The 70,241-nt window shown below is 39.8% G+C and overlaps 5 protein-coding genes across 10 annotated transcripts; all 5 read left to right on the forward strand.

The window, feature by feature from the left end:
- The first annotated feature begins 350 nt into the window (after nt 1-350).
- Nucleotides 351-6,532, forward strand: LOC147307439 (adhesion G protein-coupled receptor G5-like). Of its 5 annotated transcripts, none has more exons than XM_086275086.1 (18): nt 351-470; nt 635-720; nt 801-887; nt 1,020-1,088; nt 1,192-1,368; nt 1,473-1,508; nt 1,606-1,677; nt 1,815-1,947; nt 2,044-2,200; nt 2,299-2,433; nt 2,530-2,640; nt 2,727-2,781; nt 2,946-3,043; nt 3,118-3,239; nt 3,315-3,580; nt 3,670-3,760; nt 3,845-4,125; nt 4,207-6,532. In XM_086275086.1, exons 2-18 carry the CDS (start codon nt 639-641, stop codon nt 4,323-4,325), a joined length of 2,091 nt encoding a protein of 696 aa, XP_086131212.1. In that variant the 5' UTR covers nt 351-470; nt 635-638; the 3' UTR covers nt 4,326-6,532. The 5 variants fall into 5 exon arrangements, with proteins under 5 accessions (XP_086131212.1, XP_086131215.1, XP_086131211.1 ...); XM_086275089.1 differs by having other exon boundaries at nt 354-470; nt 635-729; XM_086275084.1 differs by lacking the exon at nt 351-470 and adding an exon at nt 482-572 and having other exon boundaries at nt 635-729.
- Nucleotides 6,533-12,719: 6,187 nt separating this feature from the next.
- LOC147307440 (adhesion G protein-coupled receptor G5-like) lies at nt 12,720-20,075 on the forward strand. The gene is made up of 18 exons (XM_086275408.1): nt 12,720-13,229; nt 14,182-14,273; nt 14,354-14,431; nt 14,515-14,583; nt 14,695-14,871; nt 14,982-15,017; nt 15,115-15,177; nt 15,300-15,534; nt 15,626-15,782; nt 16,045-16,176; nt 16,268-16,378; nt 16,465-16,519; nt 16,688-16,785; nt 16,860-16,981; nt 17,057-17,322; nt 17,412-17,502; nt 17,587-17,867; nt 17,949-20,075. The coding sequence occupies exons 1-18, from the start codon at nt 13,222-13,224 to the stop codon at nt 17,996-17,998; spliced, it is 2,121 nt and encodes a 706-aa protein (XP_086131534.1). The 5' UTR covers nt 12,720-13,221; the 3' UTR covers nt 17,999-20,075.
- A 6,177-nt stretch (nt 20,076-26,252) lies between these two features.
- Nucleotides 26,253-33,608, forward strand: LOC147307441 (adhesion G protein-coupled receptor G5-like). The gene is made up of 18 exons (XM_086275409.1): nt 26,253-26,762; nt 27,715-27,806; nt 27,887-27,964; nt 28,048-28,116; nt 28,228-28,404; nt 28,515-28,550; nt 28,648-28,710; nt 28,833-29,067; nt 29,159-29,315; nt 29,578-29,709; nt 29,801-29,911; nt 29,998-30,052; nt 30,221-30,318; nt 30,393-30,514; nt 30,590-30,855; nt 30,945-31,035; nt 31,120-31,400; nt 31,482-33,608. Exons 1-18 carry the CDS (start codon nt 26,755-26,757, stop codon nt 31,529-31,531), a joined length of 2,121 nt encoding a protein of 706 aa, XP_086131535.1. The 5' UTR covers nt 26,253-26,754; the 3' UTR covers nt 31,532-33,608.
- Nucleotides 33,609-40,213: 6,605 nt separating this feature from the next.
- On the forward strand, nt 40,214-47,474 carry LOC147307442 (adhesion G protein-coupled receptor G5-like). Its single transcript, XM_086275548.1, has 18 exons — nt 40,214-40,283; nt 41,235-41,326; nt 41,407-41,484; nt 41,568-41,636; nt 41,748-41,924; nt 42,035-42,070; nt 42,168-42,230; nt 42,353-42,665; nt 42,757-42,913; nt 43,176-43,307; nt 43,399-43,509; nt 43,596-43,650; nt 43,819-43,916; nt 43,991-44,112; nt 44,188-44,453; nt 44,543-44,633; nt 44,718-44,998; nt 45,080-47,474. Exons 1-18 carry the CDS (start codon nt 40,276-40,278, stop codon nt 45,196-45,198), a joined length of 2,268 nt encoding a protein of 755 aa, XP_086131674.1. The 5' UTR covers nt 40,214-40,275; the 3' UTR covers nt 45,199-47,474.
- Nucleotides 47,475-66,399: 18,925 nt separating this feature from the next.
- LOC147307443 (uncharacterized) lies at nt 66,400-69,264 on the forward strand. 2 transcript variants are annotated; one of them, XM_086274572.1, is made up of 4 exons: nt 66,400-66,714; nt 67,716-67,864; nt 68,574-68,738; nt 68,816-69,264. In XM_086274572.1, exons 2-4 carry the CDS (start codon nt 67,808-67,810, stop codon nt 68,981-68,983), a joined length of 390 nt encoding a protein of 129 aa, XP_086130698.1. In that variant the 5' UTR covers nt 66,400-66,714; nt 67,716-67,807; the 3' UTR covers nt 68,984-69,264. The 2 variants fall into 2 exon arrangements, with proteins under 2 accessions (XP_086130698.1, XP_086130699.1); XM_086274573.1 differs by lacking the exon at nt 66,400-66,714 and adding an exon at nt 67,268-67,593.
- Nucleotides 69,265-70,241: the final 977 nt, after the last annotated feature.

Below are 70,241 nucleotides of genomic sequence, written 5' to 3' on the forward strand. Positions count from 1 at the left end.
AAAAATATTCAAACTTGAGCACCCAATTCTTGTTTCGTAGTCATTAAAGATGTATGTATTGACGAAATTATTATAAACCACAAATTACCATGTCAAGCCCATGAGGAGCGGATATAAAGTAAAGGTTTTAATATGCATCCCTGAGGCACTATCACAATTACAACCATCTATTTCTCATTCAACCTCAATTCAATGCATATAGTCACACACACACACACACACACACACACACACACACACACACACACACACACACACACACTTTATTCCTTTTTTAAAATATATGAATACACGAGTTACTGGGGACAAAATACAGGATAACATTACAGGAGCATCTGTGTTCACGCCTACAGTGTACATTTTGTTCCAGCCCATGACAATAGGTGCCATTCTGCCAGCTGTGGAAACATAAACTTTGAGACGTGGGCCCAGTTTATTTGCAAGTCAAAGCAGGGAAGCAGATATGAAAGGTATATTTGTCAGTAACATGTGATGTCTGTAAGCTGGACGTGAGTTGCTGTGAAATTCGACAATGCAGAACGTATTCTCATTTGGGAAATAGAAGCCGAAAGGTACTTAAACTCTCAGGCTGTGATAAGCTAAGATTCATTTGAAGATTCCCATTTCTCTTTAGGAAAATGTTACCAATGGATGTAAATCATCGCCGGACGCTTGCTGCGAAGCTTCTGTTTTATGGGATATTCCTCAGCAACCACATAAGTGAGGGTGGTAAGTTCAACAAAATGTAGCTTAAAAGATTTCTCAATATCAACTCATAATCAGATTTTTCATGTTGTCAGTTTTCACAGGTCCAAATGGAGATTGCACACCCAAGAATACCCTCTTTATCAGTAATGAAACACTAACTCAACAATATTTTCCATCACGTAAGTTCAAAAATAATGAAGGAAAAAATAATAGTCTTTGAAAGGTTCAAAGAAAACAATAGTACCCTGTGTTTTTAGAAATGATTATTAAATAAATAAGAATACATATAATAAATAATTGTTATATTTTAGAAACTATCTACCGAGAGGTCAACGGACCTAAACTCTGTTTCAACATCCAGCCAAACAATAGCCTTGCAGGTACAGTTATCTAATTTTAGTTTTTTATATTTCGGACTGTTGGTGAAAAAAGTCGTCTTGGGTATTTGCTAAAAGTGTTTGATTGTTTCTGTATTTGTCTTAGATTGTTGTAGCAAAAACAATTTCACCTGTAGCCTTAAAGTAAAAGGAGACGGACCAGGCAAATACATCCTAAATGCAACTGAAGAGATTTTATCTAAGCAAGATATTGTGGTGAGGAAGAAGCCACAGTATGATTATTCGTGTATGCCATCACAGGTCTACAGCAAAAGCAGCCCTGGTAAGCCTCTAAGACATGAGACTTTGCACACAATGGTCATAATTTTCAGTTTATTTGAAAAGGTTTCCAACCAGTGATCTGACGCACTTCTTACTTTGTTGCAGGTTTTCTTTATAACATCAACCGCTGCTTGAATGAAAGTAAATTCACAAACCTTTTCCTCTTAATTTCTACATGAAACAACGTGACAGCAGTGACAGTGCACAAGTTCTAATTTCATACTTTTATGTGTTGAAGGTTCCAAAAGCATTAGAGTGAATGCTGACAATTGTTTAGATAGTGAAACCAATACCAGAGTGGCTTGCAAAGGTATTATGTTGTTTATTTAACAGGATCATTAAAAAAAACAACATTTTAGTAAGTACTGTGATAATAAGAGAGCACGGGGTTGAAAATTTAATTCCTGCTTTTTTCCATGAATGTTTGTATGTGCCTGTGCTATGCAGATGTAACAGAAACACACTACGTTATCTTTGACAATAAAACATGTGTGTTATGTAAGAAACCAGTCTTGAAAAGTCTAGACAAAGAGATTAATTATACCCTGGAGAAAATTCCTACCAGCCCAGACAAAGCAAAGTAAATATCTCAGTTTTCTACAGAACAATAACAGCAAATAAAAATAAATACACGCTTTTGAAATCTGCTCTAAAACATTAACGGTGTGTCTTACAGAGATGCCATGAATGTTCTATCATGCTTGTTTAAAGAGCTGGGTAACGCCAGCACAGCAGCAGTGAAAATGGGCAACATTACAGGACTGATTGCCAAACTGCCCCAGGAAAACCAAACCAACATGAACTTTGTCTTCACAAAAAACTCTGGAGTAAATGTAAGGTGTTTGTGCAACACAATTTTATGACCTTCAATTAATAATATTATTTTGTTCTTCTTTTGTTATTTTTTTTGTTTTACTAATATTTTTAAAAGTCTGTTGAAGAAGAAAACAGCAATTCTTTGACGGGCCCATTTCGTTTAATGAAAATTCCTAAAGAGGCCAGTAAAATGGCGGTGGAGAGAAATGGATCATTTCTTGGGATTCTGCTCTTTCCAGAAATGCATGCGGTAATAGTACAGCTGAACTAATTACTCATGATCTTTATAAAATGTATAAACATATTGACCAAACCTGATCTATTAACAATCTTTTAATCTTAACAGGATGACAGCAGTAAATACTATTTAAACAGTGAGATAGTGGGAATAGAAATGGGGGCAAAAATACAAAACCTTTCACAACCCATCGAGATTCAGTACAGTAATGTGGACAAGGTAAGTGTGATGTCATAACAGAAATAATGATCAATTTAAGTTCAGAGGAAAACTTATTCTGATTTTCATTTTCTATTTTGATAAAGAAAGGAGCGAATGCTTCTTGCATGTCTTGGGATGGAAACAGCACAGATGCAAACGGTAAAAAACCCCAAATAGATCTCTCTATATATATCTAATTTTAATATGAAAACCACAGGAATTAAAGACCTTTGAAGTGTTCACTCACATTTTGCACACACGCTGATTACTGTGATAAAGTCTGTCTTTAACAGTTACTTCTTTGTATTACTGCTGTCCAACAGGGAAATCACTCTGGATCACAGATGGCTGTCAAACAGTGGAGACCAATAACAGCATCACCTGCCAGTGCACACATCTAACCTTTTTTGCCATACTCATGGTAAGACAGCTGTATAGGAAATAAGAAATTATTTTTTTTACAGCACATACTGACACATAACTATTTGAACCTAGTCACCTACACCTGCAAACATTAGCACTTCTGATGTTAATACTCTGACCTACATCACTTCAATCGGTTGTGGACTGTCGCTGTTTTTCTTGATCGTCGGTCTCTTCATGCACGTTCTCGTCAGGTAAGAGATCCGAGGCAGTTTGGATTTTTACCTCAGTAAAGTCCTTTTTCTTACGCACACTAATTTGCTCCACAGAAAGGGGAAAGCAAGCGAAGCAACAAAGATTCTGATGAACCTCTTTGTCGCCATGTTGATCCTGAACTTGTCCTTCTTGACCAATGAGAGCATTTCAAATCTGGGTATCAAAGGTGCATGTGTGACAATAGCAGCAGTTCTGCACTACGGGATGTTGGCCACTTTTACCTGGTTCTTCATGCAGGCTTTACACTTGTACCTCAGTCTACATCGAATCTGCACTGAAGTGAAACATTACATGCTGAAGATTTGCATCACAGGATGGGGTAAGAGACCTGAACCAAAAATGATACTTATGCTCTCATATTATGAATAATAATCACAGGAGAATTTATATTCCTAATCTTCTCTTTAGTCATACCGGCTGTGGTGGTGATCGCTCTTCTTGCCTCCCAGAAATATAATTCTATTAATATTAATACAAATGAGGGGAAAGCAGCAACAATGTAAGTCTGTAAATCTGATAATAGATTTCTTGGATAAAACACAAACATCTTCATCAGAGGATCACGTTGTACTCCCTTTTTCAGGTGCTGGATCTCTGATGCTGGTATCCACCAGGGGGTCAACATTGGTTATTATGCTGTAGTGTTCGTCTTCACTCTGAGTGTATTCATTCTAACTGTAAGGCAAATCGTTCTAATGCCAAAAGCAGGAAAGGCCCAAGACAATAGTTCCATTAAGAGCAACACTTCCACCATTCTGAGCCTGTTCCTCCTTCTTGGCATCACCTGGGCTTTTGCTTTCTTCAGCTACGGACCTTTGCTCATCGCTTCCTACTACATCTTTACCATCCTCAACTCCTTTCAAGGTAAATCTAAAACTGTCACAGTGAGCTGACTTCATTCTTTATTGGATTAAAAGTCCTTAACCTTCTTCTTTATTTGTATAGGTTTCTTCCTGTTCATCTACTATTATAAATCCAGCAAGATTATTGGAGACGGCAAAATCCACACACAAAGTAGCAGCACAGCTACATCAAACACAGCTGTAACGTCTCCTTATGCATAAGGCTTGCTGTTTTACCATATTTTGACACAAGAGGGCAGCATTTTATTTCATATAGTTCCAGCAGGTTGCTCTGTGTAGAAACAACTTGGTCATTCTTCCCATGTGCTCTCCGCTGAATGGCTTTTCTGACATGAAAGCACTAACCCAGATTACCTTCTTTGATGCAAATACTCATGTGGACTAGAGCTCGAGTCAGTACTCTGGAAGTCATTTCAGAGCACGACTCTATGTTTGTTCCCATGCTTTTATATTTTAACAGACAAACTTGTCTTACTCACGCCAAATAATTCATAGAAGGCTGTGATTCAGTCAGAATACGCAACCACAATTGTAAACATGTCAGGATGTTAAGGTGTAAAATGTTAAAGTGGGAAAGTGAAACATGTCAAAGACATAAGGACATTTTCAATTTGATGGCAGTAACACCTCTCAAAAAGTTGGGACAGGGACATGTTGACAACCCGCTTTCAAGTCAAAAAGTCGTCATAAATAAGTCTCCAATAACACCAGAAAAAGTCGCCAGATTTGTCGCTAGTTGCTTTTTAGAAAAAGAGTCGCTAAGGGGGTCTGAAAACTCACTAAATATAGCGACAAAGTCACTAAGTTGGCAACACTGGTGCTACTGCTGTTGCGAGTGTAACTACCGCCCCCGCCCCCTCAGCTCAGGGAGGGGCGCAAACACAAGGCTTTGTTTGCCGTCTCTGCTCAGCGCAAACACAAGGGTGACTTGCAGCATAAAGTGAAAGAGAGGGCAAGAGAAAGAAAAAAAACCCCACGGCTCCCAATAAGGAGCCGGCTCGCATTGTTCACTTCAAAGATACGGCTCTAAGAGCCATTTCGTTCGCGGCCGACCCATCACTACAAGTGATATTCCTAAAACTTTTCCACTCAGGGGCCGAGTCATTCTCTGAGATCTGCTGCTGCATCTTCTCAGAGCGCTGATATTTAGCAACGTCCACTTCTTTATTGAACCTGTACTTGGCCTCTCTGTAGCAGTCCCTGTCTCCGCTTCTGAACGCCTTTCTCTTTTCCAGCCACAGCTTTTTGGGTTTAGGAGTAAAACAGGGTTTGTCATTGTTATAACTCACCCTGGTGCGTGATGGCACAATGCTGTCCTTGCAGAAGTGGATATAGGAGGTGACAGTGTCCATAAACTCATCCAAGCTGTTAGAAACAGCCTTCATTGTGTCCCAGTCTGTAGACTCCAAACACGTGCGAAGCTCCTCCACAGCCTCATTGCTCCACAGTTTTTTAGTCCTCATGACAGGTTTGGAGAGCTTCAGCCTCTGTCTGTACGTAGGGATCAGATGGATCATGACGTGGTCAGAAAGTTCGAGTGCAGTGCAGGGTAACACTGGTCCAGTGTCCTCTCCTCTCTGGTCGGGCATTTAATATACGGTTTATATTTGGGAAGTTCCTGGCTTAGATTGGCTTTGTTAAAGTCCCCAAGAGCCATAATGACAGTGTCCGGGTATGCCTGATCCATGTGCAGTACCTGCTCCTCGAGGGCACACTGAGCTGCATGCAAATCTGCATCTGGCAGAATGTAAACAGTGGCCATAAAGAATGAAGCAAACTCCTGCAGAGATTAAAGCATAGAAGATAGTGCTTGTGTGAATGGTGCATGTTGCATTGAGTGCTTTGAGTACCCCGGGAGAGTAGAAAAATGCTATTTAATAATCTTAGCATTCTCTTGTTGAAATATCCAAGCAATTCCTCGAAAAAGATGTCTGCATGGGAGAACATGTTGATATAAAACCTTTACATACAGTACCTCTCAGGATTGATGGTGCCTTTTCAGATGTAAAAGCTAGGCATTAAATTTATGGTGAGGATCATTATTCTTTATTCACTATTCTGAAATTGTCCCACAATTTGAAGACAACAGCATCCACGGTGGGGAAAGCTCAACTGGCAAACAAGACATGAGCTCAACACTACCTATAGTGATAAGATCCCTGAAGTTATTCGGATGTTGAAACTATTCTTTAAAATGTACCACATTTTATGAGCATATGGATAGGATTATCTCCCTTTTTCTTTCTCTGCACTACATATTTTATTTTGTATATATGTTACTTATTTATTGTGTTTTGCCTGCCTTATTTTAGTATCACAGTGGGACAATTTTGTTGTACCCATATATACAAAGTACAACTGTGCAATGACAATAAAGAGTTAAATATGTTCAGTGTATTTTGACAAACTCCTTTGCTTGTGGTAGATTTTTTTGTCAAGTTAATCATTAGTATTTATTTATAAAATAGCTTTTTTGAAATAAAAATTATAGCAATTCTTTAAAATTTACCATATTTAGGTAAATTAAGGTCTGATTTGTTCAATGACTTTTTACTATGTTAATATATTTTTCATTCAGAAATCTTCTGATTGGCTTTTTTAGTTCTCATTTTTGTGGTTTTATTGTAGTAGTAAATGGAAATGTTGTAATAACTTTTTTTCTATTTGATCAGGACACAATATTTCATACATATAAGTAAAGTATTGTGGGAAAAAATGATGTGTATACACAATAAAGTCTTAAAATAAAAGATTATGCTTTTCTTTAAATTTTGGTTATTAATGATTTCTTCAAACTACTCTTTTTACAGTGTGTAATGATTGTACCGCACATATCTAGAGTGATTTTATAAAATAACTGAAAGTTGCAGCAGTGCACATGGACAAGCCAAATGCATTCTGGAGAAGGGTTTTATGGTCAGACTAGACAAATACTGAGCTATTTGGTCACAATGAAGAGAAGCACATTTAGAGGAGTATAGGGGAGTACCAGCTGTCAAACACGATGATGCATCCTGTAGGATGAGCATCATTCTCTGGCACAGTGCTGTTTGTTATGATGATTTCTGATATGAGGTTCAGTTCTACGGTGATGATCGCAGGGTGTGCACAGGTCAAGTGCCACTATGACCCTCCAGACAATAACGAGGACAGGGGATGACCGTTCAGCTCTTTAATGGCAGATTTAGCGTGGGTGTGGGTATGTGTGTGGTTCTACAAACAGAATGGAAAATAGAACACAAATTACAATCAAATTATAGACAACAATAATCACCATATAACATATTACAGCCACATACTTGTCTTATAGGCCCTAATACTAAGCTGGCGGCTTTTACTTATAGTCTGAACCATATTTGGCAACAAAGAAAATAAGTCAAGTCAAGTCAAGTCAAGTTTATTTATAGAGCACATTTAAAAACAACCAAGGCTGACCAAAGTGCTGTACAGTAAATACAGATAAAAATACAATAGAACACAATTTCGTAAAACACCTCGTTGATCAAATAAAAAATAAATAAACAAATAAATTAAACCTTTCTAAAAGCCAATGAAAAGAGGTGAGTTTTAAGAGCAGTTTTAAAAGTTTCTAGGCTTTTGGAGAATCTGACGTGAGGAGGTAAACTGTTCCACAGTCTGGGTGCAGCCACAGCAAACGCCCCCTCTCCCTTTGTCTTTAATTTATACCTGGGAACATCTAAAAGCATCAGATCGGCTGACCTCAAAGATCTCCTGGGGCGATAAGTACTAAGGAGTTCTGACAGGTAAGAAGGTGCAGTGCCATTTAAAACCTTAAAAGCCAGCAGTAAGATTTTAAAATCAATCCTAAAAGCAACTGGGAGCCAGTGGAGAGAGCAGAGAACCGGAGTGATGTGGTCTCTTTTTTTTTTGAACCGGTCAACAGGCGAGCGGCAGCGTTCTGCACCAGTTGAAGGCGATGTAGACAGGAACGATCTAGGCCAGCATAGAGGGAATTACAGTAGTCCAGCCGTGAAGTAATAAAAGCATGGACCACTCTTTCTAGATCGTTCCTGCAAAGGTAAGACTTGACTTTGGCTAAAATCCGTAAATGATAAAAAGATCCCTTAACTACAGAGCTGATTTGTTTATCAAGTTTAAAAGCATTGTCAAAAATAACTCCAAGACTCTTAATGGAAGAAGTGCAATCGGAGGTTAGGGGTCCCAAAAAGTCAAGAGAGAAGTTGGGATCTTTAGGAAGCCCAAACACAATGACTTCAGTTTTGCTTTCATTAAGGTGTAAGAAGTTAAGAGTCATCCAAGTCTTAATGTCAGACAAGCAGGAGAGTAGCGGCTGCAAAGAAACATTGCAGTTCAACCTCAGAGGGAGGTAGATCTGAATATCATCGGCAAAGATGTGGAAGGACACATTATGTTTACGGAGCACATCGCCCAGAGGGAGCAAGTACAGAATAAACAACAGGGGGCCTAGTATGGACCCCTGAGGTACGCCACAGGTTAAAGGAGCTCTGGGAGATGACAGTTCACCAAGGTGAACAGAAAAACTCCTATTATTCAAATAGGACTGGAAAAACTTTAAGACAGTGCCCTTTAAACCGACACAATGTTGAAGGCGGGCTAGCAGTATGTTGTGATCTACAGTGTCGAAGGCTGCTGTCAGGTCCAAGGTTACTAAGACAGCAGCACAACCAGAGTCAACAGTTAAAAGCAAATCATTAAAAACTCTCAGAAGGGCGGTTTCTGTGCTATGCCGAGCTCTAAAACCAGACTGGAACTTCTCATAGAGATTGTTGTTGTCAAGAAATAGCTGGAGCTGCGTGAGGGCGGCTCGTTCCAGTACTTTGGACAGAAAAGGGAGGTTGGAAATGGGCCTATAGTTAGAGAGTAGGGATGGATCTAGATTAGGCTTTTTAAGGAGAGGTTGAACAACAGCGTGCTTGAAGGGTGTTGGAAAGCAACCAGAACTGAGGCAGGCATTGATCAGGACCAGAAGGAAAGGTCCGACTGAGTCCAGAACCTGCTTCAGAAGCCGAGAGGGGATAGCATCGGTGGAACAGTTGGTAGTCTTAACCTTGCAGACTATTTCATGCAGCTGAGAGAGAGAGATTGGTTCGAACTGATTAAAGGCAGAATGGCACAAAGAAAAAACACAGGGATTGGAAGGTGGAGATGGAATGACAGACTGCAGGGAGGAAATCTTGTTTACAAAGAACTTTAGAAAGTCATTACAGAGGGTGGCAGAAGGTGTGAGGCTGGTGGATATGCAAGGATTAACAATGGAATTTAAAACACGAAACAGAGTCTGAGGTTTATGGACACTACTGCTAACCAGGTTTGATATGTAGGAGGACTTGGCCTCTTTAACGGCTTTCTGATAGGTTAAAAGAGAGTCTCTGAGGATATTAAAAGAAATGTGCAGCTTGTCCTTTTTCCATTTTCTCTCAGCACACCTAAATAATAAACATCTTCCCATCACTTAACTCTTGTGCCCCACTCACTTATGATGCCAACTAAAGAAGGCAAATACACATAACAAATCACCAACTCAAACTGAACTCAGTTTGGCCTAGGCGAACTTAGCTTAGCTTAGCCCGCTTAGCTTAGCGATAATTTAGCTTATAGAAAATGTACAAACAGAGGACGTCCAGAGCAAGAAAACATACAGGCTATCCTTCTTACACAAGAAATATCCTGTAACTCACCAGTCTTATGGACGCACACTCTCACTGAACCCACATAAACTGCTCCCGAGCATAACTTGTGATTCACACTGCCTTCATGAACACCATTTTCCATCCCAGTCAAACATTACTCACAAAACGGCCGCGCCCTCTAGTGGCGAGGCAGAAAGCTGCATCACAGTCCTGCCTTCAGAACACTGTTAGACTGCGCAAAGTGGATAGAATAATGAAGGAGGACTACCTCTAAAGTCTTCAACTTCACCTCAACTCAGCAGCATAAAACTTAAACACAACTGGGTGTTCAAACCGGACAATGATCTCAAACACATCAAATCTGGTTTTGGAATAAATAAAGCAGGCTAACATTGAGCTTCTGGAACAGCCTTTCTAAAGCCCTGACCTCAACACTATTCGACATATAGTTGGTGGTGGGAAAAAGTTATTTTTAATGTTTGTCACACTTAAATGTTTCAGATCATCAGACAAATTCAAATATTAGACAAAGACAACACAAGTAAACACAAAATGCAGTTTCTAAATGAAGGTGTTTATTATTAAGGGGGAAAAAATCCAAACCTACATGGCCCTGCGTGAAAAAGTGATTGCCCCTAAACCTAATAAATGGTTGGGCCTCTCTTAGCAGCAACAACTGCAATCAAGCAGTTGCTGTAACTCAGTCATAATCAGTGTTGGTCAAGTTACTTGAAAAAAGTAATCAGTAACTAATTACTGATTACTTCCCCCCAAAAGTAATCCCGTTACTTTACTGATTACTTATTTTCAAAAGTAATTAATTACTTAGTTACTTTTTAAAAACACAATTTACAACCTGAATAGGTGATAAAGCGATAGATCTTTCAGCCCAATTCTACTTTTTCTGCATAATCCATCATACAAAATGTAATCAAATGGAAAAGTCTCTTTTTAAAACTTGTTTTATTAGTTTTAAGCTTTTAACTTTATGCATCAAGCAAAAAATTTATTATATGCAACATTCTCTGACTGGAAGAATTAATTTACTTTTAAACCTATTTTCTGCACATTCCAGCACATAAAATAAAATAGGTTTTTGTGTTTACGCTCACTCTTTCAAATAGATGCATGTCGGGATGGGTATTGATAAGATTTTCACGATTCCGATTCCATTTTCGATTCTGTTTAACGATTCAATTCTTTATCGATTCTCTTATCGATTCTTTTTAAAAAGGAGAACACTAACTTTGTTTGTTAGAACTTTGTTTTATATCTTCTCTTTGAACAAGATAGAAATTTAGGAGTAACATGGCCTTACAAACCCAACAGTGAGATCTTAAGAGATCCAGCCTACGGCTCTTCAATGGGGTGTCACAGGGACCCCAGGAAAAAAAATTGTAAATGTATAATAATTAAATAAATATTCTTCTGTAGCAATAACAAAGTATAACATAAACTACTATAGGCAGCACGGTGGCACGGTGGTTAGCACTGTTGCCGCACAGCAAGAAGGTCCTGAGTTCAATTCCACCACCAGGCCGGGGCCTTTCTGTGTGGAGTTTGCATGTTCTCCCCGTGTTTGCGTGGGTTCCCTCCGGGTACTCCGGCTTCCTCCCACCGTCCAAAGACATGCAGCTTGTGGGGATAGGTTAATTGGATAATCCAAATTGTCACTAGGTGTGAATGAAAGTGAGTGCGAATGGTTGTCTGTCCCTGTGTGTCGGCCCTGCGACAGACTGGCGACCTGTCCAGGGTGTACCCCGCCCCTCGCCCTATGACAGCTGGGATAGGCTCCAGCGCCCCCCGCGACCCTGAAAAGGATAAGCGGAAGCGAATGGATGGATGGATGGAACATAAACTATTCTGTAGCAATTACACAAGAATATCCAGTAATGTCCCTGCCTACAATTAAACACATTCACTTACCGAAAATTGGGGGCATCTGCTGTGGTAAATGGGTGCAAGCCTTTGACCACAAACTGAGTCACTGCTCGGTGACATTTATGGGCAGAAATCTGTGCCATCTGAAACTGAATTTGAATAAGTTAAATTTGAATTTGAATTGCTAGGCTTGAATCTGAATTGTAACTTGAATAAATGCTTTTAAAAACTGAATTTGAATTAGTCTAATTTGAAATTCAATTTATTGGTTTGAAAATGATCATAACTAAATTGAAATTGAATTTTATATTTTGAAAATGAATTGATTTGCTTTGAAACTGCATTTTATCCTTTAAAAATTTAGCTCTCGAATAATTTCAGTTTCACTTCTCACCATTCAGTTTCAGTTCTACAATTCAGTTTTTTGGAACTTACATCCAGTTCCGGTTCAAGTGCAGATTAATAGAACTACGTTTTACTAGCGGACCGAAAGTGTTACTGACGGGAAGTAACTTTTATGCTTATTGTAGCTGTTAGCTAAAACGCTAATTTAGCGTAGTTTGCCCTGAATTCAGCTTTGACAACAAATATGATCGACTGTTTCTAGTAGAATTCCAAAGTTGTCATCTTGGACCCTCTCAGAGTGCCCCTCTGTATGCTTGCAGAGACCCCTACAGTAGGGAAACATGCAAAACTGTCCAAACCTTTGTATTTTAGCTTTATTTATATCTTACACAGCATCCCAACTCTTTAGCTAACTGAATAACTTTAGCTAAAGTGAATAGTTAGTCTAATTCATTAGTGCAGCATTACTGGGTCACCTCTGTTTGAAGTGATATAATGTGATATACAACTATCACTGAAACAGCAAACTTTGTAAATAAGCAAACAACACTTCTCATTCTCTAAACGTTTGGCCACAGCTGTAGATTACACTATCAGTGCTTGTTCACTCTTGACAATAATAACATTTCTAAATTCTCTTTGTGCATTTACAGGTAAACAATATCTAATATTTTATCTAAATGACTGCTTTGTCTTTGAAAAGGGTGAAGAGCCTGAGGCCGGTGACAGTCCAGTTCTACTCTAAGTACATCCTTACTGTAGCTCACAGGACAAGGCCACATTCCTGTCCTGCCAGAAGAGAAGAGAAACTTCAGAGTCTTCATGCAGTTCAACCACACCTGTCATATTCCATATGACAGGGGTCTCAAACTCCAGTCCTCAAGGGCCAGTGTCATGAAACTTTTCCATGTGTCCCTGGTGCAACACACCTGAATACAATTAGTAGGTCATTAGCAAGAGTATAGAACTTGACTGCGTGCTGAAGTGGCGACCCCTGACAAGGATGCCCCCTGGGCGCCTCCTGGGTGAGGTGTTCCAGGCATGTCCCACCGGGAGGAGGCCCCGGGGCAGACCCAGGACACGCTGGAGAGATTATATCTCTCGGCTGGCCTGGGAACGCCTTGGTATTCCCCCGGATAAGCTGGAGGAGGTGGCTGGGGAGAGGGAGGTCTGGGCCTCTTTGCTTAGGCTGCTGCCCCCGCGACCCGGCCTCGGATAAAACGGATGAAGATGGATGGATGGATGGGTTTGTATAACTTTTCTCCCTTAATCAATGAAATCATCATTTTAAAAATGCATTTTGTATTTATTTACCTTTGTCTAATATTAAAATCTGTTTCATTATCTGAAACATGTAAGTGTGACAAATATGTGAAAAACTAAGAAATCAGGAAAGTGCAAACACTTTTTCACACCATTGTACGCTTAAAAGCCAGGCCCATGCCAGGGAACCAACAGATTTAAACTAACTCTGCCAACACTGCCAAGAAGAATGTTGGTTAATGGGTACCAAAAGCATGCCACTGAGGTGCAACTTGCCACGTCACATTAAACCAAATATTACTGGGCGTACGTACATATATTAGAATGTATGTATACTTTTGACATTTTGTGGATTAGAAAAAAATCCAAAATAAAATCATAATTTGTGCACTCAAATCTTATATTTTAAAGTAAGATGTCTGTTGCATAAACATTCAAGCCCATGATGAACGTATGTAAACATCTGACTACAACTGTAAATAATCCTATACACTGCACATCTTTAGAAACCTGCGGATACCTAGAAGGTTTTAGCACAATCAGAGTGATGACTTCCTGTTTTCCATCCAACCTGAAATGAGCACAGATACATTTTAAAAACTGCACATTCTTTAGATTTCATATCAGTACAAGGGATAAAGTATTACTGGAGCATTTATGTTCAGACCTACAGTCCAGCCCATGGGGGGGGGAGTAGCATTCTGGCAGTGTTTTTTCTGAGGAAACATATAATTTAAAAAGGGGGACCAGTTTATTTGCAAGTCAAAGTAAAGAGGAAGATATCAAAGGTATATTTGTCAGCAAAAATAATGACTGTAAGTTCAAGTTGCTGTGAAACTCAACAACGCAGAACATATTCTCATTTGGGAAATAGAAGCTGGAACTTATTAAGTTTTAGGTTGTGATAAGTAAGCTTGCTCCATTTTCATTTGCAGGCTCCCTTTTCTCCTTAGGATAATGTTACCATTGGCTGTAAACCATTGCCTGATGTTTGCCGTGGAGCTAATGCTTCTGTTGTACAGCACAGGTAAGTAACAAAATCTAGCTTAAAAGAAACCAGTATTTCTCAAAATATTTTTCTCATATTTTTACGTTGAAATTTTTTAGGCACAAATGGAGACAGTAAACCCAATAATACCCTCTTTATCAGTCCCAAAACACTAGCTGATTCATATTTTCCATCAAGTAAGTTAAAAACAATACAGGAAAAAATCATCATTAGGTTAAAGGACAAACTTAGTAATCTGGGGTTTTATATTTTAATTTAGAAACTATCTACCAAGAGGACAATGGAACTAAACTCTGTTTCAACATCCAACCAAATAATACACGTGCAGGTACAGTTATCTAATTTTTAGCTTTTCTTTTTTTTTTGCTTTCAAGCTGTTGGGGAAAAACATTTGTCTTGGTTATTTGCTAAATGTGTTTGTGCTTTAAATTTTTCTTAGAGTGTTGTAACGACACGGATTTCAACTGCAATATTGAAGTAAAAATAGATAGTCAAGGTAAATACAGGCTAAATTTAACTGAAGAGATTTTATCCAAGCAAGATATTGTGGTGATGAAGGATCCAGAGCATAATTATTCATGTATGCCATCCCAGCTCTACAACAAAAGCAGCCCTGGTAAGCCTCTAAGAAGTGAGTTAGTGCACAGTGGTCAAATTTTAAGTTTATTTGATCAGTTTGAAAAGGTTTCCAACCAATGATCTGATGCACTTTCCATCTTGTTGCAGGTTTTTTTTGTAACATCAACCGCTGCTTGAGTGAAAGTAAATTCACAAACCTTTTCCTCTTAATTTCTACATGAAACAATGTGACAGCAGTGACAGTGCACAAGTTCTAATTTCATACTTTTATGTGTTCAAGGTATGAAGAATATGAGTATGAATATGAAACTGAGCAAAGGGAGCTTTCGTGAAAACCTCACAGGTATAATTATTTGTTTATCAAATCAGTTAAAAACAAATATTTAATGTTAGCAAGTGTAACAACAGCCCGCTTGTGTTTGTGTGTGTGTGTTTGCATACTTTGTGTACATTTACATAAAACAGAATATGTCGTGAGTGATAATGACACATGGACTGTGTCATGCAACCCATCCACAACAACCACCAGCATCAATTCTTCCAGCAAATCTTCCACAACAACCACCAGCATCAATTCTTCCAGCGAATCTTCCACAACAACCACCAGCATCAATTCTTCCAGCGAATCTTCCACAACAACCACCAGCAATGACAATGACACTATTGACATTTCCATCAACCATACCATTCCTAACCCAGTGTAGATATCTCAGTTTTCATAGAAATATTTTTGCAATATTGTGCACTTTTGAAATCTACTTTAAGAAACTAACTGTGTCTCCGTGTTACAGAGATGTCATGAAAAATCTATCCTTTGTCCTTGAAATGATGGGTAATTTTGGCACAGCAACAATCAAGATGGGCAACATCACAGGAGTGATTGCCAAACTCTCCCAGAAAAATCAAGCCAACATGAACTTTGCCTTCACAGAAAACGCTGGCGTGAAGGTAAGGTGTTTGATAAAAGAGCGTGACACAATTTTAAGACTGTGGATTACTAACTCTCTAATGTCTGAGGCATGGAATAATTGCCAGAAAAATCATATTTCTGAGTTCAGTGAAAATTACTCTGGTTATTGAACATTCTGATGAAATACAAAAGATACTTTAATGCTCATTTGCATATATTAGTTTTAATTTGTATAATACATATGCATGACATCATTATTTTATAATTGTTTTTGCTGATAAACATTTCTCATTTTGAAAGATTGTTAAAGGAGGAAACAGCAATTTTACAGGCCCATTTCGTTTAATGAAAATTCCTAAAGAGGCCAGTAAAATGGCGGTGGAGGGAAATGGATCATTTCTTGGAATTCTGTTGTTTCCACACCAGCATGCGGTAATAGTACAGCTCAACTAAAAACTTACTTTTCATATGTATAAACATATTGACCAAACCTGATCTATTAACAATCTTTTAATCTTAACAGGATGACAGCAGTAAATACTATTTAAACAGTGAGATAGTGGGAATAGAAATGGGGGCAAAAATACAAAACCTTTCACAACCCATCGAGATTCAGTACAGTAATGTGGACAAGGTAAGCGTGATGTCATAACAGAAATAATGATCAATTTAAGTTCAGAGGAAAACTTATTCTGATTTTCATTTTCTATTTTGATAAAGAAAGGAGCGAATGCTTCTTGCATGTCTTGGGATGGAAACAGCACAGATGCAAACGGTAAAAAACCCCAAATAGATCTCTCTATATATATATATCTAATTTTAATATGAAAACCACAGGAATTATAGACCTTTGAAGTGTTCACTCACATTTTGCACACACGCTGATTACTGTGATAAAGTCTGTCTTTAACAGTTACTTCTTTGTATTACTGCTGTCCAACAGGGAAATCACTCTGGATCACAGATGGCTGTCAAACAGTGGAGACCAATAACAGCATCACCTGCCAGTGCACACATCTAACCTTTTTTGCCATACTCATGGTAAGACAGCTGTATAGGAAATAAGAAATTATTTTTTTTACAGCACATACTGACACATAACTATTTGAACCTAGTCACCTACACCTGCAAACATTAGCACTTCTGATGTTAATACTCTGACCTACATCACTTCAATCGGTTGTGGACTGTCGCTGTTTTTCTTGATCGTCGGTCTCGTCATGCACGTTCTCGTCAGGTAAGAGATCCGAGGCAGTTTGGATTTTTACCTCAGTAAAGTCCTTTTTCTTACGCACACTAATTTGCTCCACAGAAAGGGGAAAGCAAGCGAAGCAACAAAGATTCTGATGAACCTCTTTGTCGCCATGTTGATCCTGAACTTGTCCTTCTTGACCAATGAGAGCATTTCAAATCTGGGTATCAAAGGTGCATGTGTGGCAATAGCAGCAGTTCTGCACTACGGGATGTTGGCCACTTTTACCTGGTTCTTCATGCAGGCTTTACACTTGTACCTCAGTCTACGTCGAATCTGCACTGAAGTGAAACATTACATGCTGAAGATTTGCATCACAGGATGGGGTAAGAGACCTGAACCAAAAATGATACTTATGCTCTCATATTATGAATAATAATCACAGGAGAATTTATATTCCTAATCTTCTCTTTAGTCATACCGGCTGTGGTGGTGATCGCTCTTCTTGCCTCCCAGAAATATAATTCTATTAATATTAATACAAATGAGGGGAAAGCAGCAACAATGTAAGTCTGTAAATCTGATAATAGATTTCTTGGATAAAACACAAACATCTTCATCAGAGGATCACGTTGTACTCCCTTTTTCAGGTGCTGGATCTCTGATGCTGGTATCCACCAGGGGGTCAACATTGGTTATTATGCTGTAGTGTTCGTCTTCACTCTGAGTGTATTCATTCTAACTGTAAGGCAAATCGTTCTAATGCCAAAAGCAGGAAAGGCCCAAGACAATAGTTCCATTAAGAGCAACACTTCCACCATTCTGAGCCTGTTCCTCCTTCTTGGCATCACCTGGGCTTTTGCTTTCTTCAGCTACGGACCTTTGCTCATCGCTTCCTACTACATCTTTACCATCCTCAACTCCTTTCAAGGTAAATCTAAAACTGTCACAGTGAGCTGACTTCATTCTTTATTGGATTAAAAGTCCTTAACCTTCTTCTTTATTTGTATAGGTTTCTTCCTGTTCATCTACTATTATAAATCCGCTGAATGGCTTTTCTGACATGAAAGCACTAACCCAGATTACCTTCTTTGACGCAAATACTCATGTGGACTAGAGCTCGAGTCAGTACTCTGGAAGTCATTTCAGAGCACGACTCTGTTTGTTCCCATGCTTTTATATTTTAACAGACAAACTTGTCTTACTCACGCCAAATAATTCATAGAAGGCTGTGATTCAGTCAGAATACGCAACCACAATTGTAAACATGTCAGGATGTTAAGGTGTAAAATGTTAAAGTGGGAAAGTGAAACATGTCAAAGACATAAGGACATTTTCAATTTGATGGCAGTAACACCTCTCAAAAAGTTGGGACAGGGACATGTTGACAACCCGCTTTCAAGTCAAAAAGTCGTCATAAATAAGTCTCCAATAACACCAGAAAAAGTCGCCAGATTTGTCGCTAGTTGCTTTTTAGAAAAAGAGTCGCTAAGGGGGTCTGAAAACTCGCTAAATATAGCGACAAAGTCACTAAGTTGGCAACACTGGTGCTACTGCTGTTACGAGTGTAACTACCGCCCCCGCCCCCTCAGCTCAGGGAGGGGCGCAAACACAAGGCTTTGTTTGCCGTCTCTGCTCAGCGCAAACACAAGGGTGACTTGCAGCATAAAGTGAAAGAGAGGGCAAGAGAAAGAAAAAAAAACCCCACGGCTCCCAATAAGGAGCCGGCTCGCATTGTTCACTTCAAAGATACGGCTCTAAGAGCCATTTCGTTCGCGGCCGACCCATCACTACAAGTGATATTCCTAAAACTTTTCCACTCAGGGGCCGAGTCATTCTCTGAGATCTGCTGCTGCATCTTCTCAGAGCGCTGATATTTAGCAATGTCCACTTCTTTATTGAACCTGTACTTGGCCTCTCTGTAGCAGTCCCTGTCTCCGCTTCTGAACGCCTTTCTCTTTTCCAGCCACAGCTTTTTGGGTTTAGGAGTAAAACAGGGTTTGTCATTGTTATAACTCACCCTGGTGCGTGATGGCACAATGCTGTCCTTGCAGAAGTGGATATAGGAGGTGACAGTGTCCATAAACTCATCCAAGCTGTTAGAAACAGCCTTCATTGTGTCCCAGTCTGTAGACTCCAAACACGTGCGAAGCTCCTCCACAGCCTCATTGCTCCACAGTTTTTTAGTCCTCATGACAGGTTTGGAGAGCTTCAGCCTCTGTCTGTACGTAGGGATCAGATGGATCATGACGTGGTCAGAAAGTTCGAGTGCAGTGCAGGGTAACACTGGTCCAGTGTCCTCTCCTCTCTGGTCGGGCATTTAATATACGGTTTATATTTGGGAAGTTCCTGGCTTAGATTGGCTTTGTTAAAGTCCCCAAGAGCCATAATGACAGTGTCCGGGTATGCCTGATCCATGTGCAGTACCTGCTCCTCGAGGGCACACTGAGCTGCATGCAAATCTGCATCTGGCAGAATGTAAACAGTGGCCATAAAGAATGAAGCAAACTCCTGCAGAGATTAAAGCATAGAAGATAGTGCTTGTGTGAATGGTGCATGTTGCATTGAGTGCTTTGAGTACCCCGGGAGAGTAGAAAAATGCTATTTAATAATCTTAGCATTCTCTTGTAGAAATATCCAAGCAATTCCTCGAAAAAGATGTCTGCATGGGAGAACATGTTGATATAAAACCTTTACATACAGTACCTCTCAGGATTGATGGTGCCTTTTCACATGTAAAAGCTAGGCATTAAATTTATGGTGAGGATCATTATTCTTTATTCACTATTCTGAAATTGTCCCACAATTTGAAGACAACAGCATCCACGGTGGGGAAAGCTCAACTGGCAAACAAGACATGAGCTCAACACTACCTATAGTGATAAGATCCCTGAAGTTATTCGGATGTTGAAACTATTCTTTAAAATGTACCACATTTTATGAGCATATGGATAGGATTATCTCCCTTTTTCTTTCTCTGCACTACATATTTTATTTTGTATATATGTTACTTATTTATTGTGTTTTGCCTGCCTTATTTTAGTATCACAGTGGGACAATTTTGTTGTACCCATATATACAAAGTACAACTGTGCAATGACAATAAAGAGTTAAATATGTTCAGTGTATTTTGACAAACTCCTTTGCTTGTGGTAGATTTTTTTGTCAAGTTAATCATTAGTATTTATTTATAAAATAGCTTTTTTGAAATAAAAATTATAGCAATTCTTTAAAATTTACCATATTTAGGTAAATTAAGGTCTGATTTGTTCAATGACTTTTTACTATGTTAATATATTTTTCATTCAGAAATCTTCTGATTGGCTTTTTTAGTTCTCATTTTTGTGGTTTTATTGTAGTAGTAAATGGAAATGTTGTAATAACTTTTTTTCTATTTGATCAGGACACAATATTTCATACATATAAGTAAAGTATTGTGGGAAAAAATGATGTGTATACACAATAAAGTCTTAAAATAAAAGATTATGCTTTTCTTTAAATTTTGGTTATTAATGATTTCTTCAAACTACTCTTTTTACAGTGTGTAATGATTGTACCGCACATATCTAGAGTGATTTTATAAAATAACTGAAAGTTGCAGCAGTGCACATGGACAAGCCAAATGCATTCTGGAGAAGGGTTTTATGGTCAGACTAGACAAATACTGAGCTATTTGGTCACAATGAAGAGAAGCACATTTAGAGGAGTATAGGGGAGTACCAGCTGTCAAACACGATGATGCATCCTGTAGGATGAGCATCATTCTCTGGCACAGTGCTGTTTGTTATGATGATTTCTGATATGAGGTTCAGTTCTACGGTGATGATCGCAGGGTGTGCACAGGTCAAGTGCCACTATGACCCTCCAGACAATAACGAGGACAGGGGATGACCGTTCAGCTCTTTAATGGCAGATTTAGCGTGGGTGTGGGTATGTGTGTGGTTCTACAAACAGAATGGAAAATAGAACACAAATTACAATCAAATTATAGACAACAATAATCACCATATAACATATTACAGCCACATACTTGTCTTATAGGCCCTAATACTAAGCTGGCGGCTTTTACTTATAGTCTGAACCATATTTGGCAACAAAGAAAATAAGTCAAGTCAAGTCAAGTTTATTTATAGAGCACATTTAAAAACAACCAAGGCTGACCAAAGTGCTGTACAGTAAATACAGATAAAAATACAATAGAACACAATTTCGTAAAACACCTCGTTGATCAAATAAAAAATAAATAAACAAATAAATTAAACCTTTCTAAAAGCCAATGAAAAGAGGTGAGTTTTAAGAGCAGTTTTAAAAGTTTCTAGGCTTTTGGAGAATCTGACGTGAGGAGGTAAACTGTTCCACAGTCTGGGTGCAGCCACAGCAAACGCCCTCTCTCCCTTTGTCTTTAATTTATACCTGGGAACATCTAAAAGCATCAGATCGGCTGACCTCAAAGATCTCCTGGGGCGATAAGTACTAAGGAGTTCTGACAGGTAAGAAGGTGCAGTGCCATTTAAAACCTTAAAAGCCAGCAGTAAGATTTTAAAATCAATCCTAAAAGCAACTGGGAGCCAGTGGAGAGAGCAGAGAACCGGAGTGATGTGGTCTCTTTTTTTTGAACCGGTCAACAGGCGAGCGGCAGCGTTCTGCACCAGTTGAAGGCGATGTAGACAGGAACGATCTAGGCCAGCATAGAGGGAATTACAGTAGTCCAGCCGTGAAGTAATAAAAGCATGGACCACTCTTTCTAGATCGTTCCTGCAAAGGTAAGACTTGACTTTGGCTAAAATCCGTAAATGATAAAAAGATCCCTTAACTACAGAGCTGATTTGTTTATCAAGTTTAAAAGCATTGTCAAAAATAACTCTTAAGACTCTTAATGGAAGAAGTGCAATCGGAGGTTAGGGGTCCCAAAAAGTCAAGAGAGAAGTTGGGATCTTTAGGAAGCCCAAACACAATGACTTCAGTTTTGCTTTCATTAAGGTGTAAGAAGTTAAGAGTCATCCAAGTCTTAATGTCAGACAAGCAGGAGAGTAGCGGCTGCAAAGAAACATTGCAGTTCAACCTCAGAGGGAGGTAGATCTGAATATCATCGGCAAAGATGTGGAAGGACACATTATGTTTACGGAGCACATCGCCCAGAGGGAGCAAGTACAGAATAAACAACAGGGGGCCTAGTATGGACCCCTGAGGTACGCCACAGGTTAAAGGAGCTCTGGGAGATGACAGTTCACCAAGGTGAACAGAAAAACTCCTATTATTCAAATAGGACTGGAAAAACTTTAAGACAGTGCCCTTTAAACCGACACAATGTTGAAGGCGGGCTAGCAGTATGTTGTGATCTACAGTGTCGAAGGCTGCTGTCAGGTCCAAGGTTACTAAGACAGCAGCACAACCAGAGTCAACAGTTAAAAGCAAATCATTAAAAACTCTCAGTAGGGCGGTTTCTGTGCTATGCCGAGCTCTAAAACCAGACTGGAACTTCTCATAGAGATTGTTGTTGTCAAGAAATAGCTGGAGCTGCGTGAGGGCGGCTCGTTCCAGTACTTTGGACAGAAAAGGGAGGTTGGAAATGGGCCTATAGTTAGAGAGTAGGGATGGATCTAGATTAGGCTTTTTAAGGAGAGGTTGAACAACAGCGTGCTTGAAGGGTGTTGGAAAGCAACCAGAACTGAGGCAGGCATTGATCAGGACCAGAAGGAAAGGTCCGACTGAGTCCAGAACCTGCTTCAGAAGCCGAGAGGGGATAGCATCGGTGGAACAGTTGGTAGTCTTAACCTTGCAGACTATTTCATGCAGCTGAGAGAGAGAGATTGGTTCGAACTGATTAAAGGCAGAATGGCACAAAGAAAAAACACAGGGATTGGAAGGTGGAGATGGAATGACAGACTGCAGGGAGGAAATCTTGTTTACAAAGAACTTTAGAAAGTCATTACAGAGGGTGGCAGAAGGTGTGAGGCTGGTGGATATGCAAGGATTAACAATGGAATTTAAAACACGAAACAGAGTCTGAGGTTTATGGACACTACTGCTAACCAGGTTTGATATGTAGGAGGACTTGGCCTCTTTAACGGCTTTCTGATAGGTTAAAAGAGAGTCTCTGAGGATATTAAAAGAAATGTGCAGCTTGTCCTTTTTCCATTTTCTCTCAGCACACCTAAATAATAAACATCTTCCCATCACTTAACTCTTGTGCCCCACTCACTTATGATGCCAACTAAAGAAGGCAAATACACATAACAAATCACCAACTCAAACTGAACTCAGTTTGGCCTAGGCGAACTTAGCTTAGCTTAGCCCGCTTAGCTTAGCGATAATTTAGCTTATAGAAAATGTACAAACAGAGGACGTCCAGAGCAAGAAAACATACAGGCTATCCTTCTTACACAAGAAATATCCTGTAACTCACCAGTCTTATGGACGCACACTCTCACTGAACCCACATAAACTGCTCCCGAGCATAACTTGTGATTCACACTGCCTTCATGAACACCATTTTCCATCCCAGTCAAACATTACTCACAAAACGGCCGCGCCCTCTAGTGGCGAGGCAGAAAGCTGCATCACAGTCCTGCCTTCAGAACACTGTTAGACTGCGCAAAGTGGATAGAATAATGAAGGAGGACTACCTCTAAAGTCTTCAACTTCACCTCAACTCAGCAGCATAAAACTTAAACACAACTGGGTGTTCAAACCGGACAATGATCTCAAACACATCAAATCTGGTTTTGGAATAAATAAAGCAGGCTAACATTGAGCTTCTGGAACAGCCTTTCTAAAGCCCTGACCTCAACACTATTCGACATATAGTTGGTGGTGGGAAAAAGTTATTTTTAATGTTTGTCACACTTAAATGTTTCAGATCATCAGACAAATTCAAATATTAGACAAAGACAACACAAGTAAACACAAAATGCAGTTTCTAAATGAAGGTGTTTATTATTAAGGGGGAAAAAATCCAAACCTACATGGCCCTGCGTGAAAAAGTGATTGCCCCTAAACCTAATAAATGGTTGGGCCTCTCTTAGCAGCAACAACTGCAATCAAGCAGTTGCTGTAACTCAGTCATAATCAGTGTTGGTCAAGTTACTTGAAAAAAGTAATCAGTAACTAATTACTGATTACTTCCCCCCAAAAGTAATCCCGTTACTTTACTGATTACTTATTTTCAAAAGTAATTAATTACTTAGTTACTTTTTAAAAACACAATTTACAACCTGAATAGGTGATAAAGCGATAGATCTTTCAGCCCAATTCTACTTTTTCTGCATAATACATCATACAAAATGTAATCAGATGGAAAAGTCTCTTTTTAAAACTTGTTTTATTAGTTTTAAGCTTTTAACTTTATGCATCAAGCAAAAAATTTATTATATGCAACATTCTCTGACTGGAAGAATTAATTTACTTTTAAACCTATTTTCTGCACATTCCAGCACATAAAATAAAATAGGTTTTTGTGTTTACGCTCACTCTTTCAAATAGATGCATGTCGGGATGGGTATTGATAAGATTTTCACGATTCCGATTCCATTTTCGATTCTGTTTAACGATTCAATTCTTTATCGATTCTCTTATCGATTCTTTTTAAAAAGGAGAACACTAACTTTGTTTGTTAGAACTTTGTTTTATATCTTCTCTTTGAACAAGATAGAAATTTAGGAGTAACATGGCCTTACAAACCCAACAGTGAGATCTTAAGAGATCCAGCCTACGGCTCTTCAATGGGGTGTCACAGGGACCCCAGGAAAAAAAATTGTAAATGTATAATAATTAAATAAATATTCTTCTGTAGCAATAACAAAGTATAACATAAACTACTATAGGCAGCACGGTGGCACGGTGGTTAGCACTGTTGCCGCACAGCAAGAAGGTCCTGAGTTCAATTCCACCACCAGGCCGGGGCCTTTCTGTGTGGAGTTTGCATGTTCTCCCCGTGTTTGCGTGGGTTCCCTCCGGGTACTCCGGCTTCCTCCCACCGTCCAAAGACATGCAGCTTGTGGGGATAGGTTAATTGGATAATCCAAATTGTCACTAGGTGTGAATGAAAGTGAGTGCGAATGGTTGTCTGTCCCTGTGTGTCGGCCCTGCGACAGACTGGCGACCTGTCCAGGGTGTACCCCGCCCCTCGCCCTATGACAGCTGGGATAGGCTCCAGCGCCCCCCGCGACCCTGAAAAGGATAAGCGGAAGCGAATGGATGGATGGAACATAAACTATTCTGTAGCAATTACACAAGAATATCCAGTAATGTCCCTGCCTACAATTAAACACATTCACTTACCGAAAATTGGGGGCATCTGCTGTGGTAAATGGGTGCAAGCCTTTGACCACAAACTGAGTCACTGCTCGGTGACATTTATGGGCAGAAATCTGTGCCATCTGAAACTGAATTTGAATAAGTTAAATTTGAATTTGAATTGCTAGGCTTGAATCTGAATTGTAACTTGAATAAATGCTTTTAAAAACTGAATTTGAATTAGTCTAATTTGAAATTCAATTTATTGGTTTGAAAATGATCATAACTAAATTGAAATTGAATTTTATATTTTGAAAATGAATTGATTTGCTTTGAAACTGCATTTTATCCTTTAAAAATTTAGCTCTCGAATAATTTCAGTTTCACTTCTCACCATTCAGTTTCAGTTCTACAATTCAGTTTTTTGGAACTTACATCCAGTTCCGGTTCAAGTGCAGATTAATAGAACTACGTTTTACTAGCGGACCGAAAGTGTTACTGACGGGAAGTAACTTTTATGCTTATTGTAGCTGTTAGCTAAAACGCTAATTTAGCGTAGTTTGCCCTGAATTCAGCTTTGACAACAAATATGATCGACTGTTTCTAGTAGAATTCCAAAGTTGTCATCTTGGACCCTCTCAGAGTGCCCCTCTGTATGCTTGCAGAGACCCCTACAGTAGGGAAACATGCAAAACTGTCCAAACCTTTGTATTTTAGCTTTATTTATATCTTACACAGCATCCCAACTCTTTAGCTAACTGAATAACTTTAGCTAAAGTGAATAGTTAGTCTAATTCATTAGTGCAGCATTACTGGGTCACCTCTGTTTGAAGTGATATAATGTGATATACAACTATCACTGAAACAGCAAACTTTGTAAATAAGCAAACAACACTTCTCATTCTCTAAACGTTTGGCCACAGCTGTAGATTACACTATCAGTGCTTGTTCACTCTTGACAATAATAACATTTCTAAATTCTCTTTGTGCATTTACAGGTAAACAATATCTAATATTTTATCTAAATGACTGCTTTGTCTTTGAAAAGGGTGAAGAGCCTGAGGCCGGTGACAGTCCAGTTCTACTCTAAGTACATCCTTACTGTAGCTCACAGGACAAGGCCACATTCCTGTCCTGCCAGAAGAGAAGAGAAACTTCAGAGTCTTCATGCAGTTCAACCACACCTGTCATATTCCATATGACAGGGGTCTCAAACTCCAGTCCTCAAGGGCCAGTGTCATGAAACTTTTCCATGTGTCCCTGGTGCAACACACCTGAATACAATTAGTAGGTCATTAGCAAGAGTATAGAACTTGACTGCGTGCTGAAGTGGCGACCCCTGACAAGGATGCCCCCTGGGCGCCTCCTGGGTGAGGTGTTCCAGGCATGTCCCACCGGGAGGAGGCCCCGGGGCAGACCCAGGACACGCTGGAGAGATTATATCTCTCGGCTGGCCTGGGAACGCCTTGGTATTCCCCCGGATAAGCTGGAGGAGGTGGCTGGGGAGAGGGAGGTCTGGGCCTCTTTGCTTAGGCTGCTGCCCCCGCGACCCGGCCTCGGATAAAACGGATGAAGATGGATGGATGGATGGGTTTGTATAACTTTTCTCCCTTAATCAATGAAATCATCATTTTAAAAATGCATTTTGTATTTATTTACCTTTGTCTAATATTAAAATCTGTTTCATTATCTGAAACATGTAAGTGTGACAAATATGTGAAAAACTAAGAAATCAGGAAAGTGCAAACACTTTTTCACACCATTGTACGCTTAAAAGCCAGGCCCATGCCAGGGAACCAACAGATTTAAACTAACTCTGCCAACACTGCCAAGAAGAATGTTGGTTAATGGGTACCAAAAGCATGCCACTGAGGTGCAACTTGCCACGTCACATTAAACCAAATATTACTGGGCGTACGTACATATATTAGAATGTATGTATACTTTTGACATTTTGTGGATTAGAAAAAAATCCAAAATAAAATCATAATTTGTGCACTCAAATCTTATATTTTAAAGTAAGATGTCTGTTGCATAAACATTCAAGCCCATGATGAACGTATGTAAACATCTGACTACAACTGTAAATAATCCTATACACTGCACATCTTTAGAAACCTGCGGATACCTAGAAGGTTTTAGCACAATCAGAGTGATGACTTCCTGTTTTCCATCCAACCTGAAATGAGCACAGATACATTTTAAAAACTGCACATTCTTTAGATTTCATATCAGTACAAGGGATAAAGTATTACTGGAGCATTTATGTTCAGACCTACAGTCCAGCCCATGGGGGGGGGAGTAGCATTCTGGCAGTGTTTTTTCTGAGGAAACATATAATTTAAAAAGGGGGACCAGTTTATTTGCAAGTCAAAGTAAAGAGGAAGATATCAAAGGTATATTTGTCAGCAAAAATAATGACTGTAAGTTCAAGTTGCTGTGAAACTCAACAACGCAGAACATATTCTCATTTGGGAAATAGAAGCTGGAACTTATTAAGTTTTAGGTTGTGATAAGTAAGCTTGCTCCATTTTCATTTGCAGGCTCCCTTTTCTCCTTAGGATAATGTTACCATTGGCTGTAAACCATTGCCTGATGTTTGCCGTGGAGCTAATGCTTCTGTTGTACAGCACAGGTAAGTAACAAAATCTAGCTTAAAAGAAACCAGTATTTCTCAAAATATTTTTCTCATATTTTTACGTTGAAATTTTTTAGGCACAAATGGAGACAGTAAACCCAATAATACCCTCTTTATCAGTCCCAAAACACTAGCTGATTCATATTTTCCATCAAGTAAGTTAAAAACAATACAGGAAAAAATCATCATTAGGTTAAAGGACAAACTTAGTAATCTGGGGTTTTATATTTTAATTTAGAAACTATCTACCAAGAGGACAATGGAACTAAACTCTGTTTCAACATCCAACCAAATAATACACGTGCAGGTACAGTTATCTAATTTTTAGCTTTTCTTTTTTTTTTGCTTTCAAGCTGTTGGGGAAAAACATTTGTCTTGGTTATTTGCTAAATGTGTTTGTGCTTTAAATTTTTCTTAGAGTGTTGTAACGACACGGATTTCAACTGCAATATTGAAGTAAAAATAGATAGTCAAGGTAAATACAGGCTAAATTTAACTGAAGAGATTTTATCCAAGCAAGATATTGTGGTGATGAAGGATCCAGAGCATAATTATTCATGTATGCCATCCCAGCTCTACAACAAAAGCAGCCCTGGTAAGCCTCTAAGAAGTGAGTTAGTGCACAGTGGTCAAATTTTAAGTTTATTTGATCAGTTTGAAAAGGTTTCCAACCAATGATCTGATGCACTTTCCATCTTGTTGCAGGTTTTTTTTGTAACATCAACCGCTGCTTGAGTGAAAGTAAATTCACAAACCTTTTCCTCTTAATTTCTACATGAAACAATGTGACAGCAGTGACAGTGCACAAGTTCTAATTTCATACTTTTATGTGTTCAAGGTATGAAGAATATGAGTATGAATATGAAACTGAGCAAAGGGAGCTTTCGTGAAAACCTCACAGGTATAATTATTTGTTTATCAAATCAGTTAAAAACAAATATTTAATGTTAGCAAGTGTAACAACAGCCCGCTTGTGTTTGTGTGTGTGTGTTTGCATACTTTGTGTACATTTACATAAAACAGAATATGTCGTGAGTGATAATGACACATGGACTGTGTCATGCAACCCATCCACAACAACCACCAGCATCAATTCTTCCAGCAAATCTTCCACAACAACCACCAGCATCAATTCTTCCAGCGAATCTTCCACAACAACCACCAGCATCAATTCTTCCAGCGAATCTTCCACAACAACCACCAGCAATGACAATGACACTATTGACATTTCCATCAACCATACCATTCCTAACCCAGTGTAGATATCTCAGTTTTCATAGAAATATTTTTGCAATATTGTGCACTTTTGAAATCTACTTTAAGAAACTAACTGTGTCTCCGTGTTACAGAGATGTCATGAAAAATCTATCCTTTGTCCTTGAAATGATGGGTAATTTTGGCACAGCAACAATCAAGATGGGCAACATCACAGGAGTGATTGTCAAACTCTCCCAGAAAAATCAAGCCAACATGAACTTTGCCTTCACAGAAAACACTGGCGTGAAGGTAAGGTGTTTGATAAAAGAGCGTGACACAATTTTAAGACTGTGGATTACTAACTCTCTAATGTCTGAGGCATGGAATAATTGCCAGAAAAATCATATTTCTGAGTTCAGTGAAAATTACTCTGGTTATTGAACATTCTGATGAAATACAAAAGATACTTTAATGCTCATTTGCATATATTAGTTTTAATTTGTATAATACATATGCATGACATCATTATTTTATAATTGTTTTTGCTGATAAACATTTCTCATTTTGAAAGATTGTTAAAGGAGGAAACAGCAATTTTACAGGCCCATTTCGTTTAATGAAAATTCCTAAAGAGGCCAGTAAAATGGCGGTGGAGGGAAATGGATCATTTCTTGGAATTCTGTTGTTTCCACACCAGCATGCGGTAATAGTACAGCTCAACTAAAAACTTACTTTTCATATGTATAAACATATTGACCAAACCTGATCTATTAACAATCTTTTAATCTTAACAGGATGACAGCAGTAAATACTATTTAAACAGTGAGATAGTGGGAATAGAAATGGGGGCAAAAATACAAAACCTTTCACAACCCATCGAGATTCAGTACAGTAATGTGGACAAGGTAAGCGTGATGTCATAACAGAAATAATGATCAATTTAAGTTCAGAGGAAAACTTATTCTGATTTTCATTTTCTATTTTGATAAAGAAAGGAGCGAATGCTTCTTGCATGTCTTGGGATGGAAACAGCACAGATGCAAACGGTAAAAAACCCCAAATAGATCTCTCTATATATATATATCTAATTTTAATATGAAAACCACAGGAATTATAGACCTTTGAAGTGTTCACTCACATTTTGCACACACGCTGATTACTGTGATAAAGTCTGTCTTTAACAGTTACTTCTTTGTATTACTGCTGTCCAACAGGGAAATCACTCTGGATCACAGATGGCTGTCAAACAGTGGAGACCAATAACAGCATCACCTGCCAGTGCACACATCTAACCTTTTTTGCCATACTCATGGTAAGACAGCTGTATAGGAAATAAGAAATTATTTTTTTTACAGCACATACTGACACATAACTATTTGAACCTAGTCACCTACACCTGCAAACATTAGCACTTCTGATGTTAATACTCTGACCTACATCACTTCAATCGGTTGTGGACTGTCGCTGTTTTTCTTGATCGTCGGTCTCGTCATGCACGTTCTCGTCAGGTAAGAGATCCGAGGCAGTTTGGATTTTTACCTCAGTAAAGTCCTTTTTCTTACGCACACTAATTTGCTCCACAGAAAGGGGAAAGCAAGCGAAGCAACAAAGATTCTGATGAACCTCTTTGTCGCCATGTTGATCCTGAACTTGTCCTTCTTGACCAATGAGAGCATTTCAAATCTGGGTATCAAAGGTGCATGTGTGGCAATAGCAGCAGTTCTGCACTACGGGATGTTGGCCACTTTTACCTGGTTCTTCATGCAGGCTTTACACTTGTACCTCAGTCTACGTCGAATCTGCACTGAAGTGAAACATTACATGCTGAAGATTTGCATCACAGGATGGGGTAAGAGACCTGAACCAAAAATGATACTTATGCTCTCATATTATGAATAATAATCACAGGAGAATTTATATTCCTAATCTTCTCTTTAGTCATACCGGCTGTGGTGGTGATCGCTCTTCTTGCCTCCCAGAAATATAATTCTATTAATATTAATACAAATGAGGGGAAAGCAGCAACAATGTAAGTCTGTAAATCTGATAATAGATTTCTTGGATAAAACACAAACATCTTCATCAGAGGATCACGTTGTACTCCCTTTTTCAGGTGCTGGATCTCTGATGCTGGTATCCACCAGGGGGTCAACATTGGTTATTATGCTGTAGTGTTCGTCTTCACTCTGAGTGTATTCATTCTAACTGTAAGGCAAATCGTTCTAATGCCAAAAGCAGGAAAGGCCCAAGACAATAGTTCCATTAAGAGCAACACTTCCACCATTCTGAGCCTGTTCCTCCTTCTTGGCATCACCTGGGCTTTTGCTTTCTTCAGCTACGGACCTTTGCTCATCGCTTCCTACTACATCTTTACCATCCTCAACTCCTTTCAAGGTAAATCTAAAACTGTCACAGTGAGCTGACTTCATTCTTTATTGGATTAAAAGTCCTTAACCTTCTTCTTTATTTGTATAGGTTTCTTCCTGTTCATCTACTATTATAAATCCGCTGAATGGCTTTTCTGACATGAAAGCACTAACCCAGATTACCTTCTTTGACGCAAATACTCATGTGGACTAGAGCTCGAGTCAGTACTCTGGAAGTCATTTCAGAGCACGACTCTGTTTGTTCCCATGCTTTTATATTTTAACAGACAAACTTGTCTTACTCACGCCAAATAATTCATAGAAGGCTGTGATTCAGTCAGAATACGCAACCACAATTGTAAACATGTCAGGATGTTAAGGTGTAAAATGTTAAAGTGGGAAAGTGAAACATGTCAAAGACATAAGGACATTTTCAATTTGATGGCAGTAACACCTCTCAAAAAGTTGGGACAGGGACATGTTGACAACCCGCTTTCAAGTCAAAAAGTCGTCATAAATAAGTCTCCAATAACACCAGAAAAAGTCGCCAGATTTGTCGCTAGTTGCTTTTTAGAAAAAGAGTCGCTAAGGGGGTCTGAAAACTCGCTAAATATAGCGACAAAGTCACTAAGTTGGCAACACTGGTGCTACTGCTGTTACGAGTGTAACTACCGCCCCCGCCCCCTCAGCTCAGGGAGGGGCGCAAACACAAGGCTTTGTTTGCCGTCTCTGCTCAGCGCAAACACAAGGGTGACTTGCAGCATAAAGTGAAAGAGAGGGCAAGAGAAAGAAAAAAAAACCCCACGGCTCCCAATAAGGAGCCGGCTCGCATTGTTCACTTCAAAGATACGGCTCTAAGAGCCATTTCGTTCGCGGCCGACCCATCACTACAAGTGATATTCCTAAAACTTTTCCACTCAGGGGCCGAGTCATTCTCTGAGATCTGCTGCTGCATCTTCTCAGAGCGCTGATATTTAGCAATGTCCACTTCTTTATTGAACCTGTACTTGGCCTCTCTGTAGCAGTCCCTGTCTCCGCTTCTGAACGCCTTTCTCTTTTCCAGCCACAGCTTTTTGGGTTTAGGAGTAAAACAGGGTTTGTCATTGTTATAACTCACCCTGGTGCGTGATGGCACAATGCTGTCCTTGCAGAAGTGGATATAGGAGGTGACAGTGTCCATAAACTCATCCAAGCTGTTAGAAACAGCCTTCATTGTGTCCCAGTCTGTAGACTCCAAACACGTGCGAAGCTCCTCCACAGCCTCATTGCTCCACAGTTTTTTAGTCCTCATGACAGGTTTGGAGAGCTTCAGCCTCTGTCTGTACGTAGGGATCAGATGGATCATGACGTGGTCAGAAAGTTCGAGTGCAGTGCAGGGTAACACTGGTCCAGTGTCCTCTCCTCTCTGGTCGGGCATTTAATATACGGTTTATATTTGGGAAGTTCCTGGCTTAGATTGGCTTTGTTAAAGTCCCCAAGAGCCATAATGACAGTGTCCGGGTATGCCTGATCCATGTGCAGTACCTGCTCCTCGAGGGCACACTGAGCTGCATGCAAATCTGCATCTGGCAGAATGTAAACAGTGGCCATAAAGAATGAAGCAAACTCCTGCAGAGATTAAAGCATAGAAGATAGTGCTTGTGTGAATGGTGCATGTTGCATTGAGTGCTTTGAGTACCCCGGGAGAGTAGAAAAATGCTATTTAATAATCTTAGCATTCTCTTGTAGAAATATCCAAGCAATTCCTCGAAAAAGATGTCTGCATGGGAGAACATGTTGATATAAAACCTTTACATACAGTACCTCTCAGGATTGATGGTGCCTTTTCACATGTAAAAGCTAGGCATTAAATTTATGGTGAGGATCATTATTCTTTATTCACTATTCTGAAATTGTCCCACAATTTGAAGACAACAGCATCCACGGTGGGGAAAGCTCAACTGGCAAACAAGACATGAGCTCAACACTACCTATAGTGATAAGATCCCTGAAGTTATTCGGATGTTGAAACTATTCTTTAAAATGTACCACATTTTATGAGCATATGGATAGGATTATCTCCCTTTTTCTTTCTCTGCACTACATATTTTATTTTGTATATATGTTACTTATTTATTGTGTTTTGCCTGCCTTATTTTAGTATCACAGTGGGACAATTTTGTTGTACCCATATATACAAAGTACAACTGTGCAATGACAATAAAGAGTTAAATATGTTCAGTGTATTTTGACAAACTCCTTTGCTTGTGGTAGATTTTTTTGTCAAGTTAATCATTAGTATTTATTTATAAAATAGCTTTTTTGAAATAAAAATTATAGCAATTCTTTAAAATTTACCATATTTAGGTAAATTAAGGTCTGATTTGTTCAATGACTTTTTACTATGTTAATATATTTTTCATTCAGAAATCTTCTGATTGGCTTTTTTAGTTCTCATTTTTGTGGTTTTATTGTAGTAGTAAATGGAAATGTTGTAATAACTTTTTTTCTATTTGATCAGGACACAATATTTCATACATATAAGTAAAGTATTGTGGGAAAAAATGATGTGTATACACAATAAAGTCTTAAAATAAAAGATTATGCTTTTCTTTAAATTTTGGTTATTAATGATTTCTTCAAACTACTCTTTTTACAGTGTGTAATGATTGTACCGCACATATCTAGAGTGATTTTATAAAATAACTGAAAGTTGCAGCAGTGCACATGGACAAGCCAAATGCATTCTGGAGAAGGGTTTTATGGTCAGACTAGACAAATACTGAGCTATTTGGTCACAATGAAGAGAAGCACATTTAGAGGAGTATAGGGGAGTACCAGCTGTCAAACACGATGATGCATCCTGTAGGATGAGCATCATTCTCTGGCACAGTGCTGTTTGTTATGATGATTTCTGATATGAGGTTCAGTTCTACGGTGATGATCGCAGGGTGTGCACAGGTCAAGTGCCACTATGACCCTCCAGACAATAACGAGGACAGGGGATGACCGTTCAGCTCTTTAATGGCAGATTTAGCGTGGGTGTGGGTATGTGTGTGGTTCTACAAACAGAATGGAAAATAGAACACAAATTACAATCAAATTATAGACAACAATAATCACCATATAACATATTACAGCCACATACTTGTCTTATAGGCCCTAATACTAAGCTGGCGGCTTTTACTTATAGTCTGAACCATATTTGGCAACAAAGAAAATAAGTCAAGTCAAGTCAAGTTTATTTATAGAGCACATTTAAAAACAACCAAGGCTGACCAAAGTGCTGTACAGTAAATACAGATAAAAATACAATAGAACACAATTTCGTAAAACACCTCGTTGATCAAATAAAAAATAAATAAACAAATAAATTAAACCTTTCTAAAAGCCAATGAAAAGAGGTGAGTTTTAAGAGCAGTTTTAAAAGTTTCTAGGCTTTTGGAGAATCTGACGTGAGGAGGTAAACTGTTCCACAGTCTGGGTGCAGCCACAGCAAACGCCCTCTCTCCCTTTGTCTTTAATTTATACCTGGGAACATCTAAAAGCATCAGATCGGCTGACCTCAAAGATCTCCTGGGGCGATAAGTACTAAGGAGTTCTGACAGGTAAGAAGGTGCAGTGCCATTTAAAACCTTAAAAGCCAGCAGTAAGATTTTAAAATCAATCCTAAAAGCAACTGGGAGCCAGTGGAGAGAGCAGAGAACCGGAGTGATGTGGTCTCTTTTTTTTGAACCGGTCAACAGGCGAGCGGCAGCGTTCTGCACCAGTTGAAGGCGATGTAGACAGGAACGATCTAGGCCAGCATAGAGGGAATTACAGTAGTCCAGCCGTGAAGTAATAAAAGCATGGACCACTCTTTCTAGATCGTTCCTGCAAAGGTAAGACTTGACTTTGGCTAAAATCCGTAAATGATAAAAAGATCCCTTAACTACAGAGCTGATTTGTTTATCAAGTTTAAAAGCATTGTCAAAAATAACTCTTAAGACTCTTAATGGAAGAAGTGCAATCGGAGGTTAGGGGTCCCAAAAAGTCAAGAGAGAAGTTGGGATCTTTAGGAAGCCCAAACACAATGACTTCAGTTTTGCTTTCATTAAGGTGTAAGAAGTTAAGAGTCATCCAAGTCTTAATGTCAGACAAGCAGGAGAGTAGCGGCTGCAAAGAAACATTGCAGTTCAACCTCAGAGGGAGGTAGATCTGAATATCATCGGCAAAGATGTGGAAGGACACATTATGTTTACGGAGCACATCGCCCAGAGGGAGCAAGTACAGAATAAACAACAGGGGGCCTAGTATGGACCCCTGAGGTACGCCACAGGTTAAAGGAGCTCTGGGAGATGACAGTTCACCAAGGTGAACAGAAAAACTCCTATTATTCAAATAGGACTGGAAAAACTTTAAGACAGTGCCCTTTAAACCGACACAATGTTGAAGGCGGGCTAGCAGTATGTTGTGATCTACAGTGTCGAAGGCTGCTGTCAGGTCCAAGGTTACTAAGACAGCAGCACAACCAGAGTCAACAGTTAAAAGCAAATCATTAAAAACTCTCAGTAGGGCGGTTTCTGTGCTATGCCGAGCTCTAAAACCAGACTGGAACTTCTCATAGAGATTGTTGTTGTCAAGAAATAGCTGGAGCTGCGTGAGGGCGGCTCGTTCCAGTACTTTGGACAGAAAAGGGAGGTTGGAAATGGGCCTATAGTTAGAGAGTAGGGATGGATCTAGATTAGGCTTTTTAAGGAGAGGTTGAACAACAGCGTGCTTGAAGGGTGTTGGAAAGCAACCAGAACTGAGGCAGGCATTGATCAGGACCAGAAGGAAAGGTCCGACTGAGTCCAGAACCTGCTTCAGAAGCCGAGAGGGGATAGCATCGGTGGAACAGTTGGTAGTCTTAACCTTGCAGACTATTTCATGCAGCTGAGAGAGAGAGATTGGTTCGAACTGATTAAAGGCAGAATGGCACAAAGAAAAAACACAGGGATTGGAAGGTGGAGATGGAATGACAGACTGCAGGGAGGAAATCTTGTTTACAAAGAACTTTAGAAAGTCATTACAGAGGGTGGCAGAAGGTGTGAGGCTGGTGGATATGCAAGGATTAACAATGGAATTTAAAACACGAAACAGAGTCTGAGGTTTATGGACACTACTGCTAACCAGGTTTGATATGTAGGAGGACTTGGCCTCTTTAACGGCTTTCTGATAGGTTAAAAGAGAGTCTCTGAGGATATTAAAAGAAATGTGCAGCTTGTCCTTTTTCCATTTTCTCTCAGCACACCTAAATAATAAACATCTTCCCATCACTTAACTCTTGTGCCCCACTCACTTATGATGCCAACTAAAGAAGGCAAATACACATAACAAATCACCAACTCAAACTGAACTCAGTTTGGCCTAGGCGAACTTAGCTTAGCTTAGCCCGCTTAGCTTAGCGATAATTTAGCTTATAGAAAATGTACAAACAGAGGACGTCCAGAGCAAGAAAACATACAGGCTATCCTTCTTACACAAGAAATATCCTGTAACTCACCAGTCTTATGGACGCACACTCTCACTGAACCCACATAAACTGCTCCCGAGCATAACTTGTGATTCACACTGCCTTCATGAACACCATTTTCCATCCCAGTCAAACATTACTCACAAAACGGCCGCGCCCTCTAGTGGCGAGGCAGAAAGCTGCATCACAGTCCTGCCTTCAGAACACTGTTAGACTGCGCAAAGTGGATAGAATAATGAAGGAGGACTACCTCTAAAGTCTTCAACTTCACCTCAACTCAGCAGCATAAAACTTAAACACAACTGGGTGTTCAAACCGGACAATGATCTCAAACACATCAAATCTGGTTTTGGAATAAATAAAGCAGGCTAACATTGAGCTTCTGGAACAGCCTTTCTAAAGCCCTGACCTCAACACTATTCGACATATAGTTGGTGGTGGGAAAAAGTTATTTTTAATGTTTGTCACACTTAAATGTTTCAGATCATCAGACAAATTCAAATATTAGACAAAGACAACACAAGTAAACACAAAATGCAGTTTCTAAATGAAGGTGTTTATTATTAAGGGGGAAAAAATCCAAACCTACATGGCCCTGCGTGAAAAAGTGATTGCCCCTAAACCTAATAAATGGTTGGGCCTCTCTTAGCAGCAACAACTGCAATCAAGCAGTTGCTGTAACTCAGTCATAATCAGTGTTGGTCAAGTTACTTGAAAAAAGTAATCAGTAACTAATTACTGATTACTTCCCCCCAAAAGTAATCCCGTTACTTTACTGATTACTTATTTTCAAAAGTAATTAATTACTTAGTTACTTTTTAAAAACACAATTTACAACCTGAATAGGTGATAAAGCGATAGATCTTTCAGCCCAATTCTACTTTTTCTGCATAATACATCATACAAAATGTAATCAGATGGAAAAGTCTCTTTTTAAAACTTGTTTTATTAGTTTTAAGCTTTTAACTTTATGCATCAAGCAAAAAATTTATTATATGCAACATTCTCTGACTGGAAGAATTAATTTACTTTTAAACCTATTTTCTGCACATTCCAGCACATAAAATAAAATAGGTTTTTGTGTTTACGCTCACTCTTTCAAATAGATGCATGTCGGGATGGGTATTGATAAGATTTTCACGATTCCGATTCCATTTTCGATTCTGTTTAACGATTCAATTCTTTATCGATTCTCTTATCGATTCTTTTTAAAAAGGAGAACACTAACTTTGTTTGTTAGAACTTTGTTTTATATCTTCTCTTTGAACAAGATAGAAATTTAGGAGTAACATGGCCTTACAAACCCAACAGTGAGATCTTAAGAGATCCAGCCTACGGCTCTTCAATGGGGTGTCACAGGGACCCCAGGAAAAAAAATTGTAAATGTATAATAATTAAATAAATATTCTTCTGTAGCAATAACAAAGTATAACATAAACTACTATAGGCAGCACGGTGGCACGGTGGTTAGCACTGTTGCCGCACAGCAAGAAGGTCCTGAGTTCAATTCCACCACCAGGCCGGGGCCTTTCTGTGTGGAGTTTGCATGTTCTCCCCGTGTTTGCGTGGGTTCCCTCCGGGTACTCCGGCTTCCTCCCACCGTCCAAAGACATGCAGCTTGTGGGGATAGGTTAATTGGATAATCCAAATTGTCACTAGGTGTGAATGAAAGTGAGTGCGAATGGTTGTCTGTCCCTGTGTGTCGGCCCTGCGACAGACTGGCGACCTGTCCAGGGTGTACCCCGCCCCTCGCCCTATGACAGCTGGGATAGGCTCCAGCGCCCCCCGCGACCCTGAAAAGGATAAGCGGAAGCGAATGGATGGATGGAACATAAACTATTCTGTAGCAATTACACAAGAATATCCAGTAATGTCCCTGCCTACAATTAAACACATTCACTTACCGAAAATTGGGGGCATCTGCTGTGGTAAATGGGTGCAAGCCTTTGACCACAAACTGAGTCACTGCTCGGTGACATTTATGGGCAGAAATCTGTGCCATCTGAAACTGAATTTGAATAAGTTAAATTTGAATTTGAATTGCTAGGCTTGAATCTGAATTGTAACTTGAATAAATGCTTTTAAAAACTGAATTTGAATTAGTCTAATTTGAAATTCAATTTATTGGTTTGAAAATGATCATAACTAAATTGAAATTGAATTTTATATTTTGAAAATGAATTGATTTGCTTTGAAACTGCATTTTATCCTTTAAAAATTTAGCTCTCGAATAATTTCAGTTTCACTTCTCACCATTCAGTTTCAGTTCTACAATTCAGTTTTTTGGAACTTACATCCAGTTCCGGTTCAAGTGCAGATTAATAGAACTACGTTTTACTAGCGGACCGAAAGTGTTACTGACGGGAAGTAACTTTTATGCTTATTGTAGCTGTTAGCTAAAACGCTAATTTAGCGTAGTTTGCCCTGAATTCAGCTTTGACAACAAATATGATCGACTGTTTCTAGTAGAATTCCAAAGTTGTCATCTTGGACCCTCTCAGAGTGCCCCTCTGTATGCTTGCAGAGACCCCTACAGTAGGGAAACATGCAAAACTGTCCAAACCTTTGTATTTTAGCTTTATTTATATCTTACACAGCATCCCAACTCTTTAGCTAACTGAATAACTTTAGCTAAAGTGAATAGTTAGTCTAATTCATTAGTGCAGCATTACTGGGTCACCTCTGTTTGAAGTGATATAATGTGATATACAACTATCACTGAAACAGCAAACTTTGTAAATAAGCAAACAACACTTCTCATTCTCTAAACGTTTGGCCACAGCTGTAGATTACACTATCAGTGCTTGTTCACTCTTGACAATAATAACATTTCTAAATTCTCTTTGTGCATTTACAGGTAAACAATATCTAATATTTTATCTAAATGACTGCTTTGTCTTTGAAAAGGGTGAAGAGCCTGAGGCCGGTGACAGTCCAGTTCTACTCTAAGTACATCCTTACTGTAGCTCACAGGACAAGGCCACATTCCTGTCCTGCCAGAAGAGAAGAGAAACTTCAGAGTCTTCATGCAGTTCAACCACACCTGTCATATTCCATATGACAGGGGTCTCAAACTCCAGTCCTCAAGGGCCAGTGTCATGAAACTTTTCCATGTGTCCCTGGTGCAACACACCTGAATACAATTAGTAGGTCATTAGCAAGAGTATAGAACTTGACTGCGTGCTGAAGTGGCGACCCCTGACAAGGATGCCCCCTGGGCGCCTCCTGGGTGAGGTGTTCCAGGCATGTCCCACCGGGAGGAGGCCCCGGGGCAGACCCAGGACACGCTGGAGAGATTATATCTCTCGGCTGGCCTGGGAACGCCTTGGTATTCCCCCGGATAAGCTGGAGGAGAGGGAGGTCTGGGCCTCTTTGCTTAGGCTGCTGCCCCCGCGACCCGGCCTCGGATAAAACGGATGAAGATGGATGGATGGATGGGTTTGTATAACTTTTCTCCCTTAATCAATGAAATCATCATTTTAAAAATGCATTTTGTATTTATTTACCTTTGTCTAATATTAAAAAGTGTTTCATTATCTGAAACATGTAAGTGTGACAAATATGTGAAAAACTAAGAAATCAGGAAAGTGCAAACACTTTTTCACACCATTGTACGCTTAAAAGCCAGGCCCATGCCAGGGAACCAACAGATTTAAACTAACTCTGCCAACACTGCCAAGAAGAATGTTGGTTAATGGGTACCAAAAGCATGCCACTGAGGTGCAACTTGCCACGTCACATTAAACCAAATATTACTGGGCGTACGTACATATATTAGAATGTATGTATACTTTTGACATTTTGTGGATTAGAAAAAAATCCAAAATAAAATCATAATTTGTGCACTCAAATCTTATATTTTAAAGTAAGATGTCTGTTGCATAAACATTCAAGCCCATGATGAACGTATGTAAACATCTGACTACAACTGTAAATAATCCTATACACTGCACATCTTTAGAAACCTGCGGATACCTAGAAGGTTTTAGCACAATCAGAGTGATGACTTCCTGTTTTCCATCCAACCTGAAATGAGCACAGATACATTTTAAAAACTGCACATTCTTTAGATTTCATATCAGTACAAGGGATAAAGTATTACTGGAGCATTTATGTTCAGACCTACAGTCCAGCCCATGGGGGGGGAGTAGCATTCTGGCAGTGTTTTTTCTGAGGAAACATATAATTTAAAAAGGGGGACCAGTTTATTTGCAAGTCAAAGTAAAGAGGAAGATATCAAAGGTATATTTGTCAGCAAAAATAATGACTGTAAGTTCAAGTTGCTGTGAAACTCAACAACGCAGAACATATTCTCATTTGGGAAATAGAAGCTGGAACTTATTAAGTTTTAGGTTGTGATAAGTAAGCTTGCTCCATTTTCATTTGCAGGCTCCCTTTTCTCCTTAGGATAATGTTACCATTGGCTGTAAACCATTGCCTGATGTTTGCCGTGGAGCTAATGCTTCTGTTGTACAGCACAGGTAAGTAACAAAATCTAGCTTAAAAGAAACCAGTATTTCTCAAAATATTTTTCTCATATTTTTACGTTGAAATTTTTTAGGCACAAATGGAGACAGTAAACCCAATAATACCCTCTTTATCAGTCCCAAAACACTAGCTGATTCATATTTTCCATCAAGTAAGTTAAAAACAATACAGGAAAAAATCATCATTAGGTTAAAGGACAAACTTAGTAATCTGGGGTTTTATATTTTAATTTAGAAACTATCTACCAAGAGGACAATGGAACTAAACTCTGTTTCAACATCCAACCAAATAATACACGTGCAGGTACAGTTATCTAATTTTTAGCTTTTCTTTTTTTTTTGCTTTCAAGCTGTTGGGGAAAAACATTTGTCTTGGTTATTTGCTAAATGTGTTTGTGCTTTAAATTTTTCTTAGAGTGTTGTAACGACACGGATTTCAACTGCAATATTGAAGTAAAAATAGATAGTCAAGGTAAATACAGGCTAAATTTAACTGAAGAGATTTTATCCAAGCAAGATATTGTGGTGATGAAGGATCCAGAGCATAATTATTCATGTATGCCATCCCAGCTCTACAACAAAAGCAGCCCTGGTAAGCCTCTAAGAAGTGAGTTAGTGCACAGTGGTCAAATTTTAAGTTTATTTGATCAGTTTGAAAAGGTTTCCAACCAATGATCTGATGCACTTTCCATCTTGTTGCAGGTTTTTTTTGTAACATCAACCGCTGCTTGAGTGAAAGTAAATTCACAAACCTTTTCCTCTTAATTTCTACATGAAACAATGTGACAGCAGTGACAGTGCACAAGTTCTAATTTCATACTTTTATGTGTTCAAGGTATGAAGAATATGAGTATGAATATGAAACTGAGCAAAGGGAGCTTTCGTGAAAACCTCACAGGTATAATTATTTGTTTATCAAATCAGTTAAAAACAAATATTTAATGTTAGCAAGTGTAACAACAGCCCGCTTGTGTTTGTGTGTGTGTGTTTGCATACTTTGTGTACATTTACATAAAACAGAATATGTCGTGAGTGATAATGACACATGGACTGTGTCATGCAACCCATCCACAACAACCACCAGCATCAATTCTTCCAGCGAATCTTCCACAACAACCACCAGCATCATTTCTTCCAGCAAATCTTCCACAACAACCACCAGCATCATTTCTTCCAGCGAATCTTCCACAACAACCACCAGCATCATTTCTTCCAGCGAATCTTCCACAACAACCACCAGCATCATTTCTTCCAGCGAATCTTCCACAACAACCACCAGCAATGACAATGACACTATTGACATTTCCATCAACCATACCATTCCTAACCCAGTGTAGATATCTCAGTTTTCATAGAAATATTTTTGCAATATTGTGCACTTTTGAAATCTACTTTAAGAAACTAACTGTGTCTCCGTGTTACAGAGATGTCATGAAAAATCTATCCTTTGTCCTTGAAATGATGGGTAATTTTGGCACAGCAACAATCAAGATGGGCAACATCACAGGAGTGATTGTCAAACTCTCCCAGAAAAATCAAGCCAACATGAACTTTGCCTTCACAGAAAACGCTGGCGTGAAGGTAAGGTGTTTGATAAAAGAGCGTGACACAATTTTAAGACTGTGGATTACTAACTCTCTAATGTCTGAGGCATGGAATAATTGCCAGAAAAATCATATTTCTGAGTTCAGTGAAAATTACTCTGGTTATTGAACATTCTGATGAAATACAAAAGATACTTTAATGCTCATTTGCATATATTAGTTTTAATTTGTATAATACATATGCATGACATCATTATTTTATAATTGTTTTTGCTGATAAACATTTCTCATTTTGAAAGATTGTTAAAGGAGGAAACAGCAATTTTACAGGCCCATTTCGTTTAATGAAAATTCCTAAAGAGGCCAGTAAAATGGCGGTGGAGGGAAATGGATCATTTCTTGGAATTCTGTTGTTTCCACACCAGCATGCGGTAATAGTACAGCTCAACTAAAAACTTACTTTTCATATGTATAAACATATTGACCAAACCTGATCTATTAACAATCTTTTAATCTTAACAGGATGACAGCAGTAAATACTATTTAAACAGTGAGATAGTGGGAATAGAAATGGGGGCAAAAATACAAAACCTTTCACAACCCATCGAGATTCAGTACAGTAATGTGGACAAGGTAAGTGTGATGTCATAACAGAAATAATGATCAATTTAAGTTCAGAGGAAAACTTATTCTGATTTTCATTTTCTATTTTGATAAAGAAAGGAGCGAATGCTTCTTGCATGTCTTGGGATGGAAACAGCACAGATGCAAACGGTAAAAAACCCCAAATAGATCTCTCTCTATATATATATCTAATTTTAATATGAAAACCACAGGAATTATAGACCTTTGAAGTGTTCACTCACATTTTGCACACACGCTGATTACTGTGATAAAGTCTGTCTTTAACAGTTACTTCTTTGTATTACTGCTGTCCAACAGGGAAATCACTCTGGATCACAGATGGCTGTCAAACAGTGGAGACCAATAACAGCATCACCTGCCAGTGCACACATCTAACCTTTTTTGCCATACTCATGGTAAGACAGCTGTATAGGAAATAAGAAATTATTTTTTTTACAGCACATACTGACACATAACTATTTGAACCTAGTCACCTACACCTGCAAACATTAGCACTTCTGATGTTAATACTCTGACCTACATCACTTCAATCGGTTGTGGACTGTCGCTGTTTTTCTTGATCGTCGGTCTCTTCATGCACGTTCTCGTCAGGTAAGAGATCCGAGGCAGTTTGGATTTTTACCTCAGTAAAGTCCTTTTTCTTACGCACACTAATTTGCTCCACAGAAAGGGGAAAGCAAGCGAAGCAACAAAGATTCTGATGAACCTCTTTGTCGCCATGTTGATCCTGAACTTGTCCTTCTTGACCAATGAGAGCATTTCAAATCTGGGTATCAAAGGTGCATGTGTGGCAATAGCAGCAGTTCTGCACTACGGGATGTTGGCCACTTTTACCTGGTTCTTCATGCAGGCTTTACACTTGTACCTCAGTCTACGTCGAATCTGCACTGAAGTGAAACATTACATGCTGAAGATTTGCATCACAGGATGGGGTAAGAGACCTGAGCCAAAAATGATACTTATGCTCTCATATTATGAATAATAATCACAGGAGAATTTATATTCCTAATCTTCTCTTTAGTCATACCGGCTGTGGTGGTGATCGCTCTTCTTGCCTCCCAGAAATATAATTCTATTAATATTAATACAAATGAGGGGAAAGCAGCAACAATGTAAGTCTGTAAATCTGATAATAGATTTCTTGGATAAAACACAAACATCTTCATCAGAGGATCACGTTGTACTCCCTTTTTCAGGTGCTGGATCTCTGATGCTGGTATCCACCAGGGGGTCAACATTGGTTATTATGCTGTAGTGTTCGTCTTCACTCTGAGTGTATTCATTCTAACTGTAAGGCAAATCGTTCTAATGCCAAAAGCAGGAAAGGCCCAAGACAATAGTTCCATTAAGAGCAACACTTCCACCATTCTGAGCCTGTTCCTCCTTCTTGGCATCACCTGGGCTTTTGCTTTCTTCAGCTACGGACCTTTGCTCATCGCTTCCTACTACATCTTTACCATCCTCAACTCCTTTCAAGGTAAATCTAAAACTGTCACAGTGAGCTGACTTCATTCTTTATTGGATTAAAAGTCCTTAACCTTCTTCTTTATTTGTATAGGTTTCTTCCTGTTCATCTACTATTATAAATCCAGCAAGATTATTGGAGACGGCAAAATCCACACACAAAGTAGCAGCACAGCTACATCAAACACAGCTGTAACGTCTCCTTATGCATAAGGCTTGCTGTTTTACCATATTTTGACACAAGAGGGCAGCATTTTATTTCATATAGTTCCAGCAGGTTGCTCTGTGTAGAAACAACTTGGTCATTCTTCCCATGTGCTCTCCGCTGAATGGCTTTTCTGACATGAAAGCACTAACCCAGATCACCTTCTTTGACGCAAATACTCATGTGGACTAGAGCTCGAGTCAGTACTCTGGAAGTCATTTCAGAGCACGACTCTATGTTTGTTCCCATGCTTTTATATTTTAACAGACAAACTTGTCTTACTCACGCCAAATAATTCATAGAAGGCTGTGATTCAGTCAGAATACGCAACCACAATTGTAAACATGTCAGGATGTTAAGGTGTAAAATGTTAAAGTGGGAAAGTGAAACATGTCAAAGACATAAGGACATTTTCAATTTGATGGCAGTAACACCTCTCAAAAAGTTGGGACAGGGACATGTTGACAACTGTGTAGCACCTGTCTTCCTTTAAACAGAAATCCATAAACATCTGCTGGGATGAGCTGCTGGACGTTTGGTAGAAGAACATTCCATCTTGTTGGATATAGGATCCTAGCTGGGTTGTCTTCCGAGTTATTATCATGATGCATCAAACGTTTTTATTTGGTGATATGGTTGGCCATTTCAGCACCTGACTCTTCCACTATTAAGCCAAGCTGCTGTAATGAATGCACTGTGCAGTTCAGCATTCTCTTGTTGAAAAATCCAAGCAACTCCTTGAACAAGACTTTATCTGCATGGGAAAATATGTTGATCCAAAACCTGCATATACCTCTGAGCAATGATGGTGCCTTTCCAGATGCCCAGGCTTCCAATTCCACAGCCCAATACCATCAGAGATGTATAGTCATTGAATTTTGGTAAGCTGGATTTTCCTTCTCTTCCATCCTCATCCATTTTTTCCAAGCAGAATCTTAAAATTTTGAATTGTCTGACCAAATAACAGTTTCCCCTTTGGCTGTGTTCATTTTAAATGGGCTTTGGTCCATAGAAGACAGCAACTTTTCTAGATAATTCTCACATATGGCTTCTTCTTTGCATGATAAAGCATTAACCTCCATTTTTGGATGGCACTGTGAACTGTGTGAACACAATGACAGATTGGTGAACCTCTGCCTATCTTTAATATCCAGTCCCGTTATTGAACTGTTGCTAGTTAACCTAACTATTTAAAAAATGTTCCCCCAGCTGTTTCTTTTCAGTACTACTTACTTCTCTAGCCTTTTCTCGCCTCCAACTTCTTTTGAGCAATGTTGCTGCCATCAAATTCAAAACGAGTGTTATTTTTCATGAAACAGTAGAAAGTCTGAATTTAAACATTTAAAAATATGTATATATTGAAATTTGCTTCATGCTTCTCCCATAGCAAAAACAATCCTGACACTGTAACTGTCACATTAAATGGTTCTATGACAAATCTGTCATTTGTTTAGTTTGTTGCTAAAAAGCAGATTTTTCACGTTTACCAGTAAACTTAAAAATGTTTTCTGTGGTCTATTGTAAATAAAATATGGGTTTTGTAAATCATTGACTAAGGTTGTATTACAGACCTCTTGAATCAGTCATAGAGTGGAATGCAGAGTTTAAACGTTTAAGAAATTAAACATTTATTTTTTTTGACTGATGTGCTTCTCAATGTGATTAAAAATAGCAGAATCAAGGTGAAAGGAAGGCTTGTCTCACATATCCTACACAGTGTCGGGGCTGAACTCGCCAGTTAGTGTGTTGCGTGCCTTCAGATAATTACTCTGAGTCCAGAGAGACCAGTATCCACTGTGCGGGAAGCTTAACTGGCAAACAAGAAATGAGCTCATGACTACCTATAGTGATAAGCTCCCTGAGGGTATTTGAATGTTGAAACTATTCTCTAAAGTTTACTGTATTTCACTAGCATATATATAAGTGCAGTGTATCTTGGCAAACTGTTTTGTTTGTTTAGTGGTTTTTGGGAATTGTGGATTTCGTTAGTACTTATTTTTATTATACTACCTTAAAAAATATCATATTATTTTTTCATTTAGAGGGAACCTGATTTGCTTTTCTCAGTTTTATTAAAGTAGCCTTAAAGTCAAATCTTTGCATGTACTCTATATCATATGAAGTTTGTCAAGCTTTTATTTGACAAAATAAATGATTTGACTAAAATGTCGTAATAACTTTTTTTGTATTTTATCAGGACAAAATATGATTTTCATACATAGAAGCAAATTGTCTTGTGAAAGAAACTGTTGTATGTACACAACATAGTCTTGAAATAAAAGTCTGAGCTGTTTAAATGAATAATAAAGTTTTTCCTTATTCAGAACTTGAGCCTCGATGAGTGACATTGAGAAAGGAAGGACTGTTTATTTATCTACGACTGATTAATCTCCTAAATGACCACAGCGTGCCAGACAAAAACTGGGGTAATTACTGCCATGCATGTCTGATTTGTGTTGCTCCAAAAGAAGGGCTTTTACGCAAAGCACAGCAGGCTTCTGTGGTATACCTGTGTGTGTCCTTATGTTAGAACATGCAAAATTAAAAAGCAGAGGCTAAGATGCAGGATCACAACTCATAGCTCTGTGGTAAGCAGTTGTGAACATTAATCTCAATAGCAAAAGATTTGATAGGCCAGAATGTGAGGGTGAAAAAAACAACTGCTTTTGATTCATTAACTTACTAAATCAAAAGTATGTAAAAGTCCCCGCACAGATTTGGAGCAGAGTTTTACTGCTTTCCTAAAAACATAAATCAAGGCATCTCTGAGAAATGTTCTGGGAAGATTGTTGTTTTGTGCGTCAGTCTAGATGATTTCATAATGAAAATGACAGGGAATGTTACATTTTCACGCTATTCAACAAAACCCTTACCAGAGTGAAAAACCAAATAAAATTTTAACACGTGTTAATGTGTTTCACTTAGTAGATGGGAACTAAGAAAGTGCTTTTTAATTGCTCTCAGTGTCATACCACATGTACAGTAGTGGCTCAGAGAAAGACATTAGCATCAACATGCACGTTAAAGTTGGAAAACATTTTGGTTCTATATCGAAATATAGGCAGAAAAAAGTGCATAAAATACAAAATCTGCTCCAGAAAGGTCGTCCTAACCTCAGTTTCTGTGGAATAAGAATAGTTAAAGTTTCCAATCACCAGACTGACTGGATGCATTATTACCACAATCTGTGTGCAGGAGCTTTTATGCATTTTATTATAGGGAGTCTAGACTGAATCCTGGCCTGTAAAAGCAAAATTTTCGATCTCAAATGACCTATAAAACCCGAGGTCTTGTTCCCGGAGACTTGCGTGTAAAGAGGGAAAAATTATTATCTTTTATTTGCCCGGTTACTGGTTAACACTGGCTTTTATCAAATTTGAGATGACACAACATCAATTCTATTTGCTAGCAAATGTGTGACAAAGCAAAGTTGACTCTTAGAAACGTACGGTCGACTTCATTTTCTGCTCCCCTGCTATGGGGCGCCGTTTGTAAAGTGAAACGTGCTGAAATTAACGGCAACATTTTTCCACATTTAGCTCAAAACAAGTCATTTTTTACAACATTTAGTAAAATATTTGTAACTTTTGATATTTAAAACAGAATTTTAAATGTTAAATCTAAATATTATATTTAAATCTAAATCTAAATGTTAAATCTAAATGTTAAATCTAAATGTTTAGGCTAACATGCAAATTTATTGCACGGATCAGCGGAAATACCAAAATAAAAGCTTTCCGAAAACCTCCGGTGCAAAAGTGTGCCGGTAGTGGTCAGACACGTTCTCACTCCCTAAGCGTAATAATTTTCACTAGGTGACAAATTGTCAACATTTTATGCTTTTGGGTACCCAACACGTTCCTAAATGACGGCACCACCACTTCCCCTGCCAGTGGCGGACTCCCTCAGACATCGGTGCGTTGGTGGTTCTTTGTGTCCGGGGATGGGCGTCCAGGTACACACTGGCTCACTCCTTGGCGGCCGCTTATCGGGGCCTGGAGCCTGGGGCTCGCTCGGGCCACTTCGGAGGTGGGGTGCCCCCGGCCTCTCGGCCTGGGGCTCGGTCACTCAGGCACGGCTGGCTGCCGGCGGAGCTCACGGGCGCGTCACTGCAACCCCCCCTGGCTTCTGCTCCGCGGCTGCTGAGTGAGCCTTCATCTGGGACTCTCCTCAGCTCTTTCTGGGACAGTGGCGCAGCTGCCCCTCTGTTGGTCTTCCTTGGTCTCTTGTGTTCTGGGGGCCTCTGGATGTCTGGAGTTTTGATGTCCTCCATACCTTCATGCCCTGGAGGACGGGGCTGTGGCCCCCCCACACCCTCTAGCAGATCATTACATGAAGGAACCTTTTAAAAACAAGCGCGTCCATGCTCACAGGTGTACACACGGGTGATCACACCCACAAACTACACCCTTTTTGGCTCCTACCTCAAAGCACACTGTGTTCTGTTGATCTTATGTGCTGCACAATAATGTTTAACATTTAGTATTTACTGTTATATTCCCATATATCATCGTGATGTTGTTTATTCTATTACTCTTGTTCTCTTCTGCTTGTTTTCTTTTTTCTTTCTCAGCAGGTGATCCAGGTGATCGATAGATGTTTTTTTTTCTCTGCCCGTTCTGTTGGTTTTTGTCTTTTGCCCTTCTCCCCCGTCCCTCTTCTCAGCTGTTTCTCTTTCCCTCTTTCTTTCTCCCCTTCTTTCCTCCAGTCAAGTCTGTCCCGTATTCAGTAAGTGAAAATAAAATAAACAATAAAAGGTGAATCAAATGGACCATTACGGCAAGGCTGGGATGGTCAATTTGGTAAAGTAAATCCGTTGGGCATCTTTCTTCGCCTTTAGACAACAATTCTGATGCAAAAGAGCCAAACGGGACAGGCAAAAAATAAATAAATAAATAAATAAATAAATGACGGCATCGGGAAAAGGAGAGCACATGAGAACCGTTTGGACTCAATCTACACATGTTCGTTCATTTTCTACTTTGGAAAACACTGTTTTACGTCATTTAACTGCTAGTAAAGGTTAAGAATAAGGTTATAGTTAGGGATAAGGTTAGGTTTAGGGCTGGAACGTCTATCCGATTGTTCAGTCTGACGTCACTAGCCGTGTCTGGGCCTAAACGCCGCTGCAAGTCCATATATCAAACGATCGCTATGGCATTACTGAGAGTTGAAAAACTTTCTAAAGTCTTTCATCTTTAATAAAATGATCAGCGTTCTGCTCTACCAGGTGTAACAATTGAGTTTAACATCCAGGCATCCATGAAAACGGAATTTATGACATTTAACGGAGTTAGAAGTTAGCATGGAGTTAGCTCGCTAGCTTCTATCTAAATACAATATAGCGTGTCCTGACTGCGGGGTTTTGGAAACAAATTCAAACGTACAGCTCTGTTATCACTTCCAGCATAAATGAAGACAGAAAGCTAAACAGCAGTGACGTTTGTAGGGTTACTGAAGTTGGGCTAGCTGGTATATAATGATGTGCTACGTGACCGCTAGCGACACAGCTATGTTAGCATAATATAAACAAGCTAACTTTTTTTCCACTCGATAAAAGTTAACGTGAGTGTTCTCGGTGGTCAGGAACAAATGTAATCGCATGGCAGGATGCTGTAAAAGGACCAAACTTCAGCCAGAGAACAACTGAGATAATCCATCCACAATACGAGGTTAGTCATTCATATACTGCTGCATGGGCTGGGCTGTAGTTACATCCTAAGGTTTTAAAAACTGAGCTTAAATAAATGATTAGCGGTAATAAAAGCCGAGGCAGGTCAACAGTGATCACTGACTGTTTTAGGAGATTTAGCTGAAAACATCGGAAGATCCGTTTTGTCGGCCATCCAAAGGTTCAGCAGTAGTGCACTCTTAGCAGCTGCAGTCTCCACTTCACAATCGCTGCAGCACGCTCGTAGGCAAGAAGTGAAGCAGCACATGGCGGGGAGAAGTGAGGAGAACAGACACAATTTTGCACCGGAGGTTTTCGGGAAGCTTTTATTTTGGTTTAATATTTAACATTTAACATTTATATTTAATATTTAACATTTATATTTAACATTTAGATTTAATATTTAACATTTGATGAAAAGTTACAAATATTTTACTAAATGTTGTAAAAAATTACTCGAAAAAACATGTTTTTGTAAGGTTTTGAGCTAAATGTGGAAAAATGTTGCCGTTAATTTCAGCATGTTTCACTTTACAAACGGCGCCCCATACCCTGCTATGTTGTTTTCAATGGGTCTGGGTAGCGCGCTAGCTAGGACCCTTTCTCCTTTCCTTGCTTTTTAAAAGAATCCTGAAAATGATTTATTTCCTGGTAACTTTGCTCATGAAATTGATGTGGACCCAGGGCCTTTGTAGTGTCTGGTTTCTCCGCAGGCTGCAGTAAAATCAGGCTGAGGTCCAGGAGCAGGGCAGCGCTTGCGTGACTGCAGAGTGGGGGAGGACTAGCCATAAGTCTTAGTGGAGGGGCACCTGTGAGCACCCCCACTTCTGTGTGACTCTAAGCACTTATGCCCATAGTTAAGTGTACAGATTTATTATGGGTGTGTCAGAGAATTTGTGTTACTTTTTGCAGGGAGCACAAAATGAGGCCTCTTCCTACAGGAAAACAGGGAGAGAGCAGGGGGAATATTAAAGGTGCTTTCAGGTTACGGACCATGACTTGGAAAACTTTCCAAATAGAACACTGCCTTCCATAATTCAGGTGGGGTGGCCAGATGGCTTCAGACGCACGCACACACAGAGGATTTGACTGAGATGAACTGCCTTTCCCGAGTCCTGGAAATCAGTTTAAGTGCTGTCTTTGCTGTTCATCAGCGTCTTTCATCAGCTGCGGGGAGAATGGAGAAAGTGGAGGGGTCATGAAAGAGGAGAAGAAAAAAGGGAGGGGGTGTCTAAGGGGCGCAACCTTTTGAAACATTCAGATTGAATGCTTGACCTCTAAATTTGAAGGTTCTCCTCCCTATATTTTCCTGTCCACTCTTCTCACGTTATGTGCAACACCAGGAAGGTTCATTGCCTTTAATGTCACGTAACGTGGTTCCCCCTATCCCCCCACGACCTTAGCAACTCCTCATCAGTCTCTTCAATCACTCACAGCTTAGTGATGCACAAGGCCTGAAAAGTTGGAGAACTGAAAAACCCTCGAATGTTCTGATCTGTCTATCAAATGTCACTCTTCATCAAAATTACTCAATCATTCAGTTGACACTTGAAGTCTGAGGTTTTTTTGTGCACATTTTGCATGAAAAAGTGCAAAAGGAATTTTGTGATATGTTTTTGTGAGCTATGAAAGCAGACAAATAATAACTGAAAACAGGTGGAAATGTATTGTTTCTTACTACCGTACATAGAATGTTTGAGTGAAACTCCAAGCAAAGGAAGTTAAAGTGGCAGCTGTAAAAGTTGTGTTTCAGTTCTTGTAGAAACTTTAAAGCAGGTTAAATAACGGGGAACAGCATAGAAAATGCGATTAATCAATAATAATTCCATAATAATTCTTGCATTAGATTTCCACTTTTTGACCTTACCATCCTTCATTAAAAGCAGCTTCCAGCATCTCACTCTGAAGAATTCCCTCATTAAACCAGGGTTTTAACAGACCTCATAAGCACCAGTTGGGTACCACATTTTACCAACATAAAAAACTATGGTTAAGACTCTAAAGTCTTCTGGGTTCGCTCATGCCTGGTTTGCTTGCTATTGACTTGGCTGCTGCTTGGGCCTTTAAAATTCACACTTGTTGAAGTTGTGGTATTTTGCTTCACACAAATCCTTTACTACAGGGACTAACTTCCTGGTTTAATGCTGCACACTTAAAAACCTTTATAAAAGGCAGACTTTAGTTGCTAAACAGGTTCTACGTTTTTAAGGACACTATTGCAGACTATTGCAGCTGCAGATAAGAAATGACTTTTTAGCTGAGTTCCCCAGTATGCTTGTATTACAAATAGAAAAGAATTTGCATAGGATTCTCACCAAACAAGTATTTCCCTGCATCACTAAGCTTTATAGCATATTATGTACACACTTACTGTACCCACAAACAAACAAAAAAACCCTGCTGCCAGATGAACACAGAAAAATGACCCCATGATAATGCTGTGAATGCAAATGAGTAATGTTTTGCAAAGTTGGGGGTAAAAATGTTTTGGTTTCAGCTTATTTGCACAAGTTCATGCAAACTTAGTTATAAACATCTATGCAGATGACACCACTTCTTTTTACAAAAAACAACTTCCTTCAACTTGGGAGGGACAAGATTTTATTTATTTTTTCATAAAGAAGAAGAAAGGCTTGAGCTCAATGGGGCTAGTGGAGTAAAACCTTACCACACAGTGTTAAGTACTGAGCAGCCTTTCTTCTTATTCACCAAAAAGACATACAGGGAGTGCAGAATTATTAGGCAAGTTGTATTTTTGAGGAATAATGTTATTATTGAACAACAACCATGTTCTCAATGAACCCAAAAAACTCATTAATATCAAAGCTGAATGTTTTTGGAAGTAGTTTTTAGTTTGTTTGTAGTTTTAGCTATTTTAGGGGGATATCTGTGTGTGCAGGTGACTATTACTGTGCATAATTATTAGGCAACTTAACAAAAAACAAATATATACCCATTTCAATTATTTATTTTTACCAGTGAAACCAATATAACATCTCCACATTCACAAATATTGTTATATCTTCACTCCGGGTTACTAGTATAACAATGATACTCGGACCACGACGTAACTTGCGGTATTTATTATAACGGAGCAACTTAACATGGAGCTAGCCCGAGCAACAGCCGAAAAGCATCATTTCCCATAATGCATCGGGGCATGCCCACTACGGATCCTGTTATAACCCAAAATACACAACATCTCCTCCCCTCTTACAAAGGATGTACTATGAAATAAACAGGTGATCTACTCACAAACTTCAGTCTTCACTGGCACATGACAGTAATAGCCTCACAAACATTTCACCTCTTATTAACTGTAAGGTTACAACACCAACTCTTTTAATTGCTATCTTGGGGAGTGAGGGTGGACTACCTCAACCTCCCCCATGACCCATGGGGATTATTCTGCCCCGTTCATTTGGGTCAGGTGCCATCTAATAACTCAGACGAACAGGAGGCCGCCGCTCTCTATTGGGGTATCGGCGGTCTGTGGTAACGTCAGTCTGTGTGCTCTCTTGTGGAGCCTTTGTTCCTGACACCGAAGATGTCTCAGTCTCTCTTACAGTCTCCTTTACAGGTGGAACCACTGTTCCTGATGTGGTGGAGTTCTCTACTTGTGTGTGTGAAGGGGCTGACGAGTCGATGAGTACATTTTCAAGATCTCCGCAAGACCCTTCTGCAGACACTGGTGCGGACCGGAGTAGCTGATCCACGTGTCTTCTCCAGACTCCATCGGCCACCTGAACTGTATATGAAACTGGACCAGTTTGAGCAATGACAGTTGCAGGAACCCACTTGTGTACTCCTCGGTAGTTCCTGGCCTGCACTGACTCGCCGGTGCTGAAGACTCTGCCCTTGACCTTTTGACCCCTGTACATGATTTGTTTCTCTTGTTGTTTTTGTACAGTGTCCTTCACAGTTGAGGGTTTCAAAAGATCAAAGGTAGTGCGCAGATCTCTTTTGAACATTGCGTTGGCAGGAGATGTCCTTGTGGTCGCATGTGGACTATTCCGGTAGTTAAGCAGAAACTTGTGCAGTCTCTGATGCAGTGTTCCTTGGCCTTGTGATGTTTTCAGTGCATGTTTCATTGTCTGAACAAACCTTTCTGCAAGACCATTCGTTGCAGGATGGTATGGAGCTGACGTAATGTGCTGCACTCCATTAGCCTGTAGGAAAGCCTCCATTTCCTGTGAAACCAGTTGAGGTCCATTGTCAGAGACTATCTGAGTAGGAGATCCAAACCTACTGCACATTTCTCCTAGAGCTTCTATGGTCTTTTCAGTGGTGGCTGATTTCATGATGGTCACTTCAGGCCATTTACTGTGTGCATCAACAGCTACAAGAAACATTTTGTCCTCGTATGGACTTGCAAAGTCAATGTGTACCCGATGCCATGGCTCCTGTGGGAACTCCCAGGGATGAAGAGGAGCAAGTGGTGGGTTGTTCCGGACCATCTGACACGAAGAGCAGTTCTTAGCAATCTCCTCGATCTGTTTGTCCATATTTGGCCACCAAAAATAGCTTCTCGCTATTTCCTTCATTCTCACTATTCCACTATGTCCTGCATGCAGTTGCTTCAACAGTTTTGGTCGCAGTGACATGGGAATGATGACTCTCCTCCCCCACAGCAAACATCCCGCCTGAACAGAAAGCTCCGCCCGCTTTCCCAGGAAAGCCTTCAGGTCTACACCCTTACTTGCAGGCAGACCCTTAATGATCCAGTCCAGCACTGCTGCCAACACAGGGTCATTTCTGGACGCCTTTTTCACCTGCACAGCCGAAACAGGTGCTGTCTCTACCTCCCTGAAGTAGAGGATCTCAACTGTGTCAGAGACGGGGTTTTTTAACAGGAAGGGGTAACCTGGACAACCCATCTGCATTGCAATGAGACTCCGATTTGCGATACTTGATGTCATAAGAATGTCCTGACAATATCAACGCCCACCTCTGGAGACGTGAAGCAGCAAGAGATGGAATCCCTGTATAGGGTCCCAGGATGGTTGTGAGAGGCCTATGGTCAGTAAACAGTGTAAACTTCCTACCGTACAGGTACTGGTGGAATTTCCGAACACCGAATACAATGCTCAGCGCCTCTCGTTCCAGCTGAGCATAGTTGGACTCTGCTGTGTTTAATGTCCTTGATGCGAATGCAATTGGCCTTTCTTCGCCATTTGGGAGAATGTGGGAAATCACTGCCCCCACCCCATAGGGAGAAGCATCACAAGCAAGCTGAATTGGGAACTTGGGATTGAAGTGGGTTAGCACCTCAGATGCAGTCAGTGAATCCTTTGCCTTTTGAAAGGCGTCTTGGCAGCTTGCTGTCCACTCCCATGCTTCTTCCTTGCGTAGCAGGTTGTGCAGTGGTTTCAGGAGTGATGCCAAGTTGGGTATGAACCGTCCGTAGTAGTTCAACAGCCCTAAGAAAGACTTTAACTGACTGACATTTCGTGGTGGGGGTGCATCCACGATTGCTGTGATCTTCGAAGGTGCAGTGTGAAGTCCATTTGCATCAATCACGTGCCCTAGATATTCCACAGATGACTGGAAAAAGTCACATTTCTCCTTACGGACTCTCAATCCGTATTCCTTCAGCCTCTGAAGGGTCGCATCCAAGTTGCGCAGATGCTCTTCATCATCTGCTCCTGTACACAGGATATCATCCAGATAGCATTGCACACCAGGTAATCCGCTCAGGATTTGATCAATCGCTCGTTGAAACAATGCTGGAGCTGATGTGATGCCAAAAGGCAACCTGCAAAATCTGAAAAGTCCCTTATGTGTGTTAATAGTCAACATGTCACGTGACTGCTCTTCAACGTGCATTTGCAGGTAAGCTTGGTTGAGATCTATTTTGCTGAACTTTTGTCCTCCACTCAGACCAGCAAATAAGTCATCAATCAGTGGAAGGGGATACTGCTCTGCTGTTAATACAGGATTCACGGATACCTTGAAGTCTCCGCAGATCCGGATTCCGCCGTCCTTTTTGGGAACTGGAACGATGGGCGTGGCCCACTCGCTGGTCGTAACCGGCTCCAGAACACCATTCTTGACCAATGCGTCTAAATTAGACTCCACCTTGGGCCGAATGGCGTACGGCACAGGTCTAGCCTTCATAAAGACTGGCTTGGAGTCAGGCTTGAGATGCAGCTTCACTGTAATTTTTTTCATGCTGCCCAGTTCCTCACGAAAAACCTCCTGGTGTTTCCCAGTATGGCCTGTAGCTGAGAGGAACCATGCGACAGCTTTCTCACCTCTTGCCAGTTGAGTCTGATTGTTTTGAGCCACACACGTCCCATTATAGCAGGGCAGTTCTTCTGCGTAACATACACAGGCAGCTTAGCAGTTTGGCCATTGTATTGAACAGTCACCTCTGCCATTCCTTTCATAGGCACTCGATGTCCAGTATATCCTTTAAATACTGTGTCGGAGGGTTTGAGTGGAAGGTGCTTCAGACATGTCCTATAGACATTATATGACACTAGTGATGCTTTTGACCCAGTGTCAATCTGCATTTTTACAACATGTCCCTCCAGTTTGGGCGTGACCCAAAAGCCGTCTGAGGTTTCGTCCACCTTCAGTATTCGCACAGTATTTATTGCAGACAACACTTCTTCATCTGAGGAGTCATTTGCTCTATCCTCATGAAGCTTAACTGTGTGAACATGTCTTTCTTTTTTGAATCTTGCAGTGCCTCTTTTATTCCCAGGCTTTGAGCCCTTATCCTTGCACCTTTTGTTCCTGCATGCCCGTGCTACATGACCTTTTTTTCCACAGTTGTTGCAATCCATTTCTTTGCACCAGCAATCACTAGCAAGGTGTCCTAACTTGCCACAGCGGAAGCATGGTCCCTGTGCATTTGCTTTACCATTGTCTAGTTTGTGTACTCTGTCTGTAGCATGTAGCGCATGGGCTTCTTTTGATGCCATTTCCATGGTCACACTGATATTAATTGCCTTCTCAAGAGTCAAATCACTTTCCGTGAGCAATTTCTTCTGTGCAGCTTCATTTCTTAAACCACACACGAGTCTGTCTCTTAATGTGTCATTTAAAACATCTTTAAACTCACAGTGTTCAGCTAATTTGCGTAACGATGCAACGAACATTGTGACAGACTCACCCTCTTCTTGGTTTCGCTTGTGAAACTTGAACCGTTCAGCGATCACGAGGGGCTTGGGCGAGAAGTGTTTGGTCAGTGTGTCCACGATCTCTGTGAAACTTTTACTGCCTGGCTTTGCTGGCTGTAGCAGGCTCCTTAGCAGGGTAAAAGTCTCTGGGCCTATCACACTCAAAAAAATGGGCACCAGTTTAGCATCCTGTATGTCGTTAGCCGCAACGAAATATCCAAAACGCTCCGTATATGAGCTCCATTGCTCCGTGCTTTCGTCGAAGGGACCGATAGGGCCAGTAACTCCAGCCATTACTCGGCTCCTGGTTGAATGGCACTCTTCCCCTCACAACTGTTCCTTTTCGTAACGTCTCTTTTATCCGTTTATGTTTTGGTTAACGTCACTTACGGAGTCTGCCTTCGTCGTCCTGTCCGCTGTACATTCCTCCCCGTTTCGCTGAGAAAAAAAAACGGCATCCACCTTCGCACACCGGTAGCGTCGTCCTACCTCCGGCGCTGTCTAACACCAGGTTAGCGCGAGGCATCAGCAGGAAAAAAAAAATGTAAAACTCCAAAGCGGACTGCAGCGTCGGTCCAGACGTCCTCGTCGCCACTTTTGTTATATCTTCACTCCGGGTTACTAGTATAACAATGATACTCGGACCACAACGTAACTTGCGGTATTTATTATAACGGAGCAACTTAACATGGAGCTAGCCCGAGCAACAGCCGAAAAGCATCATTTCCCATAATGCATCGGGGCATGCCCACTACGGATCCTGTTATAACCCAAAATACACAACAAATATACATTTCTGACATTCAAAAACAAAACAAAAACAAATCAGCGACCAATATAGCCACCTTTCTTTGCAAGGACACTCAAAAGCCTGCCATCCATGGGTTCTGTCAGTGTTTTGATCTGTTCACCATCAACATTGCGTGCAGCAGCAACCACAGCCTCCCAGACACTGTTCAGAGAGGTGTACTGTTTTCCCTCCTTGTAAATCTCACATTTGATGATGGACCACAGGTTCTCAATGGGGTTCAGATCAGGTGAACAAGGAGGCCATGTCATTAGTTTTTCTTCTTTTATACCCTTTCTTGCAGCCACGCTGTGGAGTACTTGGACGCGTGTGATGGAGCATTGTCCTGCATGAAAATCGTGTTTTTCTTGAAGGATGCAGACTTCTTCCTGTACCACTGCTTGAAGGTGTCTTCCAGAAACTGGCAGTAGGACTGGGAGTTGAGCTTGACTCCATCCTCAACCCGAAAAGGCCCCACAAGCTCATCTTTGATGATACCAGCCCAAACCAGTACTCCACCTCCACCTTGCTGGCGTCTGACTGGAGCTCTCTGCCCTTTACCAATCCAGCCACGGGCCCATCCATCTGGCCCATCAAGACTCACTCTCATTTCATCAGTCCATAAAACCTTAGAAAAACCAGTCTTGAGATATTTCTTGGCCCAGTCTTGACGTTTCAGCTTGTGTGTCTTGTTCAGTGGTGGTCGTCTTTCAGCCTTTCTTACCTTGGCCATGTCTCTGAGTATTGCACACCTTGTGCTTTTGGGCACTCCAGTGATGTTGCAGCTCTGAAATATGGCCAAACTGGTGGCAAGTGGCATCTTGGCAGATGTACGCTTGACTTTTCTCAGTTCATGGGCAGTTATTTGGCGCCTTGGTTTTTCCACACGCTTCTTGCGACCCTGTTGACTATTTTGAATGAAACGCTTGATTGTTCGATGATCACGCTTCAGAAGCTTTGCAATTTTGAGACTGCTGCATCCCTCTGCAAGATATCTCACTATTTTTGACTTTTCTGAGCCTGTCAAGTCCTTCTTTTGACCCATTTTGCCAAAGGAAAGGACGTTGCCTAATAATTATGCACACCTGATATAGGGTGTTGATGTCATTAGACCACACCCCTTCTCATTACAGAGATGCACATCACCTAATATGCTTAATTGGTAGTAGGCTTTCGAGCCTATACAGCTTGGAGTAAGACAACATGCATGAAGAGGATGATGTGGACAAAATACTCATTTGCCTAATAATTCTGCACTCCCTGTACAATGCAATGCACCAAGTGTGGACACATCCTCCAAGTGGACTCAACGCAACTGTTCCAGGCTGTGTTGACCTGACATGTAGTACACATTAGGGTTGGGCGAATAGACAACAGGCTCAGCCTATGAGTAAGTTTGTTAATAATGATGCAGCGAATAGAAGCAGTCTTAGCAGTTTTAACAACACCCTCTTTCATCTGTGAACAAATGCACCTCCTCAGTGTGTGCCCAAATGCAGCGATTCATTTACTCAAACTCATGACAGAAAGAAAGAAAGAAAGCCAGTAGCTTATGTTCAGGAAAAGACATTTGGATGCTCATGCAAGTTAGTCATGTTTGAGTCTTTTGCTCGCACTTCTACGTCTGCACAAGCGGCACACTGCTTTGGTTACATCCTTAGGTTTACCTTTTTCATCCGGTTTAAAGCCAAAGAAATCCCAAATTGGCGACTTTATATTTTTTTGGCAACTAGTTCATCCATGTTCGGACTTCTGTGTTGTAAACGCGCAAATCAATCCGTGCATGATTACATTGCTCCGCCCATCAAAAAGTCTGCACATGTGCAAATATATCGCCATCATCGGTTATTGTACTGATGATTGTTGGTTGGAAAATGTTTACAAATCGCCCAACCTTAGTACACATCAGGTTAAGTGGAAAGTTACGGCATAGAGTTAAAGATTACATCATAACTTAAGACAGCTTTCCCAAAGAACTCTAAATCATGCTTAAAGCTGGAAATTCTACCTTCTTTCAAAGTTCACAGATTTGCATGTACTTCCTATGTACTGCCCTCTAGTATTACACAGCATGCAGTAAATACTTTTGCTATCAATATGTACATATGTATCTTGGTAAATGTGGATCTGATTTTAGCTTAGCCACATTCTTGCTTTAGCATTATAAATTCTACTTCCTGTGTCTAATTCCGTAGGGAGCTCCTAATCATCTTACCCACAAGACATCCAAGAGTAAGTATATATTCTTCTGTGTAAATAAATGAGCTAAGATCACATGAGGAGACAAATTCGGAAAGCATCCACTTTTGTGCCAGTCCTAATCAAATGTTGTTTGTATCTGTGTGTTTGCATTTGGGTTAGTGGCAGTTTAATGTGAAGGACCACCAGAAAAGTTTGTTTCCTGGAACAGCAGTGGAAGCTTTTTTTTCTTCATTTTCTCCATGGCGCATTCTTAATGTGTCTTGTTTGTCATTTATGAGTCTCAGAACATAAGGATGTGGGTCTTCAAAGTAATTTGTGTATTGCCCCAGTATGTGGTCCAGCTCTTGCACAAAATGGTATTGGACAAACCACAAAATGTAGGCTTGATGAACGTTCATTTGGAGCAAATAAATTTTCTTCCCACACCACTTTGATTTTGTCTATTAAATATATTTGATGCAGTAATTACTAATAACATGTTTAAAAATCTTCAAATGAAAATTTCACAACTCTCTGCAAGTTATAGGGAGCTGTGATGTCTCCTTCCTATTGTATTGTGTTTACAGCCAAAGCATAACTTCCAGCGTGCAGACCTAGACGGCTTCAAGTGATTCCATCCCAGCAGAGGTATTGAGTGACGGGGCGGCAGAGGTTAATCTGGAACATACTTGTGACTCTGTGGGGTTGTACTATCCTGCTTTTCTGACATTGTATTCTGATTTACGGTCCGTCATCTTGCTGCTGTTCACTCTATCACTTCACTGAATTACAGGATTAGGAGGAAGTGATGTCAGCTGCATAGGGGTACATGTGCTTTAACCTGTAACCTCTGTCAAATTATAATAGACAAATGGTACAATCAACACAACCAGTGGAAATGCATTCAGGCAGCGAGGATCTTATCTTTATCTATAGATAGTGCAAAATTCAAAGGTCACAAAGGTACACACTAGTCATTCTTTGGCTACTGTAGCTTAACTGCTTAAATTCGGAGGTGTGGAAGCTTGCATTTGGAGGCTGGGTGGGTTTTGGTAGCGTAACAAGTGGTTGAAGTCAAATTTTTGATGTACTTTTACTTTGCTTTGTTGGGGTTTCCTCTGTATTCTTATAGGGGTTTTTACCCTACAAGTGTTTTGACACAACTGTTGTTGTAATTTGGCACTATATGACTAAAGATAAAATTAACCTAATTTAATTAATCCACAATAAGATAGATTAGTAGAAGCCAAAAAACTGTTTGGTTCAGTGTCATTTTTCTCTCACTTCCAAATAGATCGGACACCAACTATTTCAAATTATTCAGCTTTGTTTGATTAATTTCACTACCCTCGTGTTGAAAGTGGAAGAAGGAAACAACAAAAAGACTGCATGATACAAGACTTTCTAAAACAAAAGTTTTGTATCTGGCTGATGTTCAAAGTAAAGCTGCTGTTCTGCTCATAGCAGCATACCCAAAATGACCCACTTTTGCAGGTGTTTGCAGTGTGATGAAGTGACCTCAAAGTTAAAGTTGTTTTTAGTGTTCACACAAGTTTTACTCCCAGCTGTATGATCACACGGTGCTTTGGAAACCCTTTGAAAGGGTTTCATTGCATCCTTCTGTCTCTCTGGCTCAATATGTAAATCTGTACACCCAGTTAGAAAACTATAGGGGAAGTTTGGCAGGAGAGAGTATATGCAGAAACATGCATGTTAGCGTGAGCATTTCGATACATTACATCAGTGGGAACAAGTGAACTTTGCATACACTGCCCTGATCCTCATGCTCCTTTTTTCTCCAGCACCCTCTGTGGACTGCAACTGGGACGGTAAACTCTGGGTGACATTGTCTTTGCATGTCATTCTTCAAAAGCAGTTACAGTGGGGCAAATTTCTCTTTGACCAGGCACGCAGGTCACACATTAAAATATACCAACTGCACATTGCTATGCACAAACAAAGCGCTGAGTTCTTCCTGCTGCTCATCCTGACACCCCACCTGCATTATCTGCACACACATACACACACCACCTCCACCAAACACCTCTACCATTGCTCCGTTCTAAAGATAGCCCCTCCCGGAGCATAGTCAAAATTTGCCTTTCACACGGGCAGCTGGCCAAAGCAAATAAACCAGCCACATGCCAGCTAACGAGGGCATGAACAGGGTCAGGGGGGGCCTTGCTGGGAGGTTCCAGGAGTGACAGAGGGAGGGACATGGTCACGCAAAGAAAACAAGCTCAGCAAGAGCCAGCCAGCCTTCTCACGCAGGGGCCCAGACATGTGTCTTGTCATGCAACAGCCACCCCATCAACCCAAATTAGGGCTGACGGAAGTAATAAAGCGAAGGAGCAGAGAAGGAGAATGAGAGGAGCGAAGCAATCCCCTCCTTGTCCTCAGAGTGTATAAAAGTGAGAGGGAGGATATATTGCTCACCTTTTAGAAAAGTCTTACAAAACAACTCTGGTAGCCTCACTACACCCCACAGTGGAAAGGCTGTCTGCAGTCAGCCACACACACATGTCCTCAGTTAACCTTCCATGAAAGACATATTGAGAAATATGGCAGCATCTCTTCCCATTGATTTTACCAAAAGTTACTGCGGAAAGGAAGAATTTTAGCAGCTCTGATTCTAATATTCAGGTTTGCCCAAACACAAAAAAATACTAAAAGCTGTCTTTCTATGTTGTCAGATAAAGGTTCAAGTTTAAAACGCTGTTAAATACAGCCTGCCCTACACAGAATTGCAGGTAGTCAAAGACCGTGATACTCATATTTGGCAGGAACAAGAAATCCACAATTTCCATGTATTTATATTAAATGATCGAGCTAATGGCTTTGGTAATAAAATAATCACATCCGTGTCCCAGATTATAGATAGTGCAGAACAAGATTAGAAACATTAAGGGAAAAAAAGAAAGGAGCAGCCTCTGTCTTAGAGGTTCGATGGTCAGAGGAAGAATATGTCAGCTATTGGTGGTCTGTGCCAGATGTGAGGTATAGGGTGCCTCTTGGCCTCCGAGTAAGCATATGGAATATATCGTCCATAAGGGACTACTTTGACACTGTTCTCTCTTGAGCTCATTAGTTTGTGAGGCAACCTTAGCTTTTTTCCCCCCTGCAGAAACTGCGTGATTGAGAAACGTGCCACTGTTTGTGTCTAAGTCAGCCACCATGGGAAGCCTGGTAGAGCTCGTGTCTCAAATTACACCATTCATAAAGTCATGTGAGGAGTGCTACTTAAAGAAAGAAAACGTATCTTGCGTGTAGCCAAGAGCTAAAGGAACTGCATTGCTCAAGAATAATGTGACATGTGATATCCTCACATCTGACTCAAGCATTGTTTCTCACTGAGCTCTACATAATAATGAATTGACAAAGCATGTCGAATGGGAGGAAAAGACATATCATCCAACATAAAACACGAGGTCAGTGTCGCTGTGCATGGCTGCAAAAGCTTCTCACAACAACAGTTTTAAAAGGCTAAAAAACACTCTAAGCTTGACTACTCCAATAAAAAAAGAGTAAAATGATAAATTGGCTTTTATTTTTTTTTACCTGTAGACCAAATATGAGAATAAACCAACAGTGCTTCTATTCATCTGGTGCAAAAATCAGCATTACTCTATCAAACCCAACGATGGACACCATTTAAACACTCTCTCTGAACGATATCACTGCTAATGGTCATTACCCTGCTGACAGCTATGTGTTTACATTCCCCCACAAATGACTGCAGCACTGAAAAGATCATGCCCTATATAGACAAAATCCATTTGATCTTGTCTCAATCCTAAATACCACCAAGATAAAAGCAGTGCATATATATATATATATATATATATATATATATATATATATATATATATATATATATATATATATATATATATATATATATATATATGTATGTATATATATATATATATATATATATATATATATATATATATATATATATATATATATATATATGCGCAGAACGGAATTATAAAATTCAAAATGTGCTTGATCATGACAGCGGATCTTGCTACACAAACACATAGGTGAATCTGGTAAATGTTCCTTATGCAAACAGATTGCAAAAACAGTGAACATGCATGTCTGTGCAGCTTGTTTCAGTCAAACAGCTGAGCAGGTCAGCAGTTCCAGCGTGCTGCAGTCTTGACAGAGAGGACGATTGCAGCTGGGACTGCCGAACGTGCCAGAATGAGCTAAATCCGAGAAGCTGTGAGGTGACTTACATGAAACTATGCTACAGGATCCACCTGTTAGCAGCACTGCATTTAGTAAGTAAATGGAGCTGCTGGCTCACTCTTCGAGTATCTCAAATTTGCATGAATTCCAAAATATTATCAGACTAAGAGGTATAAAAATGTCTGTGCTGGGTCATTGAGACTGAAGCTGCGATGTCAGCTTTAATTCTGGGTTATTTTTCTCAAGTAGAGAAAAGGCAGAGAAGTCAAGAGAGAGAAGTAACAACATTAACGACATCACACAGAAAAGTCAGAACACATTAAATATCTGGGATTAATTTGCTACGTGTAAATTAGAGGATGTTGTCAGAACAGAGGGTTTAAACTGCTGATAAATGTCATTCATTCATCTGGTAACCGCACTATTATTTTCTCTGAAGCATAAAGACATTCTCTGACACAGACTAGAGCTAAGCCCCTAGAAATGAAACGCAGCCATGAGCCATCTGTCACCCAATATGACGACTCTCCTTTCTGAGGGACACCACACTCAGAAAAATTATGGTTCTTAAATGGTTCTTCAGATGGCTTCATGGTTCTTTAAAGAACCATCATACGTCAAAGAACCTTTTTATTTTGTGGATGGTTCTTCAGCTATTACAAATGGTTCTTTAAAGAACAAAAGGTTCTTCATCCTTAGCAATCTAAGTTTGATGGTGTAAATGGCATAAATATTTATTCACTATAATGAGGCTGTGAATTATACTGTGTGTTTTCTTTGTGTGCATGTGTGTGCGAAGGGAGAGGGCGGGTTACCTGGCAATTACCCTTTAAGAGAAGATGGTAGGAAACTGAATATTCAAATAAAAGTTAGAAATATTTGCTTAAAAATATACTGGTGGCAGGGGTGGGGGCCAAAGCCTAAAGACCCTAACCCCCCCCCCCCCCCCCCCCCCCACACACACACACACCCCTAACCCCACAAACACATTATGAATATGGTGAGTTAACAAACAGTAGACACAATACACACATTCAAGTACTGTACTTTAGTTTTAAATTTTAATAAAGCATTACTATTTTCTACTCCAAGGCATTACTTTTGAGATTATTATATATTTTTGAAAATACAGCATAATGATAATACTAGTTATTGTAAACTTTACAAACCACCCAGCAGTATGTAAAGTCAAATTATAAGATACAAGTAAATAACAATTGCAGAACAGAATGTCAGTGTAATGAACACACTTCGTTTTGACAAAGCACAGCTTAGGTAAATGATCTGAGTAGTTGTTCATCACTGAGCAATTTGTTGATATGTGTTTCGAGCCAAATAAATGACAGGGAGAGAGAGTGACGTCAGAACACGTCATACTATAACCTCCCGGGAGCGAACGGAGGGGGTCAGTCGTTGGGATGCGCATGCGCAGACAGAGTGTGCGAGCGGCGGGCCTTGACCTTTCGGGGAAAAAAACTCACGGACGGTGACAGCGAAACGGATAACAGTCTTCAGTACCTGCTGGACTTTGAAGCTGTGGATTCTGGGATTGTTAGAAAAGGTAAAACATTTCCATTAAAACCTTATTACTGTTTTGTTTTTGTTACTCGTCATTGTAGCTTGCTGTTAATGTTGTGCTAACAGTAGCGATTAGCTAGATACGTTAGCCGTTGAGGTCAGCGCAATTTAGTATCCGGTATACAGAAACTGTTTTCCTAACAAAACCACTGTTATAATTAAGTGAAGGTGCTCCCAGCTAATTTGAACCTTTGGCTTCTAAAATATGTGGTTCAATTGCGTGCTGCGTACATAACCTAATGTCAGCTAGACCGAAATTAAAATTTAATATATTGTTAAAGTCACTAAAATGGCGCCTGAAGCCTGTTGTGACGTGAGCTCTGTGTCTGCTCTAGAAACTCTGAAATTCTGTAGATCTGAGCCGTACATTAAATACTCACATGAACCTGTACTTTGAATTCTGTATGAGCTGTATAAAATACAGCTATGCATAAGAGTTTTGAATGAATAATTAGATTAGATAACTCTTTATTGTCTAATCGAATTATATAGAAATGAATAGAAAGTGGTTCTTTAGACTGATGCCATAGAAGAACCTGTTTTGGTGCCACAAAGAACCTTTCAAACAATGGTTTCAAACATGAGAAGGTGTGTCTTTGACTGTTCCTGCATAACTTAGTTTCGGACTAGTTGACAAGTTATGCTCCGGTCATTTGATGTTTCCAAGATAGATGTTCTTTTGTAATATAGTTAAATTTTTTTGTATATTTAATTTATCCACCATCATACATCATACATACAAGCTAAGAAGAGGTCGTTATACTAACAAGAGGTATCAACGCTGGGCCAAAGTTCAGCACATGGTTAAAGTTTGTAATCCAGCCAGGGTGTAAATATCACTCAGCAGCCAGAGCTGAAGCAGGTAGCATCAACACATAAATCTACTCTACCCGGCTTAAATCACAAGAGCACCTCTAACCAAAAAGCTGTAGATTTTTCTTGTTTGCACAAATTAATCCAGATTCACATTAACTGTGTTCACAGCTCCAACAAAATGAGGAAGAGGAGGGGGAGAAACACAATTAGATTGAATTACAATTGGATGGAAGTTGAGGACAAGGAGAAGGAAGCTTTGGATGAGGAGGAAGAGAAGCAGCAGGAGCATCTTTAGGGATCCCTATGATGTCATTGAGGTTTGTTTCATTAATATGGTCCTCTCACAAAGAACGATGACATGTTTTAGTTCACGTACTTCCTGTATTAAATAGTGATGTGCAAAATGTTGTGAAAAACCATGGAGCAGGTACGTATAGTGCATCTGCAGGTAAATGAACATCAAATCTCTAAGACAGACTGAAATCTGTATATTTATCACCCTTATGATAAAACCCATGTCAGCCATTGGTTTATGGACTTTGTATTTTGAAGCCTCAACATTTGCATTATTGCTGTTGCTATGTTGGGACCATATTAGGATGAGGGATCAGAATCTGGAGTCATGCACACTATTATTTCATTTAGTGTGTATCCATAAGATTCGTACAGCAGATCCAAGTTGTGCCTTGAAAACAGGAAAGTCGTCTGCATAGAGGAGAACTGTAATAGCAGGCTTGTACAAAGTGAGGCTTTGTGCTCACATTTGCTGCAAACACTCATTTTACCCTGTTTTGATGCAGATTTCACTTGAAATCAGGCAAGAACTGGACTTATTTTTTACAATGTGTTCTTGTGAATTGATTGTGTATCGCATATGTTTGGTTTGACTTTCTGCAAGACAACAGTCGTCCACTGGCCAAAACAATTTTCCAAATACCTCCACGTGATCTAGCCTGGATTTAGAAAAGAATAGCAAAAAAAATCTGCACCTCCTGCTTCAGATGCAGTTTGTGTTTGTGCGTTCAGAGGCAGTGGCGAGAGGGGAGACCTCGGGTCATCCAGCTGGAGAGCCTGACCAGGAGGAGTCGAACATTAACTCAGCTCTTCCAGGGCACCCTGCAGACTCGGCTGTTGGCATCGACGAGGGATGACGTGAACGCCAAACTGGAGTCCATCACAGGTCAACTGCAGGTATGCGAGTCAGACCTTCTGAGGAGGGTTTCACTTTTCTCTCTTCTTTATAATTGACTCTTTTCTCTCTCTTTCAGCTCCTTGTCTCAGAGTGGGAGGGATTTGAAGCACAAAGGGAGGAACTTGTCATTTGGTTGGCTGATATGGATGTCCGCCTGAGTGAGGTTGACCAGCTGACAGGAAACACCAGTGAAAAACTGAAACAACTGCAGGTGTGGGCTTGTTTTGATATGACATATATTTGATATGATACATACGTCAGAGACATTATCCTAAACTGGACTAACAAAGGACCATGAGTACAACATGAAAAGTACATTACATAGCGTAAGGCTGAAGTTCATTGATCATTTTAATCATAAACTTGTTGTTGAAATGTTTTTACTGAACATGCAAATATCTGCTGATGAAAATGTGTCGATTTATTGGTCTGTTATGAAGCTATTGCTATTTCTAATGTGTTTTATCACTTTCTGATGTTTTATTAATTAAACAATACATGTATTATTTGTTGTGTTATCTGTAGCTATAGTATTTATATATATATTTATTTATAGTATAGCCAATATATTTAATTATTACTTTTTAAAACACTAATATGTGACATGTATTAGTAGTGATGTTGTGCTGAGGGTTAAAATGCCTTTTTGTCTTTTGGTAACTACAAAATGACAATAAACCATTAATATATGTCTACGCTGTGCTCGTATTTATTTTACCCTACTCAAATTCAATTTATGATGCATTTTATTTTGAAAGATTTAAAATGGTTTTTTTAAAGAACCACTCAAAAAAGGTTCTTTAAAATGGTTCTTTAAAAGAACCATTTTTAAAAAGGTTCTTTGAAAAACCATTAAAGGTGCCCCAAAGAACCATTTCTTGATGGTTCTTTGGGGCACCTTTAAAGGTTCTTCAATGAACCACTGAAAGAAATGGTTCTTCAAAGAACCATTGTTTGAAAGGTTCTTTGTGGCACCAAAAAAGGTTCTATGGCATCAGTCTAAAGAACCACTTTTGGTTCCAGTTGGCACCTTTATTTTTCTGAGTGCAGGGTAAGAGCCAGCTGGAGTTTTATCATCTCCAATTATCACAGTTTTGCTTTTGATCAGTTTGCACTAAGAGCTGTAATCACTCTGTCTGTGCTCATCAACACTATTATAAACAATTCAGCCACACAAGTTCCCTATTTTCCCTATTCTTTTCAGTAAGTGGGCAAAAAAAATCCCAAACTATTGTCCCTGACCTCTTATCATTGAGTTGCTAATAATTTAAAGATACGCATTAAAAGTCAAAACGACTTTCCTTACTAAACCCATCCCAACCAGTATTCAAAAATATGAAAAAATACCCAAAAAAGAAGCTTTTTAAGGCTTCATACAAAACGTTAATACACCATGCACCCCAACAGTGAAGAGAGAGAGGTTTTCACAGGTAAGTGACCAAAGTGGAACATAATTAAAATTAAGTCAAGTAAAGTCATAGTAAAGTTTCTCCATGGTAATT

The sequence above is a fragment of the Aulonocara sp. 'chitande type north' Nkhata Bay genome, linkage group LG19 (genome assembly GCF_057382095.1).
Source record: "Aulonocara sp. 'chitande type north' Nkhata Bay isolate Kocher_YH1m ecotype deep benthic linkage group LG19, A_spYH_male_GT1.1, whole genome shotgun sequence".
NCBI classification, from domain to species: domain Eukaryota; kingdom Metazoa; phylum Chordata; class Actinopteri; order Cichliformes; family Cichlidae; genus Aulonocara; species Aulonocara sp. 'chitande type north' Nkhata Bay.

What these genes read in the sequence shown, in the direction of transcription:
- LOC147307442 (XM_086275548.1), top strand. An exon ending in ACCAAATAATACACGTGCAG is followed by an intron (nt 41,637 to 41,747) that starts GTACAGTTATCT and finishes AATTTTTCTTAG; the next exon opens with AGTGTTGTAACGACACGGAT. An exon ending in AGTACAGTAATGTGGACAAG is followed by an intron (nt 43,510 to 43,595) that starts GTAAGTGTGATG and finishes ATTTTGATAAAG; the next exon opens with AAAGGAGCGAATGCTTCTTG.
- LOC147307441 (XM_086275409.1), top strand. An exon ending in CTACAACAAAAGCAGCCCTG is followed by an intron (nt 28,405 to 28,514) that starts GTAAGCCTCTAA and finishes ATCTTGTTGCAG; the next exon opens with GTTTTTTTTGTAACATCAAC. An exon ending in CAGAAAACACTGGCGTGAAG is followed by an intron (nt 29,316 to 29,577) that starts GTAAGGTGTTTG and finishes TCATTTTGAAAG; the next exon opens with ATTGTTAAAGGAGGAAACAG.
- LOC147307440 (XM_086275408.1), top strand. An exon ending in CTTTCGTGAAAACCTCACAG is followed by an intron (nt 15,178 to 15,299) that starts GTATAATTATTT and finishes TACATAAAACAG; the next exon opens with AATATGTCGTGAGTGATAAT. An exon ending in CATCCTCAACTCCTTTCAAG is followed by an intron (nt 17,868 to 17,948) that starts GTAAATCTAAAA and finishes TTATTTGTATAG; the next exon opens with GTTTCTTCCTGTTCATCTAC.
- LOC147307439 (XM_086275089.1), top strand. Translation starts at nt 639, where the DNA reads ATGTTACCAATGGATGTAAATCATCGCCGGACGCTTGCTGCGAAGCTT. An exon ending in AAACAGCACAGATGCAAACG is followed by an intron (nt 2,782 to 2,945) that starts GTAAAAAACCCC and finishes GCTGTCCAACAG; the next exon opens with GGAAATCACTCTGGATCACA. An exon ending in GATTTGCATCACAGGATGGG is followed by an intron (nt 3,581 to 3,669) that starts GTAAGAGACCTG and finishes TCTTCTCTTTAG; the next exon opens with TCATACCGGCTGTGGTGGTG.
- LOC147307443 (XM_086274572.1), top strand. Translation starts at nt 67,808, where the DNA reads ATGAGGAGGAAGAGAAGCAGCAGGAGCATCTTTAGGGATCCCTATGAT. An exon ending in ATCCCTATGATGTCATTGAG is followed by an intron (nt 67,865 to 68,573) that starts GTTTGTTTCATT and finishes TTGTGCGTTCAG; the next exon opens with AGGCAGTGGCGAGAGGGGAG. An exon ending in CCATCACAGGTCAACTGCAG is followed by an intron (nt 68,739 to 68,815) that starts GTATGCGAGTCA and finishes TCTCTCTTTCAG; the next exon opens with CTCCTTGTCTCAGAGTGGGA.